The sequence below is a fragment of the Mesoplodon bidens genome, assembly GCF_964165515.1.
Source record: "Mesoplodon bidens genome assembly, chromosome: 11".
NCBI lineage: Eukaryota > Metazoa > Chordata > Mammalia > Artiodactyla > Ziphiidae > Mesoplodon > Mesoplodon bidens.
Window position 1 is genome coordinate 46,778,419 of NC_138167.1, and position 69,204 is coordinate 46,847,622.

The 69,204-nt window shown below is 48.6% G+C and overlaps 4 protein-coding genes across 8 annotated transcripts in view; 1 reads left to right on the top strand and 3 right to left on the bottom strand.

The window, feature by feature from the left end:
• Positions 1-5,054: 5,054 nt before the first annotated feature.
• Positions 5,055-38,215, top strand: RACGAP1 (Rac GTPase activating protein 1). 5 transcript variants are annotated; one of them, XM_081248336.1, is made up of 18 exons: positions 9,241-9,371; positions 9,949-9,977; positions 18,479-18,567; positions 24,181-24,383; positions 25,402-25,538; positions 26,487-26,556; positions 28,229-28,282; positions 28,967-29,047; positions 29,774-29,891; positions 30,365-30,495; positions 31,156-31,320; positions 32,521-32,616; positions 32,704-32,902; positions 34,420-34,525; positions 34,701-34,833; positions 34,948-35,083; positions 36,636-36,744; positions 37,056-38,215. In XM_081248336.1, the coding sequence occupies exons 3-18, from the start codon at positions 18,483-18,485 to the stop codon at positions 37,129-37,131; spliced, it is 1,899 nt and encodes a 632-aa protein (XP_081104462.1). In that variant the 5' UTR covers positions 9,241-9,371; positions 9,949-9,977; positions 18,479-18,482; the 3' UTR covers positions 37,132-38,215. The 5 variants fall into 5 exon arrangements, with proteins under 5 accessions (XP_081104464.1, XP_081104462.1, XP_081104461.1 ...); XM_081248335.1 differs by having other exon boundaries at positions 18,483-18,567; XM_081248338.1 differs by lacking the exons at positions 9,241-9,371; positions 9,949-9,977 and adding an exon at positions 5,055-5,112.
• A 9,092-nt stretch (positions 38,216-47,307) lies between these two features.
• AQP6 (aquaporin 6) lies at positions 47,308-49,900 on the bottom strand (the record flags this gene model as incomplete). Its single annotated transcript, XM_081248806.1, has 4 exons — positions 47,308-47,548; positions 48,215-48,295; positions 48,556-48,714; positions 49,508-49,900. The coding sequence occupies 4 exons, from the start codon at positions 49,898-49,900 to the stop codon at positions 47,336-47,338; spliced, it is 846 nt and encodes a 281-aa protein (XP_081104932.1). The 3' UTR covers positions 47,308-47,335.
• Positions 49,901-56,734: 6,834 nt separating this feature from the next.
• AQP5 (aquaporin 5) lies at positions 56,735-60,481 on the bottom strand. The gene is made up of 4 exons (XM_081250310.1): positions 59,974-60,481; positions 58,690-58,854; positions 58,234-58,317; positions 56,735-57,441 (listed from the first exon to the last, which is right to left on the bottom strand). The coding sequence occupies exons 1-4, from the start codon at positions 60,334-60,336 to the stop codon at positions 57,256-57,258; spliced, it is 798 nt and encodes a 265-aa protein (XP_081106436.1). The 5' UTR covers positions 60,337-60,481; the 3' UTR covers positions 56,735-57,255.
• A 5,829-nt stretch (positions 60,482-66,310) lies between these two features.
• The window catches only part of AQP2 (aquaporin 2), a 6,733-nt gene continuing 3,839 nt past the window's right edge, over positions 66,311-69,204 (bottom strand). The window contains exons 2-4 of the mRNA XM_081248784.1: positions 69,021-69,185; positions 68,550-68,630; positions 66,311-67,920 (exon numbers count right to left, since the gene is read on the bottom strand). Coding sequence (XP_081104910.1) covers positions 67,711-67,920; positions 68,550-68,630; positions 69,021-69,185 — 456 coding nt within the window. The 3' untranslated portion in view covers positions 66,311-67,710. The remainder of the gene's footprint in view (positions 67,921-68,549; positions 68,631-69,020; positions 69,186-69,204) is intronic.

Below are 69,204 nucleotides of genomic sequence, written 5' to 3' on the forward strand. Positions count from 1 at the left end.
GATTTGATATGCCTTATCTCCGGAAGGCTGAAAGAGACTAGAAAATTTGGAGATCTCTGCGGGGGGGCCCATAACTGAGGGTTCCCCTGGGAAAGCAGATGGGAAAGGCTTGGTGGGCAATGAAGAAACAGGGCCTAGAGCCCCAGGGAAACAGACTTCTGCAGAGCAGACAGGCCTGGTGTGTGTGTGTGTGTGTGTGTGTGTGTGTGTGTTGGAGCCAAAATTCTAAGCTTGGGAGATGGTCCTGTTGAGATGGGGCAAGGCAGGGCGTGCCCACCCTCTCCAGAGTGGCCAGTCCACCCTGTCCATCCTGCTGTCCACTCTGCTGCCCAAGAAGCCTCACCAGTGTGAATTCCCGTGCTCCTCTGGCTGCTTCTCCTGCTGGTCTTCCCTGCTTAGATGGGCACTCAAGCTTGGCAACCTCAAAAAGGCATCCTGGGAGGGCCAGAGGTGTGGGAGGGCAGGAGGAGTAGTGTTTGAGAGACACTCAGGCTGGGGGTCAGGGCTGGTGTCCAGAGCCTAGGCAGAGGGGGAAAGGGGGTCAGGCAGGCTGAGTGACTGAGGGAAGGAATCTGGTGCTCAGAGCCCACTGGCGGCCCTGAGAAGGCTAAAATCAAGCCTGAGCTTGTGTGTGTGTGTGTGTGTGTGTGTGTGTGTCTGTCTGTCTGTCTGTCCCAGGGTAGGGTAGAGTTTGTCAAGGTGAGCACCTGTCTGTCTGCGTGCACCTTCAGGTTGATCTGGAAACTTTTCTGGATCCTGACAGTTCATGAGTGTGACAGGGCCTCAGCCTCTGGGGTATATTGTGTGGGAACCTACTTCTCTCTTCATCGTTCTCCGGCCCTTGCCGGAGGGAAATTCCTGGTTGGAGAGCCTGAGCTGGGTCAGAACTCTGCCCAGGGTTCAGCAGGTTTGGGGTGGGGTGGGCGGGAGGGTGACAGCGAAGGAGGGTGCCGGCCTCTCCTGTCCTCCCCTCTGGCTGTGAGCTGCTGCTTCCTATTGCCAGGTGAGGCAGGCCCACATCTCAGCAAAAGTCTTCTCATAATGATTCCTTTGTTAGAATCTCTGCCTGAACTGACCTTCCTGCTCCTCTCTGATTGCCCCCAACGCCACCTTCGGAAAGCATTCCCTGACTCCACAGATCTCCACCTGTTCCCCACACTCCTGAGGTTCGTGCCAAGACCACTCACTCGGGATGGCCATCCGTGCCGCGTTTGGTACCTTTTCTTTCCTCAGTCCCTTCCCTTGCCTGAAGATAGCTGAGGTGAAATGTGAGAATTTTTCTACGTGCCAGGCCAGGAACTGGAGCTCAAGGTCCAACCAGATGGGACTTAGGTGTCTGCACTGTGCTGAGTCGCCTCTGGGTCCCTTTCCTTCCCCAGCTCTGGAGGTACTTCTCCCTTACAGAGCCTTATGTGTAACAGGTCTCAGTTGTGATCTCTAGACCCAAGGCCACACCCTCTCCCAGTTTGGAACCGCCCTCTCACGCGCGGCCCTCAGTTTCCATATAGCACCGGGCTGCAGCGCCCCCTGGTGGCGGAAAGCCCCTTCTCTTTTTGTAGCTTTGTAGCATGGCAGCTCCAAGGGCCTCCAAAGGATTACCCAACTTTTTCATTCCAAAACATTTCCAAGGCCCTGACATGTTAGTAGTTGCATTTTTCTTTCTTTTTTTTTTTTTTTGGCCGTTCCACGCAGCTTGCAAGATCTTAGTTCCCTGACCAGGGATTGAACCCAGGCCCTCGGCAGTGAAAGTGCTGAGTCCTAACCACTGGTCTGATAGGGAATTCCAGTTGTTGTATTTTTGATATCTGTTGATTGAGAAAACACATAATGACTGAGCTCTGGATCTCATCATTAAAGCTCATTTGTATTTTATTCATCCCCCAGCAATCACACAGTTACATGGTCAGTTAATTACACACAGATGGGTTACTCACAGTCTTTATGGAGCAAGGAGCTAAATCTCCTGTGATCACTCCAAGGCCTCTAAATTTGGGAACCATGGATTTAAACCACTCCTCATGTCACAGATGAGAAGACAGGCCTGGAGAGGGGAAGAGATCTGTTTAAATTCACACAGCTCATGAGGGGGTTGCACCAGAATTTGAATTCAGGGTAGATATTTGCCACAGAGACCGCCAGTATCAGTCCTAGAGGGGCCGAAATAGGGAGGAGGTTGCAGGCAGAGGGCTGGGTGGTGGGCGGGAGAGCAGGAGCATCCCCGAGAGGTGCAGAGAGAACTCCGCCCCCACTGCCTTCCGTTCAGCTCTGGTAAGACACACCTAGAGGAGCTGTAAAAGCGGCCCACGGGAAGGAGATGGCAAAGGAACAGAGAGTAAGTGGAGAGGAGCAGCCCGCTCTGCTTCCAGCCCTTCCCCTATTTACCCAAACTGCACAGACTCCAGGCAAGTCATTTAACTTCTCTGAGACTCAGCTTTCTCATCTGTAATATGGGAGGGAACTAGCAGTTGAACATTCCCCTCCCTGTGGGAATAATGCCTTTCTTGCTTCACAGGACTGTTGAGAATCTAATGAAATGTGTGTGAAAATTCTGGATAAATAGCAACAACGGAGGAAGGGAACTTTGCATCCATAATCTCCTTTTTTAATCCTCAAATCAATCCTGTGAAGTAGGTTCTGTTATTCTCATTTAACACGGGAGACAGCAGAAGTTGAGCAGAGAGGGAGAGAGCCCAGATTTGATTCCAGGCCTGACTCCGATCACTGGTTCTTGACTTAACTTTTAGCGTTAAGAGTTAGTAGTAAGTGCTACTTGTTACAATTTACATAAATCTCTGGTCTTTTTTCAGAACCAGCTACTTTCCTCTTCGCAGCCTGTCTCCCTACAGTTCCAGCCACCTTGAACGCAAGTAGCCGAGCGTCCTCTGAGTAAAGTTCAGGCAGGCAGTAACCCTTGCTGGGTCAGGGTTAGCTGAGGTGGACACAATGAGGAGGGGAATACAGGAGTGTCAGCGGGGGGAGAGTGCAGGGGAGCAATACAAGGCTGGTGGAACTCAAACCTGTTTGCACATCAGAATCACTTGGGAAGTTTTTAGAAAATTCCTGAGTCTCACTCTTCATGATTTTAGGCCTTGGATCCATATTTTGGATGCTCATGACCAGCTGGGCATAGGAAAGGGGTGGTGAAGCTACTTTGTTTTCTTGGAGATAGCCATTCAACAGCTATTCTAGAGCAGTGGTTCTCAAAGTGAGGTACCCACATCACTAACAACAGCAGCACCTGGAAATGTGTTAGAAATGCAAATTCTCTGGCCCCACCAAAGACCTAATGACCAGAAACTCTAACAGTGGTGCTCAGCAATCTGTTTTTCTTTTTCTTTTTTTTTTTTTTTTTTTGCGGTACACGGGTCTCTCATTGTTGTGGCCTCTCCCATTGCAGAGCACAGGCTCCGGACGTGCAGGCTCAGCGGCCATGGCTCACGGGCCCAGCCACTCCGCGGCACGAGGGATCTTCCCGGACCGGGGCACGAACTCGTGTCCCCTGCATCGGCAGGCGGACTCTCAACCACTGCGCCACCAGGGAAGCCCAGCAAACTGTTTTAACAAGAACCCTTGAGGGGATTCTGATGTATGCTTGAGAACCACTGGTCTAGAGCAGGGACCTACTGAACATCAGGTATGTTGTTAGAAGTGGGAAGAGGTTAGGGTGGATGAGCTGTGATCTCGACTTTCAAGGAGCCTGGAATCTAGTAGAGATGAGTTCAGGACCTCGATAACTACACCTCCTCCCCCAAGCAAGGCTCTGCTGAGCCTGGGCACCTGGGAGAGGCACAGGTATGTTTCTGAAGGGGACTTGGTTCTACTAGAGTCTGATTTAATTCAACGCTTTATTCATTGTGAGAGGGTGATTCTTAGGCATGGGGCAGGGAAAGCACGGATTCGGGAAGATTTTTTGTTTGTTTCTGTTTTTTCAATGAAAGGGAGGAAAGAATCAGAAGAAAGAGAGGAAAGAAACAGAGAAGACAGGGAGACACAAAGTAATAATAACTAATACTTATGGTGCACTTACTATGTGCCGGGCACTGTGCTAAGAGTTTTGCAAACACTGTCTCATTTAATCCTCCCAACAGCCCTTTAGACTATAATTATCATCCCCATTTAATAGATAGGGAAATGGAGGCACAGATAAGTCAAGTTGCCCATCACACAGTTCATAAGTGACAGAGATAGACCTTGAACCAGGGCCAGTATAACTCCAGAGCCCATGCATTTTACCACTATGCTTTGCTACTTCTCTTAGAGAATAGGAAGAAGTACCCGCCTGCCATTTGCTCAAAAACCTTCAATAGCTCACTAGTGCCTAGAAAATTAATCTTAATTTATTCGTCTTGGTATTCAAGGTCTCTCATACTGTGATTTCAAAATTCCCTCCAGTCTTTACCACCCCCCTTCAAGATCCTTGCACTTCGGCCATGCTGGATTTACTTCTCCATTTTCTTTTTTTATTTTGTTTTAATGAAATTGCTGGGTCTCATGTCAGTTTTTATTTATTTTAAATTTTTATTTATTTATTTTTGGCTGCCTTGGGTCTTCGCTACTGCCCACGGGTCCTCTCCAGCTGCAGCGAGGGGGGCCACTCTTCACTGCCGCCAGCCTCTCTTCTGGAACACGGGCTCCAGGCGCGCGGACTTCGGTAGCTGTGGCATGCAGACTCAGTAGTGTGGCTCACTGGGCTCCAGAGTGCAGGGCCAGTAGTCGTGGCCCACTGGCTTAGTTGCTCCGGGGCACGTGGACCCTCCTGGACCAGGGCTCGAACCTGTGTCCCCTGCATTGGCAGGCGGACTCCCAACCACGGCGCCACCAGGGATGTCCCCTCCATTTTTCTCTTAACCCTTCTGACTACTTCACTTCCCACTCCCTCCCCGTTGGGATCCTATCTATTCCTCAAAGCTCGGTTCAGACGCCTCTTCCTCCCTGATTCCCAGCCAGAAATGGGCTCGCTTTCCCCGAACCCCCAGAACACAGTCCCCACCTCCGCACTCTGCGCCGCTTGTACCCCACCCCACGCCGGTGCTGAACGCACTGCCTGGAATGCGTAAGTGCTCCACACGTCCTGGTGTAACTGACGGAGGGAACAGTAATTCTCGAATGGAGGTAGGGTGTAAGACCTCTAGAGATGGAGAGCAAATGAGAAGGAACTGGGAGATAAAAACCGAGAGGGGGAGAAAGGATGAAGACAAACACTGGGCGACGACTAGACGGCCCGCCGCCACGGGCCGAGTCTCGCCCCGCCCCGCCAGGCCCCCCCACTGCCCAGCGACGGACGGTGCCCGTTCCCCGGTCGCGATTTCTGGGCAGGCGGCCCGCCGGGCGAGAGGTGGGGCGCGGGTGGCGGCGGGGCGGCGCGCTCGGCCGGTCATCCGCGTCCTCGCATTAGCATAAATCCCATTAGCTGCTCCCGCGCGCCGGAGTGGGGTGAGGGTTCTGCCTCGTGCGGCGGCGAGGGCGGGCGCAGCGGTGCTAACGCATCCTCCGACGGCGCGTTCCAGCTGACAGAGGCCCGTTTACAATCGTTATCTCGCTGGCACCTCCGAACCATCCGGTGCGTGGGGCTCTCCCAATGCGAGGGATTAAAAAACCAGCCAACATTTCGCGTCTAATAGGTGGCCGAGCTGGAACCGAATCCATGCTTTCTGGCATCAGTTCTCATGCTTTTTCCGTTACAGGTGCAGCCCCAGGATGCTTCTCTACCCAGGCAACTATAGTTTGGGAAGAAAGAGGTTTAAGACCCCCCCGGCCCCCCCCCACCCTCACCTTTCCTGTGCTTTCTTCTCACCGGGCTGGTGCAGCAGGGAAGGGGGTTGAGTGGAATGGGAGGGGTGTGGTGGTGCTTTGGGTGGAGGGAGGAATTGGGGGGGGTAGTGTCACCAACCCTCATCCATCATTTGGGACAGAATTTGGGTGATGGAGTGGAATGCTTCCACCATCCTATTGAACTCACCTCTGCTCACCCAAAGGACTATTTATTGGAGCTGCAAAAGCAAGAGATATAGCAGTAAATGAGAGGAGTACCATCTCTGTTCTCTGGAAGTTTACAGTCTAGTAGGGAAAATCAGGAATATTTACGGAGCACTTACTCTGTGCCAGGAACTGTGTGAACTTTTTTTTTTAAACCTATTTTTGGCTGCATTTGGGTCTTTGGTGCCGCCCGCCGGCTTTCTCTAGTTGCTGGGAGTGTGGGCTACTCTTCCTTGTGGTGCTTGGGCTTCTCGTTGTGGTCAGGCTTCTCTTGTGGCGGAGCACAGGCTCTAGGCGCAGGGGCTTCAACAGTTGTGGTGCATGGGCTTAGTAGTTGTGGCTCGCGGGCTCTAGAGCGCAGGCTCGTGTGCTCAGTAGTTGTGGTGCACGGGCTTATTTGCTCTGCGGCACGTGGGATCTTCCCGGACCAGGGCTCAAACCCGTGTCCCCTGCATTGGCAGGAGGATTCTTAACCACTGCGCCACCAGGGAAGTCCTGTGTGCCAACTGCTTTACATGGATATCTCACTTATTCCTCTCAACAACTCTATGAAATAGGTATTATTATGATTTACATTTATAGATGAGTGAGCAAAGGCACAGATGACTTCTGAAAGGCTAGACTAGAAGAACCAGGAAGATGAAACAGATGAGCTGACGTGTGACAGGGAGGAAGAGGATGATGGGGAAGCTTGTAGCAAAAGCATGGCTCTAGGTCTCAGAGACCTCCCTGAGCAAGGCAGAAAACATCTCAGCTGCCCAAAAGGCTGAGTAGAATTTAGCCAGGTAAAGAGGCTGTAAGGGTGGGGAAGAACTGCAAACGCCAGAGGGTCAGGAAGTGCAGCTCTAGGGGCAAGCCAGGGCCAGGTTAGGAGAGCCTTAGTAAGGATTTTGGTCTCTATTGAGGAGGAAGTTGAAGTCATTAATGGTTTTAAACAAAAGAGAGGCATGATTAGAATTGTATTTTTAGAAGATCAGGGGACTTCCCTGGTGGCACAGTGGGTAAGACTCCTGGCTCCCCATGCAGGGGGCTCGGGTTCAATCCCTGATCAGGGAACTAGATCCCACATGCATGCCACAACTAAGACCCACGCAACCAAACAAATAAATTAAATAAATATTAAAAAATTAAAGTAAAAAAAAGATCATTCAGGATGTAAAGAATGCAAGTGAGGGGTAAACAGATTCACTGATGGCTTGGACCACTGAATTGGATTAGGGTGGTGAAGGTAGGAAGAAGTAAAGTGGGTACATACAAGAGATACTTAAGAGCTGTGCTAAGTAATTGGATAAGGGGTGAAAGGGAGAGGGAGAAAGCTGAGTCATTTTATACTCCCTTCTCTCCCTCAACCCCTAGATCCAATCATTTAATAAATTCATTTCATTTCATGAATGTCTTTCCCACCCATCCCCTCCTTTCTATCCCCACTGCCACTGGCCTAATTCAGCTCAGGTCCTCTCCCTAACAATGAAGCAAGAGTCTTTCTACCTTCAGATTTTCCCCTCTCCAGACAATCCTCCATGCCATTTGTGGGTACGACCTATGTAAAATGCAAACATAGTCGGAGTCAACCCAGGCCCCATTGTCTTGTCATTTTGTCAATTACAGGATAAAGTCCCATCCTTTCCTAGTCTGGTCATTCTTTGCTAGCTTCTTCCCCTCCTCAGGCCCAAGCTGCACAAGAGGTGTCACACCCACTGAACCCCCAAAGTTACCTGCATGTTAAGGTCAATATTCCTTCACAGCACTAAACCTTCACAAATCCTTTGCTTGTGTATTTATTATATATACAATGTGACTCATTTCTGAGAGGTCACATTGGCAGGAATTGCCTCCCCTTTGTATCAGGTAAATTCCTATTCATACTTCAAGTCCAAGCTCAGATAACAAGTCTCTGTAGGCTTTTCTAACACTCCCGCTCCCCTGATAGGATTAATTGCTTCCTCATCTGTGCTTCTAAAGCACTTTACACATATTCTGTTCTTGTATATGTTTAACTGTATTATAGGTGTAGGAGGCACTCAACTAATCAACTAAATGAGTGCTCCTGACGTTGAAGGGTTGTGGAAAGGATTAAATGGGATAATATATGTACAGTTAATATTTCTTCATCTCTTTCCTAATAATAAGAAAAATCTTTATTACAGTTTACAAAGTGTAAACTTTGATAGTGTTCCACATACTCTCCTGTTTCATCTAGGAATAAGCCTGTGAGATAGAGTTGATACTGTTATTTCTGTTTTATAGTTGGAGGAAGTGAAGTACAGAAGGGTTAAAAAGTGATGATGCAGCTGGTTCAGCAGTGTGCAGAGGCACAAAAGTGCTCCACAGTGTTTGTTTAAATGGAGTCAATTTTCTGGTTATAAAACCTGTGATCTTCCCTTTAAACCATACTGCTTCTTGCATGCATTAGCCAGTATTTTTTTCAAGTTGCAGGTAGCTAATCATTAATAAATTCAATGAGGTAGGGACAACCAACATGGCAGGGGTGGTGGTAAGAGAATAGGAAAAAAATAGTTCAAAATACATTCATGGAGTAAGATAAGCAGAGTTCTGTACTACGTGGTTGTAATGCAAAATCTGTTTCTCACTGTGGATTTGGATTAAAAGAAAGTATGAAAGCCCCGTGTTAGCACAATGCCAAGTTCTAAATGAACGTTTATTAAATGAAATCATGGCGCTTTCATTTAATATTTATTTTTGTTTTCCCGATGTGTAGCTACTGGAAAGTAGATATCATGTCATCTTTATTTTTCCAGTTCCTAGGAGAGTCCTTGTTACAAATTTGGTGCACTTAATAAATGTGTGTCAAATGAAAACCTGGAATGCAGGAATGAATGAAGGCAGTGTACAGCTCAGCATATAGGGTTGTAAATGACTTCTGTTCTATCTCCTTCCGGAATTCTTCCTATTCAATCGGGAGATGAGACACTGTTCAGTTAACAGTTTCCAAAAGTCCTATTTCCGTTTGGAGAAAACAGTAAGGCCAAGAATAATTTGCACTCAAGAAGTATCACTTGCCCGTAGTCAACATGGTATCGTGAATGGCTTCAGGAAAGGGCTCCGGAGGGGGTGGGGGGAAGGGGGAAACAACAACAAAAAACAAAAAACGGTTGACCTTAGTCAAGATGGCTGTTTGGCTTCGCTCTATCAGAACGCGCATGCTCAGCCTTGTCCCCGCCCCCTCCCCGTGGCCCCGACGCGTGCGTCGCAGCGTAGGGGGGAACAGCGCGGGAGGAATAAATTTCTCTGTGATTGGTTGGTTCCGGATTTCAAACACGAGCTGGCCGCGAGGAGCGTCTCTGCCGTTGGGTGAGGCGCGGAGGGAAGTGGAAGGCCGCCCAGGTGGGGCCCGGGGGACCCGGCCAAGTGGGTGCCGGGAGTTGCGAGAAAAGGTGGGTCTGGCGCTGGGTTTGTGGTGGGAGGCAGGCGTCCGCGGTTGTGAGCCGTGGCCCCCTCGCGGGTCGTGGTGGAGGCCGGCACCTACAGCCCCTCCTTTGAAGGCTCTCCATGGGCCGGGGGCGCGGGCAGCCTGAGGGGGTGGTGGCTGGGAAGTGGGTTGCTTCTTTCTTGGCGCCGTGTTTTGTGGAAAGCCGGGGGCGTCTTCTTGAGATGGTGGCTTGAACAGGGCAGGAGGCACCCCAAAGAAGTGGCTCTCACTTAAAGACAGAGTTAGGGAGTGGGTGGGCTAACACCCCCGTTCTCCACAGAGGAACAAGACTTTTTCGAAGGGAAAAGCAAGCCCTGGTGTTTGAGAGGCCGGCGCGGCTCCGAGTGGAGCCCCTCTCCCTAGTGGGCTGTGTGTGTCTAGGTAGGCAATGACATCTTGCCTTTCCCGTCCTAAATCCCAGCCTTAGTAACAACGAGGCCATTTCACATACATCCCTCTTCAGGATTTCATTCCTCGGCAGAGGGTGTGCATAGGAACGTGGGGTGGGTGGGAAGATAAGCTTTTTTTTTTTTTTTTTAAAGAAACGTCATCATACTCTTCAATGTGGAAGGTGAGCTTTTCGAGTTATTGAAAGTGTTTAGAGAAGACGCTTTTCCTATAGCTTAATCATTCAACAGGTACTTATTAAGTGCAAAATGTAAGTACAAGACAATCTTACTTGGCTTAAAAGGAGCTTGCGGTTTATTTGGGTTAATAGAACTTAGAAAGGTAACAGATTGTGTTACCTTTAGTAGGCCTTTACACTGTTGAGAGTACTGTACATTAGTACAGCCCTTTTAGAAAATATTTTGGCACTGTTTATCAAGAGTCATAAGAGGTTTTTACCCCCTGATTTGGTAATCCCAGCCTTGAAAATCCATTTTAAGGCATACGGCCACCTGAAGAAAAACACTGTCCTCGGTGATGTTCAGTTTATTTATTCGGTGAATATTTAGTAATCATTTGCCAAGTGTCAGGCACTGTTCTAGGCACCAGGGGCTCAGCGATGAACAAACAAAAGTCTCTGCCTTCTTGGAACTTAAACTATTGGGGAGACAGACAATAAACAAAATAAGTAAGTTAATATATACGTATGTTAGATGGAGATGAGTGCTTTTGAGCAAAATAAAGCAGAGAAGTGTTGGGGGGAAAGATGCAATTTAAAATAGTGTGGTTAAGAATGAGACAATGACTTTTTAAAAAATTGAAGTGTAGTTGATTTACAATGTTGTATTAGTTTCTGGTGTACAGCAAAGTGATTCCGTTTTTTTAATATATATATATATATATATACATATATAGTTTTTCATACTCTTCTCCATTATAGTTTACTGAATCTAGTTCCCTGTGCTATACAGTAGGACCTTGTTGTTTTATCTGTTTTATATAAAGTAGTTTGATTCTGCTAATCCCAAACTCATAATTTATCCCACCCCCTTTCCCCTTTGGTAACCATAAGTTTGTTTTCTGTGTCTAAGTCTGTTTCTGTTTTGTAAATAAGTTCATTTGTGCCATATTTTAGATTCCACATATAAACGATATCATATGGTATTTGTCTTTTCTCTTTCTGACTTACTTCACTTATTATAATCTCTAGGTCCATCCATGTTGCTGCAGATGGCGTTGTTTCATTCTTTTTTATGGCTGAGTAGTGTTCTATTTGTGTATATATACACCACATCTTCTTTATCCATTCATCTGTCAATGGAAATTTAGGTTGTTTCCATGTCTTGGCTATTGTAAATAGTGCTGCTGTGAACATTGGGTGCATGTATCTTTTCAAATCATAGTTTTCTCCACATATATGCCCAGGAGTGGGATTGCAGGATCATTTGGTAACTCTATGTTTAGTTTTTTAAGGAACCTCCATACTGTTTTCCATAGTGGCTGCACCAATTTACATTCCCACCAACAGTGTAGGAGGGTTCCCTTTTCTCCACAGCCTCTCTAGCATTTATTTGCAGACTTTTTAATGATGGCCATTCTGACTTGTATGAGGTGGTACCTCATTGTAGTTTTTTGTTTGTTTTTGTTTTTGTTTTTGCGGTATGCGGGCCTCTCACTGCTGTGGCCTCTCCCATTGCAGAGCACAGGCTCCGGACACGCAGGCTCCGGACACGCAGGCTCAGCGGCCATGGCTCACGGGCCCAGCCGCTCCGCAGCATGTGGGATCCTCCCGGACCGGGACACAAACCCGTGTCCCCTGCATCAGCAGGCGGACTCTCAACCACTGCGCCACCAGGGAAGCCCCTCATTTTAGTTTTGATTTGCATTTCTCTAATAATTAGCGATGTTGAGCATCTTTCCATGTGCCTATTGGCCATCTGTAAGAGGCAATGACATTTGAATAAAAACCTGAAGGAAGTGAGGGAGTGACCATGTGAGAGGTTCTAAGTAGATGTAACAGAAAAACGAAATTACCTAAATGTCCAAGGAGGAGAACAGTTAAATAAATGTTCATGAACTTTTTGTAACTTAAAGGAAACATGATTAAAAAAAAGTAAAACACAAAATTATGTATAAATCTATGATTGCAATTCGATGAAATATGAGTGCATAATGGGCAAAGATTAGATAGGGAGGCGCATATAGTTGTTTAGGGTGGTGAGGTTTTAGTTTCACCATTAAATAACTTTTTTTTTTTTCTTTTTTAAAAATTTTTGGCCGCACCTTTCAGCATGTGGGGATCATAGTTCCCCTGCCAGGGATCGAACCTCACCCTTTGCAGTAGAAGCCCGGAGTCTTAACCACTGGACCACCAGGGATGTCCTTTTTTTTTTTTTTTTTTTTTTTTGAACATAGAAAATTAACAGTATGAGGCAGTGTTTTATATCTACCAGATGAGTGTTATAGATAATAAAGAGGTTATTTTGGACTAAAATGGTTAGGGAATGCTTTAGTGAGTTGGTACGACTTATACTAGACCCTGAGGAATGGAACAGTTTGGAATGGAAGGAATTCACAGAAGAAAAAATAAGAGGAGAACTTAGCATAACACTGGCAATCATTTTCTGAAAAATAGTAATTCAACTTGTCCCATTCCATTTTTTGTTTTGTTTCGTTTTGTTTTTTGGGCCATGCTGCAGGGGTTTGTGGGATCTTAGTTCCCCCACCAGGGCTCAAACCGGGCCCTTGGCAGTGAAAGTGCAGAGCCCTAACCACTGGACTGCCGGGTAATTCCCTCCCATTCCATACTTTAATCTTCATTCATGTTGGACTGAGGATGTTCTATTTACTCTTTCTGCAATTGACTTGCTCATGAGAACATTCAGTTTCAAGATATTCCTTCTGCCTGCCAGTTGAATGGAGGTTTTGATATGGTGAAGCAGAAGCTGGACATTTGGGAAAAAGAATTATTCCGAAATGCTTTCATTTGAAAGAATCTTGTAGTATTGAGACAGTCTTAGGGAATGTTTTTTCTTGGCAGCAGAAAACAGAGAACCTGTATGGTTGATTTCTTGGGACTCTCCAGATTTAGTAATGTTTGTGAGAATGTTTTTCATTAAAACTCTTCCCTGAAAAACGCACTGCTTTGTGTGACAGTATTTAACACCCTCAATGCATCTAAAACCTGATGTATAGGTCTCTTAATAATGTTGTTTGTAAGGGGAGGAAGAAGAGGCTAGAGACTTTTCGCAGGATACTCTGCAGTAAGATCTGTAATAGTCTGTTATTCTGAAGGATGATCTCTGTTCTCTTGGCTGGGTGATTGAAATTAAATTGGGGACTCAAAGCAATCACATCAAGCTGAGACTCTTTCCTGGTGATGCCAAATTGCTCCCTTAGGGATACTCACAGATTGGGAATCTGTAACACAGTGACTTCTCCACCTCTGGGGCTTCTCATCAATAACAGCTGAGATTCTCTAGCACCTTTTTGTTTAAAGCACTCAACAATCTGATTTCCTTGCTACACACAAGGATCATTTCAGCTTTCCCGAAAGGCAGCCGCCTCTGTGGTGAAAAAGTGACATCTGTTTTACAGCTGCAAAGCAATGTACTGCAGTATGACTTTGTTTTTGTTTCCTTTCACATTAGTGTATCTCCTAGCTATGAGCTAAATAATAAAGGGGGGGAAATACAGAAGTATTCATGAGGGTAAAAATGTGACCCAGCAGGAAAATTAAGGCCATTCTCAATTGACATTGAATAGGATGAGTAAATTTTAGCTTTTCAAGCTACAATTTGGCTGAGATATCAGAGTTAGTACTGATACAGAAAGATATTTTTGGCATCTATAAATAATTCCTGAGAGTCACTTCTGTAGCACGTTAATAAAAATACATGGTCCCTTAGCATATAAAGAGAAGAGGATTATATTTTCTAGTGCTGTTTTTGGATTGCCCAAAGTAAATCTATGTTAGAGGAAAAATTAACTCTTTTCAGATGCTATGAGCCTCATGTAGAAGAGCTTGTTTAAGAGCCTAGACCAGGTCAAGTTTTGCTATCTCCTCCTTTCTTTTTGATCTGGGTTCCAGCTATGATTTGGTAATCACTGTTCTAGGATGTAAATAACAACAATCAGACCAAAACAAAAGCAAAAAATTTATACCCACTATAATACCCTATATTCTTTAAAAAAAAAATAATTAATTAATTAATTAATTAATTTTGGCTGTGTTGGGTCTTCGTTGCAGCGCAGGGGCTTTCTCTAGTTGTGGTGAGTGGGGGCTACTCTTCGTTGTGGTGCTCAGGCTTCTCATTGCGGTGGCTTCTCTTGTTGCGGAGCATGGGCTCTAGGCGCACGGGCTTCAGTAGTTGTGGCTTGCGGGTTATAGAGCGCAAGCTTCAGTAGTTGTGACACACGGGCTTAGTTGCTCCGCAGCATGTGGGATCTTCCTGGACCAGGGCTCGAACCCGTGTCCCCTGCATTGGCAGGTGAATTCTTAACTACTGCGCCACCAGGGAAGTCCAATACCCTATATTCTTATAATGAGGTTCAATTTATACGGTATAAAACTTTTACCTACATTAATTTGTAATATTCTGTGAGGTAAATAGGACAAGTATTATCGTTCCCATTTATAGATGTTTATCAGAATTTAAGTGACTTATGCAAGGTTATACAACGGGTAAATAGAACTAAATTTTTTTTTTTTTTTGCGGTACGTGGGCCTCTCACTGTTGTGGCCTCTCCCATTGCGGAGCACAGGCTCCGGACATGCAGGCTCAGCGGCCATGGCTCACGGGCCCAGCCGCTCCGCGGCATGTGGGATCTTCCTCGACCGGGGCACAAACCCGTGTGCCCTGTATCGGCAGGCGGACTCTCAACCACTGCGCCACCAGGGAAGCCCAAGAACTAAAATTTTATCCTAGGGCTTCTGCCCCCTCACCTTTCTTTTAACTGTTCTGTTTTCATCTATATTAAACATTGGTGTTCAGGTACAATGGAAATTCTTTTGACAGTAGAATCATGGCGGGGGAGGGCGTGTGTGTGTCTCTGTGTGTGTGTGTCTCTGTGTGTGTGTGTTCGTTCATGTGTTTGTTCTCTGACTTCGATTTATCAACTGTTTTTTAAAAATACTGTGTCTTTGTGCAGTACAGCGGTGCCAAATGTAAGGTTTCTCCTCTCAAATCTACAGTTGAGCTGGGTTATAGGATAGAAACATGGTAAAGTTAAATTAGAGTATGAGGTGTCTGAGTGCCAATTGAGCAAAGTAGTTGGGGAAAGACTGGGGGCAGGGAGGCCAGTTGAAGTGAGTGTTAATGACCTGCAAGTGATGACAGGCTGGGTATAACACACATGAGAGAAGAATCCACAGAGTTTGGTGATTATACTTGTAGGAAAGGGAGTAACTTAAGGTGACTCTGAGGTTTGGAACTGAGTGACTGGGAGAATGATAAAAATAAGAAAATCAAAGTTGGGTGTCGGTAGGAGAGGGAGTACGGTAGGTCATTGGGTAAAGTAGTTGATGATGTGTGGGGGAAGGATAGAATGATGTCTCAAAATCAAGCTCAACATCCAGGGCATCCGAAACAAATTGAGAGTTACAAGATTGACTTAGGAGAGAGCTGAGGGCTGGAGAGAGAAGTGGATGAGTTGTCTGTAGAGATGTAATGACTAAAGTGAGGTAGTTTGATATGTTTAGTCAAACAGCTATCTCCTAGGTAGTAGGAGATAGGAGAACAATGATAGGAGAACAATGTAGATCGAGGTAGTTCTATGAGATAATAGTTACTATGGTGAGATGTCCACAGGTAGGTACTCTGTGTCTATAGTCTTTTCAGGAATCAGGTTGTGTTTTCAAGAAAGTACCTTCCCACAGCACTCACTCTAGGGAGTGGTATGCACAAAGAAAATAGGAAAGAAGAATAGAGGAACTTGAGAAAATGAGGAGTTTCTCTTAAAGGAGACAAGGAATCAGGTTGTTATATTGTCATTTAAGACATAAAAACCCTCTGAATTGTGTGTGTGTGTGTGTGTGTGTGTTTAAGGGTAGTGCCATTTATTTATATATATATTGGCTGTGTTGGGTCTCTGTTGCTGCGCTCAGGCCTTCCAGCTGCCGCGAGCGGGGGCCACTTCTGCTGTGGTGCGCAGGCTTCTCATTGCGGTGGCTTCTCCTGTTGCAGAGCACGAGCTCCAGGCGCATGCGGGCCTCAGCAGCTGTGGCTTGTGGGCTCCAGAGTGCAGGCTCAGCAGTCGTGGTGCACAGGCTTAGCTGCTCTGCGGCACATGGGATCTTCCTGGACCAGGGTTCGAACCCGTGTCCCCTGCATTGGCAGGCGGGTTCTCAACCACTGCGCCATCAGGGAAGTCCCTTCTTTCTTTTTTTTTTAAATAACCAGTTTTCAGTACCCTAGTTGCTCTGTCACATTTTCCTTTTCTGCATTCCTAGACAGATAGAAGTTTCCCTATGTACTGAGCTCACTGTCTTATAGTCTCAGAATATACAGATGAGTGCAGAGATGATAGAAACCAGTAATACCCCATATTAAAACTGATCACTGGGGGGACTTGCCTGGTGGCTCAGTGGTTAAGAATCTGCCTGCCACTGCAGGGGGCATGGGTTTGAGCCCTGGTCCGGGAAGATCCCACGTGCCACAGAGCAACTAAGCCCGTGCGCCACAACTTCTGAGCCTGCACTCTAGAGCCTGAGAGCCACAACTACTGAGCCCATGCGCCACAACTGCTGAAGCCCACGTGCCTAGAGCCCGTGCTCCACAACAAGAGAAGCCACCACAATAAGAAGCCTGCGCACCACATGAAGAGTAGCCCCCACTGACCACAACTAAAGAAAGCCCACGCACAGCAACAAAGACCCAACACAGCCAAAGAAATAAAAATTAAAAAATTGATCACTGGGAATTCCCTGGTGGTCCAGTGGTTAGGACACCGCGCTTCCACTGCAGGGGGCTCGGGTTCAATCCCTGGTTGGGGAACTAAGATGCTGCATGCTGTGAGGTGCAGCCCCCAAAAAATATGCTGGATGCAATAAATGTTTAAAAAAAAACAAAAACAAAACTGATCACTGTCTTTCATTTTTATTGGGAGCCAAAGGAAATCATCATTTGAATAGGCTACTGAATGCCCTGCCCCTGTTTTCTGTCCTGTAGCACTTAGAAGTATTTGCCTTTTTTGTCATATTGTTAAAACCCATGGGCATCTCCATGACTTCCACATCTCTTCCTACCAGTTTTAATGCTATTCTTTTACTTTTGTTCTTAGTTTAGAGGAAGAGCTTTGTAATAAATTTGTTGGTCTGGTTGCTTAGCAGCTTGCCGTGATTATGTAGCTTGGAACAGATACATTGCCATTTGAAAATCTTGGTTTCCAGCCCTAATTCATGTATATATTGCATCCAAGCTTGGAATTGAAAGCTTTTTTGCTATTAGAGCAACCATCATACAAGTACAAATGAATAAATCTGTAGCATTTAATAGAAAATATCTTTATGTTTATATATTCCTTTTTCCTTTGTGTTTTTTCTGCCCTTTCTTGCCCTCATAGCTTATGGTACAATCTTACAAACATTGTAAAATCACTAAACCTTCGTAAAAGAGTTCTTAAAATTTTATTTAGATGCATGAAAAAAGGGCCTGGACTAGAACGTTGAAGGGGTGATTAGGAGAAACATAAGAAGAATCCTTTAATGGTGTTTCTGAGGACATTAAATTTTCAAATGAAATTTGATTTTTTAATTTCATTTCCTTGATAATTTTCATAAAGTCCCGCTGATTTCTTTCTTTCTTGAAGATCTTAGTTCCTCAAAGTGTTCCCAGTTAAAGTCTATTTGGAATAGAACTGCCTGTAAGGACACCATTTTTAATGTAATATCAGCAAGTCTTTGCGGGGGGAAATATGAAGACTGAAATTCACTATTACAGAACACAGTAGCAAATGATTTTTCCTTTGCCCTTCTAACTGTGAAGGTGGTGTATTGTCTCCTTGATGCCAGAATATGGTACAACATAATCCTTTGCCTATACTTAGTATAAATTTATTAGACATAGTCCCTGCACGCAGTCCAGCAGAGAGCCCTGCATTACAGAAATAATTCTTGAGCTGCTGAGCTGGCAATTTCCCCACTTAATCACTTGTGTGACGTCATCTGTGCTGTTGGTAGGAAATGTGCTGACCATGTCCTGCGTTTTATAAAAGACAGTTGCAACAGGGGTACTAGCTAAAGATTAAATTAAAAATAAACCTTTTAAGTTACATTGAAGGTCTCCAAAGTGCAGCGGGATTAAAGTGGCAAAAATGTTATATTGATAGGCTTGACTAAGTAGTTGGTCACCTAGTCATCAACTGACATACTTGTCCCTAATTGCTTCTCAGCTCCAGAGTGATTGCAGAGTGGAGGAAAAGAAGTAGGCAGGAAGGGGTGTTATATTCAGGGGACTGAAATGCGTTTGTAATTTTCAAATGAGTCTTAGAGTCTTAAACATTCCAACTTTGTTTTTATAATAAGGACTACAAAAAAACATCACTTGTTAGCTCGAGATTCTCATAGTGGTAGCTACACATGGAAGAGTCCAGATGTTAGTCACTGATCACTGTACTGGATTGCTCCTGAATCTTTTGTCTGGGGGAGATGGCAGGACCCCTAATGTATATTTGATTTCTTGGCAGAAAGATGGAGACTATGATGCTGAATATGCGGAATCTGTTTGAGCAGCTTGTACGCCGGATGGAGATTCTCAGTGAAGGAAATGAAGTCCGTAAGTCATTCTGAGCTGGCCTGTGTGAAGAGAAAAAACAGATTTCAGATTTGGGTTTTCTGCAAAGCCAAAGTGTATTCCAGTCCTAAAATTGCTTTTCATTTGAGTTATCTAAAAAGAAAATGATGGTCATTTATCTATGGTCAAAGCTTAATGGACACTCATTCTAAATGGTCACTTATTTTCCTGTAGTTGTTTTTAAATGGGTTTTACCCGGACTTTTTTCATTATCAAGGTTCTCTTTTCACTAAATAGTTGGCATTAGTCGTCAGTTTCATTTTCTTATCATGAACTGGGCAAAATCTACTGAATTTCTAAGGATGTTGCCTTTTTTCTTTAGAGTAGTAGTTGTCTACATTTTTTATCCTGGGTTTTCCCTGTGTTCTATAAAACATTTTCAATTGAAGAGGAGAAAAATGACAGTTTCTTTTTGAAGGAGGGACAGTTCATCTGCTTTCACCTACCTATTTGATGCTTTGTAATAAAGGGTTGAGGTTGGGTGGAGAGCTGGGAAGAAAAAGGAAGTGGTGACACAGTAGTCTTCTGGGAAGTAGATTAGTGAGAAAGAAAGGTGGGGCTGATAGCACTGACCTAAGTGATGTAAGGGAATTTTTCTTTACCGGCTTTTCTTTGTGTTACCATGCTCTCCTATTTCAGGTTTCTATTTCAGGTTTTCATGTATACCTAATTTAGCGGGTGTTGCTGTTAAGTCAGTCTCATTGGTACAAAAGTAATGCAAGAACTGTGTCTTAAACTTAAAAACAAAGAAAAAAACAATCTCCATAGTACTTAGTATGGTGTCTTGCTTGTGCCACTCAATATTTTCTTTAATTTGATTCATGTTTTTGATAGCTCTCATCTACTTACAGGCCTTTCAAAACAATATTCTATTTTCTCTCTCTAATAGCTGTTGCATGACCCTATCATCTGGTACCAACTCAGTAACCATGATGGCATACTAATTAGGCTTCTCTTTGAGGTCACATCATCTCAGAAGATGGATTGCTTTGGAGTCTAGTGGGGAGGAGTATTGAATAAGAGATCTTAAAATTCAGGTTCACTCAGCAAATAATGGCTTTATGGAAAAAAGTAGGGTTTGAGTTGAGCCTTAGATTAGGTATAGGGTAGGATCCCAACAGACAGACATGAAAGAGGGCATTTAGGGTCAGGGGAGCCACCTGAGTGGAGACAAGAGGGTGTGGAGTGTGAGGGGAATAAGAGTAAAGGGAAGTGGTTTAATCAGAACCGTGCTTTTAGAAGGTTACCCTGGCAGAGGTGGAGGCTGCATCAGAAGTGGAGGCTGGGAGGTTGATTAGGACATGGTTGCCATAGCTCAGGAAAGAGGCAATGGGGAGCCCCAACTGGAGTGGTGATTGTGAAGGTGCAAATAAGGAGAAATGGGTGGAAGAGATTGTGATTAAGATCTCTAGGAGGAGGCAGCTGATAGTATTTGGGGGCAGAGGGAGGAACCTGAGGTTTGGAGTCTCAGTAACTAGTGCTGTCTTTTAACTGTTATTTCTGTGTCTGTTTCTCCAACTGTAAAAAAGGAATTTTGCCATGAGAATTTCAAGATAAATGAGCTACTAGCTGTGAAAATACCTTTTGAGATAATTATGCCCCCCCAAAATACAAGATATTTATTTTTACAGGAACCTTTATTTTATAAGCAAATTTCTATCTTCCCTTGATTTCTGTTATAAAATAGAGGTACGTTGGTTTTTTTTTTTTTTAATTTATTTTTGGCTGCGTTGGGTCTTCGTTGCTGTGCGCGGCCTTTCTCTAGTTGTGGTGAGCAGGGGCTACTCTTTGTTGCAGTGTGCGGGCTTCTCATTGCGGTGGCTTCTCTTTGTTGTGGAGCACGGGTTCTAGGCATACGGGCTCAGTAGTTGGGGCTCGCGGGCTCTAGAGCGCAGGCTCAGTAGTTGTGGAGCATGGGCTTCGTTGCTCCGCGGCACGTGGGAACTTCCCGGACCAGGGCTTGAACCTGTGTCCCCTGCATTGGCAGGCAGATTCTTAACCACTGTGCCACCAGGGAAGCCCAGAGGTACATTTTCTTCCCTCTCCAAATCCCTAACTTGGAATGTTGGCTTTTTTTTTTTTGGCTTTGCCAGGTCTTAGTTGCAGCATTCTAATTCCCTGACCAGGGATTGAACCTGGGCCCTCTGCATTGGGATTGTGGAGTCTTAACCACTGGACCACCAGGGAAGTCCCGAAATGTTGGATTTTGAGGAACTAAAGTGGCTTAGTGTTTTCTAGACTCTAGAATCTCCTTTTCTGCAACCATCCCAGTCTGTCCTCTTCTTAGATCCTAGGAATTCCTCCCATCCCTACGTGTCCCCTGACTCCTTACTCTTGCTTTTCATCATAACTTCATTCCTCTTTCTCCTTTTTGTATAGTTATAGTTTTTTTTTAAAGCTAAGTCCAAGGTTACCTAAAGATCAGAGTGAAAGTTAATATTCAAATAAAATGACTTTAATAGCCTAGATATTTTATCTTTGTTTTCCCCAGTCTACATGATTTTTGTCTTCTATTTTTATCATGGGACGCCTGAACTTTTTTGACGTTGGTGTGTAAATTAGGAATAAATATAACTTAATATTTATCAGGTGCCTATTGTGTGCCAACACCATACTAGGTTGGTGCTATGCTATATGCAGTAGGTGATACTAAAGTGTATGTGACATGGTGCCTGTCTTCAAGAAAATTAAGGTATGTAAGTTTCAGAGACAGGATTCTGTCTCATGAAACAGAAGATAATGCAAGTATAAAAATATATGCTTTGGGGAAGTATAGAAAAATGGAGCAAATAAATTAGGAAAGGATTCACACAGCAGTTGGGACTAGAAAAATGGATACATAAAGAAGAGCGGGGAATTCCCTGGCGGTCCAGTGGTTAAGACTCAGTGCTTTCACTGCTGTGGTTCCGGGTTCAACCCCTGGTCAGGGGACTAAGATCCCATAAGCTGCGTTGCACAGCCAAAAAAAAAAGAAGAAGAAGAGTAGGTAGGGCATTCCATTTGGAGAGCATAGCTTGATCCTAAGTGAGAAGACAGAAATGAACACAGGTCTTTCCTGGGGCAGGGACAAATTGGTTTAGCTAGAAAGAGGTATTGAGTAGTGATGGGAAGTTTGATCAGACTGGTGAGGTGGGCCTGGATGCCTGGAGTTTAAATTTGATCTGAACAACAATTTTGTTCAGTCATTCATTGAACATTTAAGTGCCTACTATGTGCTGGGCAGAGTGTAAGGCCCTGGGGATAAAAAAGCAGAAGAGACACAGGGTCCTTGCCCTTAAGAAGCTTAGAAGGTAGTGAGAAAGACAAGAGCCTATACAAAGGCCCTAGCAGGAGTGAGCTGAAAAAAACAGGATTTCTGGAGCTGCTTTAATCTCTCTGCTGAACTATGAACCAAGTCCTGATTTTTTTTTTAATGGATCTAAGATTATTCTTAATTTGTTTTAAGGAAATTTCCCTTCTCCTTTTCCTTTTTGATAGATGCATTTTGTAATTTAATATACACATAACTTTTTTAAAGAGACAATTTGAATTTAGTAAACCTTTTGAATGTATACTTCATGACAGGGCCTAGTACCAAAGTGAATTGTGATTCACACACCGACCCAAAAAATGCCATTTGTGTTTATTGATCTCCAACATCAAAGTTTTTCCTGGTATGTGGTCCAAAGTGTCTTTTTGACCCACGCTAGCACAATTAGTTCATAACAGAATTGTACATAAAAGTAATATCTTAGTCGTGTATGCAAATGCTCTGGTTTGGGTCTAACCACCTAAACTAGTAATTGAACCATTTGTACTATTAAACTAGGAACTCCTTCCTTGAAATGAACTGATAGTTTATTTGGTTTCAGTTCTGTTATCCAATTCAGTTAGACCTGTAACGTATGCCAATTAACGACGAATGGGAATTAAAACCCCAATTTAATAAGACCTTTCAAGGAGTATCCTAAGGAACAAGCAAGCCAGCAAAATCAGGTCAAATGAAAATCTTTTCATTCTCAAAAGTGTTTTTTAATTCAGTAAATATTTGAGTGTGTAGGCAACACTATATTTAGAAACATTTAATTGACCACAGTGTGGAGCTAGAAAGTTTTTAGACTGTAGTTGAAAAGTGTGTTTCCTGTTCTTTATTCTTTAAAATGGAAGTATCACATACATCAAAAAGTACACAAATAATAAGTGCATTGCTTGGTGAATCGCGAGAGTAAACATGGCTAAGAACCAGCTCTTGCTTTTAATTTTTTCTTATGAATCTGTAATTTTGAAATAGTTAAATTTGCAAAAGGATATGTTGTTTGTTTTCTTCTTGTTTAAGTTAAGGAGAAAAAACCCCTTAGTAATGTGTTCCAAACTGTTAACTAAACCAGTATATCATTTAAAACTGTTTGAATTTTGTAATAATATATTTTATTTTTTGAGATCCTTGATATTTGTATTGTCTAAGGTAACTAGGTCATAATATCCTGTTTTGCTAAAATCGATTGTTTACTAAAAACCTGTTTCCCTATGTGTCAGACTTGGTTTCTCTAGATCGAATTGTTATCCTAATTTGTAAGTTTGAAATTTAGTCAAATTATTAAAATTGCTTTAAAAAAGCACTATATTATTTCTATGCTCTCAGGTTAAATTCAAATGGGAAAAGTACCCTTACTACCTGAGAATCTGCTAGCTTTGTGTGCATTTGGCCTAGTTTCAGCCGTAAACTGGGTTAGTTTAACCTGCAGCAGATGTACACCTTGGAAAGTTCCTCCATGATGCTGGTGGAGTGAAGCTTAGAGGTAGATTGAGGTTAACTAGAATAGTAAGGCATTATAGAATAGTCTTTGCCAGTAGCAGGTGATAAGAACGGATGCCCCCAGGGTTATCATGCTTTGAGGTGCTGCCTTAGAAGGGATACTTTCTTTGCAGACATTTGAAAGGAGTCCATGTTCCTCTATCAGTGACTCATCCAAAGCTAGTATGATCTTCTCTTCCTCTGTCTTTCCAACTGGAATGTTTACATACCCTTCAGGGCTGTGTTAAACAGCAAAAGCAAATTGGCTCTTCACTTTCAAATCAGTATTTGTATAATTATATAGCTGAATGCAATTGTAGGCCTAGACATCTGTAATATTAATCTATATCTACTGGAGCATATTACAGCAGTTACATTTGAATTTGCTGTTTAACGCCTCTCTGGCGCAGCAATACGTGACTCTAAAGGAGGCTGTTTTTGTTTTATAGCTGTAACTGTCCTGGTGGGTGACAGCTGCCCCAAAGGTATCCCCTTTGATTGCCTTCTGTTCAGGAGCTTTCACTGTTAGTGTTACATCTGGAGCCAGGTGACTAATGACTTACTTATTCCATAGCAGATGCCGCTGGCTAAGCCAAAAGTAACTGGCCTATTGAAATAGGAATTGCTCCCCACAAAGCTCTCATCCAGAGTGATGAACATATATCCAGGATCCGCTCCTGGTTATTTTCAGATGGATTTGCCCATAGTTCATCTGGTCCCTTAATTATGCATTTGGAGTAAAACTAACCAGAGGACTCATTTATTAGAGCATTTATACTCTGTTTGGTGCTTGAATTATTAAAGTTTCCCCCTTTTCTTAGAATTTATCCAGTTGGCAAAGGACTTTGAAGAATTCCGTAAAAAGTGGCAGAGAACAGATCACGAGCTGGGCAAATACAAGGATCTTTTGATGAAAGTAGAGACTGAGCGTAGTGCTCTGGATGTTAAGCTGAAGCATGCACGCAATCAGGTGGATGTAGAGATCAAACGGAGACAACGAGCTGAGGCTGACTGTGAAAAGCTGGTGTGTATTGTTTTTATGCTAGAACTGTGACAGTGGGGACGGGGGAAGATCAACGGATAATGTTTCCACTTGCCCAGGTATACCCAGTTTCTTCTGCTATATTAAAGAACTAAAAGCAGTTTGTCTATGATTGGAGCTGAAATTGCAGCCAAGGAATCCTATTCTTCATAGGCTGAAATTTAAATTTAAAAATTTTTTTCTCCTTTAGACTTGAAACTTTTACTTAATAGACAGATTTCAAATGAGAATTTAAAGAATTAAAATTAGGGGGAAAGGCAGAGAAATCCTAGCATATTTGATCTCATTGTTGATTATAAGTGCTACCTAGAACATCCTCATATAAGATATCAATAGCTAGTACTTTGTCATTGATATAGGCAGGACAACTCTTAAGTCTTTCCTTCATCACTGCTCTTAATTTAGGGTAAAGGGATAGATGTAGTCAACCATTGTGAACACTAGAACATAGAGCACTGTCATTCTGACGTACCAGTGTGGGTCATGGTACAAAGGCAAGCCTTTGCTAGGAGGGACTAATTCATCTTCGTGCAGTGTTAGATGCCTCAGTAAGCTCAAATTGTCTGGTTCCAGTGCATCACAGCTTTATATCCATTTTAATGCATTTTGCTCCACCATTTAGAAAGGTGGGTGGCTGCTTTGAGCTGTAGAAGAAGCCAATAATTGTCCTAATTAGATGACACTGAAGTGTTTTTGCTATGTGAAATCTATTTTGGGACTCTCATTTTGCAGTACTGTCTTCTCTTGGATTAGCGGTTTGATCCAAAAGTCCTGTAGCAGAAACCCCACTCTTCTAGATGGAGTTCATTTTACCAGTCAGAAATCGGAGACACAACCTGGGCTTGATGTGAATTAATATGCTATTGGTGTAGCAGCCTTCTTGAAGGCTCATTTGCATAATGCTGTATTTTAATGTCTTCTGGTCTGCCTGTCCCATAAATTTGAGGTGAAGCGTTCTCCCCTGGTTAGTTAGGCTGTTTTACTCTGCTTTGGTCTGTAGGAAAGACAGATTCAGCTGATTCGAGAGATGCTCATGTGTGACACATCTGGCAGCATTCAACTAAGCGAGGAGCAAAGATCAGCTCTGGCTTTTCTCAACAGAGGCCAACCATCCAGCGGCAATGCTGGGAACAAAAGGTGGGGGAACTGCATCTGTTGTTATCTGACCATAAGCAGCACAGCTGTCATAAGTTCTTGTTATCTAAACTCTTAGATATACTGCTTCTGGAATGTGTGCTGAATAAAGCAGAAGAAGACTTTGGAGGAAGGGTGTGTGGGAAATAAAGGCACAGAGGCCTCCCCCTTTGTTTTATTTGTTTATTTTTCCTTAGGATGTTTCATCATGGGTAAAATTTGATGTTGATTTGCACATCGATAACTAATCTTGCACATTGCTAAGAAACCTAAAGGTGGAAGTGGCAGTTCAGCAATACTTCCAGTGTTTACTCTCTAGAGAGCTCTCGTAGCTCTTCTGGTTTAGAAGGGCCTTCTGTGAGCCAAGACCAGACAATAATTTTGGTTCCACTGCATCGCTATTTAGAATAGTCTCGACCAGGCTTTCAATTTAACACCCACAATACAATACGTAGGGAAAGGTCAGCACTCTTTTAGAGCTATTTATTTTGTTGCCTGGTTGTTTTATGGGGAATCTTTATAACTAAGAAGATGTACAGGCTTAATTTCTTAAAAAGCTAATGCTGGGTAATACTCTCTCTTGTAGAAAGCAACCACAATTGGGATCAAATTAAACTTCACTCTTCTGCCTTGTGAATTTTTAGTAGCCTGTAGTACAGACTCAGCAGGGAATAGCACCCAGACCCCTGAATGTAACTTTCAACTTCTGTTATAAGGCCTTAGCTGAAATAGCAACTGTGCTGCATGTGTGCTCCTGCACACATGCACATAGTCCCCCATGAAAACCATAAAAAGCAACCCACCACAGCTAGGGTTTGAGCTTGTAGTTATCTCCACAGGGAAGATGCTACTGTGAAATTGCTGAAGTTACCTGACAAGTGTGACTTGTTCTGGTGTTGGTGGATTTTACTTTCCAGTCTTGTTTCTAACACTACTGTTTCACTCATTTAGACTGTCAACCATTGATGAATCTGGTTCCATTTTATCGGATATCAGCTTTGACAAGACTGATGAATCGCTGGTAATGAACACTTGATTTCTGAGAGTTATCTATTTTTCTTAACCCTGCTCCCTCAGGAATCTCTCTCCTGTCCTCTCTTCTAAAATTCCCTTATTACTATTTTATTAGTTGATATGTTATAGATACTGACTAACATGTAAAAATATAAATATAAGCTGTAAGGGACTAGCTTATATATTTAATTTTTGGAAGTGAGAATGTAGAATTTAGGATTTGGCATGAGGTTAAATTTATTAAACGGATCTGTAAGCTGCCTATATTAATTGATTACTACATCTTGACTTATTAAAACCCCAGCTAGCAAAAAATAATAATAATAATTAGCAAGACTCTATCCAGCCAGGGTTTATTTGCTGCTCTTGGGGAGAATAGACTTGTGCCTTATTTCTAAATTAAACTGGTTCCTGAGGAAAACTTAGACATACTTCACAATTAGAAGGAAACCAGTGCCCTGAAACTTCAGCCAGAAGACTGATGAAAGTTTCCAGGCACTAGATAATGCTTTGATGAACAGTGGTTCACCTGTCTAAGCTCTTTGTTGCCCTGCTTTTGTGGGGCAGAACACTTCTTGTAACTTACGGTGGTGTTTCTCCATAAAAGGTCATCTCCTGATATTTCAATCTTTGATGTTCCAGAGACTTGTAGTTTATTGGTTTATGTATCTCTCCTATTTTACTGGCTGAAAGCTAGCAAGCAAAACAATAAATCAGGAGGTTATTAGTAGTTGGTTTTCTGATGATAGCAAAATAAATGACAACTACTTGTTACATAGGCAGGGTTTTATGTCCAAATTGTCAGAGTTTGACTAGGGAAATAATTGCCGTTTTGTAGGTATTAGTATTAGGTATCACCTTTTTGAAATAAGGAATGACATAGTCTGGGATATGTAATAAAACTAGAATATACTACTAGCTGATTTTAGAGCTAGACCTATGATGTGATATCTGTTGTAACTGAAGCTGAATCAAACAACCAGTAGCTAAATTACTTGACCATAAATTGGAGAGGTTAAATTTATCTAGCTAAGCTATATACGACTGTTTTTGGATTTTGTGTTTTCAGGGATTATCAGGATCAGGAGGTCCTAAGTAGCTACTAAAAATGAATGCAAATGGTTAAAATGAGTGAAGTGAAACTAGACCACAATGAAAGACAAATAATTCTTCAGTGTCCACATGAATGTCTTTTTTAGGGCCCAAGGAGGAGGGATGATTGAGAGATGTAAAACCTAAACTAGAACTTTTAAAGTGGCTACATTGTACAGAACATCTGATTAGATGATAGCAATCCATTAAGAGTAAGGCTCACATCTAACGCCAGCAGTATAGTGCCCAACATTCTGTAAGTTCTAAAACTAATTACAAAAATAATCAGAAATAAAGGACCGGGCACTGAAGATAATCACGACAGAAGTTGATTCTTTAACCTTTTCTTGCCCCTGTGGTATTGATTCCTGATTCTATTATAATAGCTTCGATTTTGGAAAGAAAGCATGTTAACTTACTACAGCTCTATAGCTATAACATTTGAGACCCTCCCTTTCTGTCTCCCCAAATTGTGAGTTAGGTACTCTGACTCAAGAGGCCTTTAAGATTCTCTGTAAATTTATTTGTACAGGGTTTAGGGGAGGGCTAACCAAAGAAAGAAATTAATACAGTGTAATTGTCAACAGGATTGGGATTCTTCTTTGGTAAAGACTTTTAAACTGAAGAAGAGAGAAAAGAGGGTATGTATGGTTTTGTTTAGTTTTGGGGGGTTTTTGTGTTTGTTTGTTTGTTTTTACAAAGTAACAATAAAAGAGTTTTCTCCAGAAATGTTGCCATTGTACTGCATTCCTGACATGTTGCTCTAGCTGTTGTTAAACACAGATTACAAGAGAATCCATGTTGCGGGGGCAGTAATTGACGTTCCTTGATGTCCTAACTCAGGACAGGATCCCATCCTGTTTCCCTCTCTGCTCTCAGTTCATTCATGGAGAGTAAAAGGATATATTTAAGTTTGTTTGAGTTGTCATGAATTTTTATGCAGGACTTTTGTGCTCTAATATAAGCTTCAGATGAAATGTGTGTATAATGGGATATACAGAGATCTATCTTTGTGCTTGTTTAGGGTCCTTAATATGTTTCTAAAGACTTCATGTCCTTAGATAGGATTACACTCCACTTTTTCAGGTGCTGTCATCTAAATTTCTCCAAAGCTTGCTTGTTTCTTCTAGGGCACTGGGGGCATTTTTGTGTTGGTACAACTTAAGCTTCATGTGGAAATAGGCAGTGAGAGAGTGCACATTGTTATTTCCTGCAGTCCTAGTACCTAGGACTTGCATCCAAGTTATCTAATGGAATAATTTAATCTTTTGTGCTTCAGATCTTCTATTTGGCACTAAAGTTCTTGGTTTTTGCCCCATCTCTAGCGCTCTAGTAGCCGACAGTACATTGATGGTCCCCCCGGACCTGTAAAGAAAACTCGTTCCATTGGCTCCACAGCAGACCAGGTAAGAATAGCCGGGCCAGGGCCTCCCTGGTGGCACAGTGGTTAAGAACCCTGGGACACGGGTTCGAACCCTCGTCTGGGAAGATCCCACATGCCGCAGAGCAGCTAAGCTCGTGTGCCACAACTACTGAGCCTATGCTCTAGAGCCCGCGAGCCACAACTGCTGAGCTCGAGTGCCACAACTAGTGAGGCTCGCGCGCCTAGAGCCCGTGCTTCGCAACAAGAGAAGCTACCACAATGAGAAGCCCACGCACCGCAACGAAGAGTAGCCCCCGTTCTCCGCAACTAGAGAAAGCTTGTGCACGGCAATGAAGACCCAGTGCAGCATAAATAAATAAATACATAAAAGAATAGTCAGGCCAAGAGAATTGTGGTCTTGAACACATCAAAGTTTAGCGGCCCCAAGCATTAAAAATCCCAAGTCAACATTGCAGTGTTATTTTGAGAGAGATGTTCAGTGAACATTTTTCTGTGTAATAGGATCCTTATCATCCATATGAATAGAGTAGCAAACAACTGTCAGCTTTATGTGGGGTTCTTAGTTGCTTGTATGTATGTTCCTGTGACCTGTATTTCTATTTGAAAGTATGAGATTTCAACTTTAAGAGTGTTTGGGGCTGGGGGCTTAAGTCCTGACCGAGACTCAGGAATTTTTTAACTATTCCAAAACACCTATAGTAGAGGGGAAATTAGATTTATCCTTCCCTCATTAAAACCTTTGTTTCAGGGAAATGAATCCATAGTTGCAAAAACTACAGTGACTGTTCCCAATGATGGCGGGCCCATTGAAGCTGTGTCCACTATTGAGACTGTGCCATGTTGGACCAGGAGCCGAAGGAAAACAGGTCTGCTGGGTTTGTGGCTGAATTGCCTGTGTAAAACAACTGGTAAAATCTGGGGAGAATTGGTTTCTTAGAACCCTCATGAGGCAGGGGTTGGATGTTTTGGGTAGTTGCTTACTGAGGGCCAGAGCACTGTTTGTGTCATGCCCTGCCTTTGGCTTGCTAGCCTGGCCTATACCACTATATAACTTGTTTCTCTGGAAACAGTTTTTTGCATAGCCATTGTATTCACTTCTGATAATTGTTACAGATTACTGGTTATCTACCAGTTATATTAAAATTGGGGTTAAAATCCAGAAGGGGGAATTCCCTGGTGGTCCAGTGGTTAAGACTCTGCGCTTTCTGCTGAGGGCCCGGGTTCAATCCCTGGTCGGGGAACTGAGACGCCACAAGCCATGCAGTGCAACAAAAAGAAAAAAAAATTCAGAAGGAACAAAATACCTAAGGCACAAAGCTTAGAGTTGCCTGCTTTCTAGGTACTTTACAGCCTTGGAACAGTGACTCCACCTTGAGCAGCAGGCAGCCGGAGCCAAAAACCGACACAGACGGCTCCAACACTCCACAGAGCAATGGAGGGATGCGCCTGCATGACTTTGTCTCTAAGACGGTAAATCTGGGATTGCTGCTGCTCTTGGGCACATCTACTTTTTTAATTGTGGGAGTAATATTTACTAGCAACAAATTTAAATACTTTAGTGTTGTAAAGTTAAATGTCGAATTTCCTTCCTCCTCCTAATGCCACTTTCCAGGGTTACAGAGGGTGTGTATCTTTCCGTTCTGTGAGTAATATTAAATTAAAAGAAAGCAACTTTTCAGAAGCAGTTGTTTGTGCTTTTTAGTGATGTGTATTTACATTTCATGCTTGAACATGGCACGTTTTAACTGTGTCCCAATTGATTTACTCATAAAAACCCAAGCAAACTGACTGAGGCTCAGAGGAATTAACTGACTTGCTTGAGCCACAGGATAGTAAGTAACAAAGTTAACATGGGGGTTTTCTGACTCCTTGCCAACAAATTCTTTCCACTACTGTACAGTGATCCCTTGCAGCTGGATGCCCTTATGCAAGTTACTTAGCCTCCTTTTGCTTCTGTTTCCTTATCTTAAAAAAAAACAAAACCTATTCTATAGGATTATTGTGAGAATTACACAAGTAAATATGTGTAAAGGGATGAGGAAGTTGTTTGGCACATGCTAAGTGCTTAATAAACATCGGTTGATATGATGATAATTTTCTAATTCATACCACTTCCTGTTTCATCCTCAGGTTATTAAACCCGAATCTTGTGTACCATGTGGAAAGCGAATAAAATTTGGCAAGCTGTCTCTAAAGTGTCGAGACTGTCGTGTGGTTTCTCATCCAGAATGTCGGGACCGCTGTCCCCTTCCCTGCATTCCTACCCTGATAGGGACACCTGTCAAGATCGGAGAAGTATGTATGACCTGTGGGAGCCATCATTGTGTTATGGCTTCTTTAGCTTTTAAAAGCTTAGGGTCATTTTTTTCAAAAATTAATGATGCCACATATATTTTTTCCCACAAATAATGAATAGAAATTGTAAAATGTTAACCTGCAGCAGAATCCTGTTTGGGTGTCTGTTTAGTAAACTTTCTAAACCAAATTCCTCTTCCTTTTCCCTCCCTCCCTTCCCCTTTCTCTCTCCCTCCCTTTCCTTGTTTTCATCCTTTTTTCCTTCTCCCTTCCCTCCCCCCCTTCCTTTCCTCCCCCTTCTCCTTCCCCTCCCCATCCCATCTAATTTTGTAAAATTTCAAACATATACAAAAGTAGAGAGATTAGTATAACTAACCCTAGCTCCTATCACTCAACTTCCACGATCACTGATTCGTGTCCAGTCTTGATTTATTAATACCCCCATCTCCTCCTCCTCACCCTGTTCAGTGAACTATTCTGAAGCAAATCCCAGCCATCATGTAATTTCATCTTTGAATATTCTTTCTCTTACGTTAGAGATATTCCATACTATGCTCTTAAGATTAATTATTTCTAAAGTTTGATTCATTAAGAAATTATTGTTATAAGCAACATTAGCAAGAATCAAAACAAAATGACTATGCTGCTACCCAGCCTCCAGCAAATCAAAGGTTACTTTTCTTTAATCTTAAGCATTCTTATCCACGCATGTAATTTTTTTACAAATTTTCTGTAGTCTAATATAGAACCATGGAGTTCTCTCCTACAGATAGGTCTGTGTCATGATCAACTGTGAGTTAGTTGTGTTAAATAATTTTTCTTACTAAGAATAATTACAGTATAGAAAAGGTTTTCTTTTTTAGAGTAATACATTAGTTTATATTATACTCCATACCTGTGATCTCATTATTGCTTTCTTTTTGATGCCCTTGACTATAAGAGGAGCAGGGGCAGAGTTGTAGCTAGTGGTCTTTTATTACTTGTTCTTGCAAGAGTGTGGTATATGTGACCATAAATCAGTCCTGGTGTGGAGGTAGGAAAATAATTGAGCCTTTGTTTTAATACATGCTTTGGGAAGAGGAATTTAAAAGTAAACATGATGTCCCAGCCTGAATATTAGTCTGGGGATGGCTCTTTCCACTGGTCTTCATCTGCTGGTCTAAGTAGTGTAAATACTAATTTTAAACTCGCCTTTTTCAGGGAATGCTGGCAGATTATGTGTCCCAGACTTCTCCAATGATCCCTTCAATTGTTGTCCACTGTGTAAGTGAGATTGAGCAGAGAGGGCTGACCGAGGTAAGAGTCCACCCTTGGAGAGGGTGAATTTGTTACTTGTGTCAGTAATTAAGAGGTTTTTAACTGAAAGTGTCGTCTTGATAATAGACAGGCCTGTATCGGATCTCAGGCTGTGACCGGACAGTAAAAGAGCTGAAAGAGAAATTCCTCAGAGTGAAAACTGTACCCCTCCTCAGCAAAGTGGATGACATCCATGCTATCTGTAGCCTCCTGAAAGACTTCCTTCGAAACCTCAAAGAACCCCTTCTGACCTTTCGGCTAAACAAGACCTTTATGGAAGCAGCAGGTAAGGGCAGATCTTAATACTTAAATGCGGGACTTCCCTGGTAGTCCAGTGGTTAAGGTTCCACACTCCCAATGAAGGGGGCCTGGGTTCGATCCCTGGTCAAGGAGCTAGATCCCACATGCTGCAACTAAAAGATTCCACGTGCCGCAACAAAGATCCCGCACCCAGCAGCTGCAGCTAAGACCTGGTGCAGCCAAATAAATTTAAAAAACAAAAAAAAAACCCTTAAATGTGAGTCCCACGGGGGCAGGAATTTTTGACTTTTCTGTTTCCTGTTTTCTGTTTTATCCCCTGCCTGGTACAGTGCCTGAAACATAGCAGTTGCTCAAATACTTTGATGGGTGAATAACTATATCCATGTTCCCTATGCCTATCCTCTTCCTGTCTAAACTGTATAGGGTCCTCACAGGTTTTTTTTGTTGTTGCTTTGTGTTGTTTTTTTGGGTCAAGTTTTAGGTTGTCCTTTTGAACTTGGAGCCATCTTTGATTTTTTTACCTCATGCCCAGTATCTAATCCATTGGCAAATCATGTCAACAAAGGCCCTGTAAATATATCTTAAATTTAAAATGTGTCACTCCTATTATTATCTTGATCTCTCTTACCCTGGAGTGATGTAAGAACCTACAGGTTTTCCTGTTTCTACTCTTGCCCTCTACAGTATAATCTTCACACAGAAGCTAGAGTGGTCCTTTTAAAATTTAAGTTAGGTAATGTCCCTTCTGTCCTCAGTATTCTCCAAAGTCTTCTCAAAAGTCTCAGAATAAAATCCACAGTCCATAACAGGCCCCAAAGACCCCACATGATTTGGGTCCTGGCAACATGATTTCTTTCAACACCCTTCCCCTCCTTTCTTCCTTTCTAGTTACAATGGAATTCTTGCAGTTCTTAGAACATAACCAAGCTTACTCCCATCGAGGCCATCATGTTTGTTGTCTCAGCCTGGAGTGATTTGCTCCTTTATTTCCTTTTAGGTTTCTTTTTGGATAGCTTGTCCTCAGAAACACCTTTCCTGACCACCTTGTCAGAAAGAACAGTTACCATTACTTTCTAGTTTCTTGCCTACCTTACTGTTTATTATATGTATCACTATCTGATAGGTATTTGCTTTTTGACTGACTCCTCCGGTAGCATGAGGCAAGGTCCTTTGTTTAGTTCTGCTTGATCCTGAGCACTTAGAACAGTGCCTGGCACATAGTAGGCTCTTAACATGTTTTGTGAACGAATACCTTCTTAATAATTGTAGTCACTACACTTATATGTCTGCATTCCTGGAAACATGAGTTTCCAGCTGCTTTCCCTAACTGCAAGAGCTGGTTTTTTAAGAGTTCTGATTTCTAATATTGAGCTGTTGGCCAGTATCCTGCTTGTTAATGAAACTAGAGTCTGGTGCAGTCATGAACCTAATCAGAAGTTTCAGAAGCTTACTGTATAGATGAGACTTTGTGATCGATAACTTGGAAGCCCGCTGTCAAAGGAAAGAAGTCTAGGCCTCTTGGTACTTTCTTTTCGTTTATAGAAATCACAGATGAGGACAACAGCATAGCTGCCATGTACCAGGCTGTTGGTGAACTGCCCCAGGCCAACAGAGACACATTAGCTTTCCTCATGATTCACTTGCAGAGGTGAGTAGAGCAGACAGTTGTCTCTGGGAGTCAGGGAGTTTTGCCAAGGGGAAGAGAATGGGGTTGGGTGTTAGGGAGGGAATGTGAGGGGTGAATTGTTTTCCTATAGATGTTCTATTTTGGTCTGCTTTTAAGCAGAGGGACAAGTCTTCTAATTTAATGCTCTTTTACTTAGAGTGGCTCAGAGCCCAAGCACTAAAATGGATGTTGCCAATCTGGCTAAAGTCTTTGGCCCTACAATAGTTGCCCATGCTGTGCCCAATCCAGATCCAGTGATAATGTTACAGGACATCAAGCGTCAACCCAAGGTAAGCAAGCATGTATGTCTATATACATCAACTTGTGTAACATAACAGGAGAGAATGGTGAGAGGTAAAAGCCCTGAGCATTGGAAGTTTGCTAACATATTTGGTGGCATTTAGGTGGTAGAGCGCCTGCTTTCACTACCCCTGGAATACTGGAGTCAGTTCATGATGGTGGAACAAGAGAACATTGACCCCATGCATGTCATCGAAAACTCAAATGCCTTTTCAACACCACAGACCCCAGATGTTAAAGGTAAGGCAAGGCCTAAGGTGTGCTTTTTAAAGGGCCTGACTCCCTCTCTGGTTTTTGGTCGGGTGCCCTCTCCTTGCCTTTGCTAGAGCTGTTTGAAATGTATATTCTTCAATAAAATTAAAATAATTTTGAGAATTCTAACATTAAAGAAAAATTTGTACAGTTCCATCCTAATTTTTTTTCACTTTTCCATATTCTCCTCCTTTCTTTACCCATATGGATATTTTTTAAAAATATAGATAGAATAATTTAGATATAATTATTTCTTATTTTACTTAGCATTTTGTGAGAACTTTCTCTGTTACTATATGATCTTATTTATCATTTTTATGGTTGTAAACTAGAATTTGCTTAAATATTCTATTAGGTATTGATGTTGTCTTTCAGCCTTTCATAATTACATATAGTGATGCCATCAACATTATATGTATATACCTTTTTTTTCCTAATGATAAATTCCCAGGAGTGGGAATTACTGAATTAAAGGTTTTAAACATTTTTGTTTCTTGGTATGTTTTACCAACTTGATTTCTTTCTTTCTTTTTTTAAGTATAGATTTTTAAATTTTATTTATTTATTTACTTACTTACTTATTTATTTAACTTATGACTGCATTGGGTCTTCATTGCTGCGCACGGGCTTTCTTTAGTTGTGGCAAGTGTGGGCTACTCTTCGTTGCGGTGCATGGGCTTCTCATTGCAATGGGTTTTCTTGTTGGGGAGCATGGGCTCTAGGCGCATGGGCTTCAGTAGTTGTGGTGCACAGGCTTCAGTAGTTGTGGCTCGCTTAGTTGCTCCGCGGTATGTGGGATCTTCCTGGACCAGGGCTTGAACCCGTGTCCCCTGCATTGGCAGGCGGATTCTTAACCACCGTGCCACCAGGGAAGCCCCAACTTGACTTTTTAAAGGCTTTTGCCAGTTTGTACTGCCACCAAAAATATATGACGCTGGTTTCATTCCAACTTCACTGGCTTTGGAGACCTATTCTTTCATCATTTCAAGTTCCTTTTTTTTTTTTTTTTTTTTTTTTTTTTTTTTGCGGTACGCAGGCCTCTCACTGTTGTGGCCTCTCCCGTTGCGGAGCACAGGCTCCGGACGCGCAGGCTCAGCGGCCATGGCTCACGGGCCCAGCCGCTCCACGGCACGTGGGATCTTCCTGGACCGGGGCACAAACCCGTGTCCCCTGCATCGGCAGGCGGACTCTCAACCACCGCGCCACCAGGGAAGCCCCGCAAGTTCCTTTTTAAGGGAGCATATTGTTTTTTCTAGTATAGGAAAAAAATCAAATAGATGTTAGATTTGTGAAGTTTGGAGTTTGAGAATGGCTTAACTCAGAAAATGAATGTCAACTACTCATTGAGCAGTTGCCTGCGTAGTTCAAAAAATATACTGGTGTGTTATAAAATGATGACAAAAATGACCTCTGGGACTTTGCTAGGTCTCTAACCTTAGCTCTTAAGTGTTTCACAGGATATTCAGCTTAATACTGGCTGCCTGCAAGAGTGCTTTCTTTTTTCCCTTCCTTTAAAAATATGTCTTACCTTTGATTGAAGTGAGTTTACTGGGGCCTGTGACCACTCCTGAGCATCAGCTCCTCAAGACTCCTTCATCCAGCTCCCTGTCACAGAGAGTCCGCTCCACCCTCACCAAGAACACTCCCAGGTATGCAAAATTGGTGTGCTCAGGAAATAAAAAAATGACCGCTTCCTTAGACTTCTTTCCCATCATGCTGAAGCTTACTGAAAGAAAAATTGAATTAGATCTTAGCTAGCAGCTCGACTTTAAAAGCCCCTTTTTAAAAAGGGTCTGAAGGTCTTTACTGTTTCCTCTCTCTCATCTCAGGTGACAAAGAATAGCTTACAGAGTAGTTGTTGAGGGTTTCCTACTTTAATTGATTATGTCAAGTAATGTTATAGTTGCTTATTTATCATTTTTTATAGAATACTTTTCCAGTTCATTCTCTTTTTCTTTAGATTTGGGAGCAAAAGCAAGTCTGCCACCAACCTAGGACGACAAGGCAACTTTTTTGCTTCTCCAATGCTCAAGTGAAGTCACATCTCCTGTTACTTGCCAGCGTTTACTGACTGCAAGGAAGGGCGCACCTGTACTCTCTGCTTTGCAGCCTCCTGTACTCATTACTACTTTTAGCATTCTCCAGGCTTTTAATCAAGTTTAATTGTGCATGGGGGTTTTATGAAAACTATATATATCTTCTTCTCCTTCTCCTTCTCCTCAAGTAATGTAATATCAACACCTTGTGCTGTCATTGGGAGCTTTTAGATGGGAGATGTTTACAGAGGTAGAAGTGGGGTATGAAATTCGTTGTGATTCTTTTAGGGGGTGGGGGTATGTCCCTTTGGCTTAAAGCCAAATTCTCTCATGTAATGACCTTTCTCTGGTATAATTTCCATGAGACAGTGGTAGAAGCCCTACCTCTTTGGTAAGATTGACTTGTCTCAGGGTGGGGAGTGGGAGGGCAGGGTAAAGAAAGGTTTTGACAGAAGATTTAGAATGGCTCCTTCGAGAACTTGGAAATTCCCCTTCCCCCATTATGAACTGAGCTATAACATGGAGCCTTCATAGAAATGGGGTACGGTGAGGACTGAACTAATAATGAGAGTGTGCTTAGCTTTAATTTGGATTGATAAGGTTTAATAGTGTTAAGTGGCACAACCTTGTAAAAGTGATACTACAATTTATATTTATTTCTAATGGGCCTCTGGCTGGACTTTGGGTTTGGTTGGGGTCAAAGCCAGTTTGTTCTTAAGATGAATTCATTCTGATGCTTGACACCCCCCACCCCCTTGTCCATTTAGAAGCCTGTCTTCTAAAAGTCAGTGTACCATCTGTTTGGCCCTCAACTAACAATTAAGAGTAGGCTATAAGGGAGGATTGTCAGTATTTTGAGTGGCAAGAAAAGCCACAGTCATTTTGTCTTTGCACTTTGGATACTGAAATCTTCCTGTGTAACATAGCTACATCTAGATAAATATGAGCTTTTTCTTCTATTAAAATTATTTCCAATGTCTATCAAAATGCTTTCTTTTATAGAATGTTTCTGACCTATAGTGGCCTGTAAAACATGTATTTGGAATAATATTTGGAAAAAAGTAAATAGTTTTTTCAAAATGAATGTGAGGTTGGTTTTCTTGCCCTGGAAGGTAACCTTAAATTCCTTTTTTTTAGGAAATATTTTTCCTCAAAGTGTCATGAGTCTATCATTCATTTCTCCCCTCCCCCATCACCACCTTCTCCCAACTTCACCACCACCAGGAGTTTGTTTCTTTGTTTCAGTCTCTTTCATTGTCCAAATTGAAGTCCTAGATTTTTCCTGACTCTTACCCTCTTGTTTGAAGAAACGACTTTAAACAAAAAACAAACTTTTTAAACAAGCCTTTAGGGACCAGAATGGTGCAGAAAAACAACAACAACAGCAACAACCCAAACGATTCTGTCTGGCTCACTGCCTGGAACATCCCTCACTGCTGGAAGTGACTCTGGAGTGAGCTGGGATGATTAACTGAGGGCACCTGCACTTGGAACTCTGAAGCTGGTGAACAGAATGTATCTGAGATTGAACGTAAACAGTGGCAGGCTTAATAGAGGGGAGAGGAGGCAACCTACTGGCTTTTTTCCCAGGAGGTGGCAGCTCTCGCAGCAGGGCCCATCTGCCTCAGCAAATTGACAGAAGATGGGTCCCGTCTCCCCTTACCCCCTTTTACACACACACACAGGCCTGTTAACATTTTGGTTTTTTTTTTTAAGTTTGTCCTAGGTGCCATCTCCTTTCTATGTCTCTGCAAGCCTAGTGTTGGCCTGGCTCCATATTTGCTGTTCTGTGATATCTCCCCAAGGTGCATTTTAAGTCACTAATGTAGAGGAAGTAAATGGATTGTATAATGTGAGTGAAGGCAAGATGACGCTATGCAGGAACTGATGGCCCATTAACGAAAAAGGAAATGGTCCTGTGTGTCAAGTGTTGGCAGCCAGTTGCTCAGTTTTTGGGCTAGGCCAAGAGACCTTAGCCGTGAAAATAATTCTGATATTGGCAGAGGGAAATCTGTACCAACCTTCAACTTCTTTAACAGTACTTCATGTGGAACAGCTTGAATTTCGAGGGCTTTCTTAATTAAATTGTGCTCCCTTGATGTGAGATCTATGGAAGGGGCTTTGGAGTGGGTGTCACCCCACCTCCTGCTCCTAACCGTGTCTGATGCTGCCTGTTACTCTATCTTTAATGCAGTTCAGCTTTATTACCCCACTTGCTAATAGCTGGAATATTCACATCTTTAAATCCATTCACCTCCATCAATCTATGTAAGTCTCCTAAGTTTGATGCTTATTTAACTGGGCAAGCATTACATGGTTTGATTTAGCAGCAACAATTTGTGTTTATTATTGGTATTTAACGATTTTTTTCTTAAGAAGGTAAATTCTTTGCTTGCAGAAATAGAGGGCAAGAAGGCATCGTGCATTTCCATCAGAGGACTATAAGGATGCTCAGTTGATTTACCGTGGGGAAAAAAGTCATTTTTGGCTGTGAACTGACGCTGTGGCATTGAAAAGGGGTCTTGAGTTCCTAAATTCATGCTTAACTTATCAGGCAGCACGAAGTGACAAGGAGTGCTGCGTGAGTGCAGTGAGCAGAGATCCCAGGCTTGCTGTTTTTGTTTTATAGGGCTTCTCTGCCCACCTCACGCTTCAGGTAGGTAGACAGACGTACACACATGCATATACATATAGTATATGGTTTCCTATTGGAAAGCATTTGGGAGACCAACTGCTGTGCCTGGACTACTGACCAGTTTGCTTAATCATGCATCACCTTTTCTTAGATTCTCAGCAGGAGCGGGGAAGGGAGCTGCTGTGGCGTCCAGATCTGAGAAGCAAGGGTGGCAGGCACAGAGTTCAGTGTTCAAGTTGGCACAGCTCACACAGTAGGTTCTCGATCAATGTGCTTTGATGGTAATCTCAGTTGTGACTCAGGCTTCAGCCACTGGTGCGAAAAGCTTTTAAGCGTGCAGAGTCAGGGCATGTTAGTCATCATGCTTTTAGTATAAACGGGCTTTGGAGAGTGGCCACTTAACCTAAGAATTTAGTAATTTAAAAAAATCTGCTCCCTGTAGCTGGTATATTTTGTAAATAAGTGAAGGTCCCAGGCCAAGAGGTCCTTAACTCGTGTAACGTATTAGACTCTCGTTTTCAGAGTCTGTATTTGTTGATGGTTTCTGTTCACGAAGTCAGGCTGAAGACAGCTTGACGTCACCAAGAATAACCTTGCAGTGTGTGGGAGCCTTGTCCTCTGCAGTCGTGTGGGATGGGAAAGGAGGCCACTTTTCAGGGACACAGAGTTGGAAGCAAGAATTTTTTCCTCTTGTATACCTTCTCCCTCTGTAACTTGCCAGAGGCTCCATTTAGTTGCACTGTTTTTATACAGCATTACTCTCGCATCTCACATGGCTGGACACCATCTGTGTCTAAGGCTTAGACACCTGTCAGTGGACATTTAGACTTCTCATAAAGCACTTGCCAGTTAATAATATCTTCTCTGGTCATCAGTGAAGATGGAATTAAGGACTGATTCCCCACAAAGCCTCTAGAAAATATAATATGGCGATTTACAGTATACTGGTTGCTGCCATTTATCATCTTATGTGACCTTGGCACACCCGTGTGTGGTGGGCGGGATAGGTGATATGATCCCAATTGATGAAAAATTCAGAGAGGTCATTTGGCTCAAATTCTCATAAACTATAGTTTAGTTGGGATTAGAACCTGGAGATTAAGCTCCTGCTCTGGAGGTCAGCTGTGGTGCTTGCTACTTCAGACTTCCTCGGCTTCGTGGGGCCTGTTAATACATTATTAGGTGTGTAAATAATTCCACGCAGGGCTGTATGTGGATGTGCCTATGTGCTCTCAACAGATGACCCAGAAAGAGCAGGAAGGCCCAGGCTGCTGGGAAAAGCATTGGGATAGGAGAATGTCTTAACGTTGGCTTGTTGTCTGGTAGGATGGAGGACCTGGGCTCCGTGGTCCGGGGCTGAGCTCTGTGTGGAAGGTGGAGGATGAGCTGGTGGAGGAGGAGCTTAAGGTTGCTCCTGGTGGGAGTCTGTTTTCAGACCACCCGTGAGCATTTTGTGTGCTCCGAAGCTTCGAGCCAAGAACAGGCAAATCTCTGAGCGAAAGCCATCAGCCTGCTTTTAGAGACGTGTCAGCGGATTAGCTTATTGGCTTTCCCCCTGAGTGGCATTAGCTCTCACCCCGTCTCATGTTCACCATCTGGCTTTGAGTAAGAAGTCTTCAAGTGATCTCTCTTCAGCAGCCCGCTCTGTGCCAGGGCTTTCTGAGGGCTGTTCAGCTTTCTCCCTCTTCAACCCCAGGGCCCAGTGCTCTCTGAGAAGAGGAAGCCCATCTGTTGTGTATACACACCTGGGATCCAAACAATACTTGAGACCTCAGAGAAAAAAATCAGTTCAAAGGAGAATGAGTGTGTGGTTAGTGGCCTAAAGTCTTGTCAGAACGGACAAGTGGATCTGTCCTTAGGTGAGTTTTAAAAATGGAGTCGTTCTTGCTACAGAGAAAACTCTTTCTGCCTGTGAGATGATACCGTTGGTCCAGATTTTAGTAGAGTGAACACTACAAAGGGGCTGGGATTTTTCCTCCTTATTGGAAAGCAAAGCCTGTGGGTGGAGGTGCTTAACTGAGCCACCTCCCCTCCTCCCAGGGAGCTGGCTGCTCTCTCCTCCTAGGTTAATATCCATCGACTGGGGCTAAATGCCTGATGCTTCTGGACAGAGTCCAGCCCCTCACAGAGCAGCCGCACTGTGGAGACAGAGCTGCTGGCATTAAAGGGCTAAGCCCTTTCCAGCTGCTTTGCTTTAATGGGAACTGCCTGCAGTCAGCAGCTTAACTGTCTTAGCCCGATTAGGAGGAAATAACTAATCTCGGCATCGTCTCAGGGCACTGGCCTGGAGGCTCAGGGGAAGGTACCCCGGTAGGGTGGGAAGTGGTTGGATAAATGGTGTTGGAGTGCTAGGCGATGATATAAAAGATGGCAGTCCCGGCTTTGGCAGGGTTTGTGCTTTGTTTTGCCTCTGTGAGAAAAGTGGGGTTCTCTTCAGTAGACTCCCTGGCGCTGAAGGAGAGGAGATGGCCGCTTGAGGGGCAGCCTGGGTATTCAAAAGCTGGAATAGTAATGGATGCGCAGAGGAGTTGAGAGCATACAAGGGCAGTGGTGTCCATCCCCTTTAAAGGAAGAAGACGAGAACCTCCAATGTGGTCCCCCCTTGGGCCTTCCATTCCCAAATCTGACTTAAAGAGCCAAGATTTGAAGGAGGAATGATCATTTCCTTGATTGTAAAATGCACTTAAAAATACAATTTAATATCTGAGTATTGAGATGACTTATAATCAGTGGCATATAATGCAGTGCTTTTCTTTCTTAGTGGCTTGTACAATAGCGGTGCATCTTATTATCAACATTGTTTGGGTTGGAAATGTTAGCTGTTCTTGGGAGATAGGCTGTTGGCTAGACCAGATGTGGAGGTGAGGGAAGCTGCTACTTAGCTGTGATCAGAGAACGATTAAAATGGGGAGTTTACCCAGGTCTGAGGGAAGCTACAGTGTAGGAAAAGCAAGGCTCAACCCCAGGGCGCTTGGCATGAAGAAGCAGAGGAGTAATCTGTGGGAAAGGATCAAAGTCTGTCCCAGTCGTGACCCCCAGAGCCCTCACGTGCGACCCCTGAATTGAGGAAGTGGCAAAAGAAGCTATTATGAATCAGTGAGGCTATGACCAAAATAAGAGCACCTTCTGGTGGAGTTCTGAAATCACAGTATAGTACTGAAACATTCAGGGTTCTTTAACACAGAGGTGTTAGATAATCTGTGCAAACCTTTGGCTCACCAAATCCAGAACACCAGAGGTCTCTCCTCACTAGAAACTGGAAGGCCATGGTAGGGCACCAACAAAAAAGGGGACAGATGGCCAAGTTAAGGAACCTGTTGCCTGGAGATGAGATTAAAAATACAATTTTGCTTAAGAAAGTCTTCCTGCTTGGGTAGAGAGAGGTGTTCAAATAACTACGAAGTGATGTGTTCAGTGCCAGGACGGAGGTGGGTGCTGTGGGAACTCAGAGGAGGGAAGAGCTGGAGGCTTCAGAGAGCCTCAGAGGTGATGACATGAAAGTGGGGTCTCAGCATGAACCGGGCAGCTCGAGAGGCCCGGAAACATAATCGGGGCTGGGGAAGCACCTCTAGGCTGGTGCTCCATAACCGGACACTGTCCTAGACTGCTGTCCTGGTCTCTCCTCTGACCCGGGGCTGGGCCCTGGCCTGGCTGGGCCTTGTTCCATCTGCCCACGGGGGTGCAGGGGGAGTTATTGGTCCCTGCCTCTGTCTCTGGCCTCCTCCACCCCCAGCTCTGAGAAAAACTGCCCCTTTATCTGACTTAGAGCTCTGAAAAATTTTCATCCTCCCCTTTTCTGCCCATTAACTGCAGCCTATTAATTAGAGTCTTTGGGCTCCCCACTTTCATAACCCCCCTTCACTTACTGTGCCTCCCCTCTGCAGCTTTTACTAAATATGTGACTGCTCCTCAGTGTAGCTGCTCCCCCCTGAGAAGTGATTACGTGTCTGTGCAGACCCCCTGCCCCAGCTGCCCAAGTGGTGGTGACCCCTTGGCCGGATGCTTCATCTTGATTAGCCCTGACTTCTCCCCTCCTTCCGTCCCTCCTTCTCTCTCTCTCCTTTACTCAAGCTAAGCCTAGGGTATGGGGAGGAAGTGATCCCTTCTTTAGTAACAGCCTGGCCGTGTTAAAAACTGCAGGAGAAACAGCTGAGCTCATTGGCAGAGGGCATGGCAATCTACCATGATGATGGTGAAAACCACCACTGATCGAGAGCTGTGTGTCAGGCGCAGTGCTGAACACACGCGCCCCATGAGGTTCTTCCAGACGCTTATGAACAGACCCTGTTTTCCAGATGAGGAAAGTGAGGCTCAGGATCCTGAAGTGACTTGCTTAAGTTCATGCAGCTGTAAGTGCCTGAGCCTGTATGTAAACTCTTTCTACCCTCTCAACCCCTATTCTATCTTTACGTGGTCTTTTTTTAAAAAAAAAACCTTGGTGCACAGAATTCCTTCAGGTCCAAGTGATTTTCTCTGGAAAGTGAAAGTCTCCGGATCGTCGTCGTGCTCCTCTTCTCAGTCCGTGGAGCCCGAATGTGTCCCGGAGCCTGGCCCCTCCGTGGAGCCGCCCCCACTGTGCAGCGTGGTCCCAGATTAGACCTGTCCTCTTTACACCCGGAGGAGGCAGTGGCGGGGGGGGTAGGGGGGGAGCGGAGAGGGGCTTCCTGCCAGCCAATGGGGATGCGACAGCCATGGCTCTGTGCTCCCATCATCTGCTCCTGCTAAGACAATCATCAACATAAAAGGCTAATTGTATTAATCACCAAGGCGCCCGCCCTGGGACCCCCTCCCTTTCGGGAGAATTATGAATTGCAATTGCAGATGGCTCCGCTGATTGAAGGCAGTGCTCAGCGGGGAGAAGGGCCAGATCAGATTACACACCATTAATTAAAAACTTCCCCTGACAAAAGGGAGGAAGGGAGCGCACACCAAGGGTCTGCCTGGTTGGGTCTCTGCCCTCCCCAGGCTCCCGCCCCCCATCCAGGCTCAGGGGTTGTGCCTGTGAAGCGAAGCCCCTGGCTGGCACTGCTGAGATTGGCCCCCCACTCCCGAAGGCCAACCCTTCCCACATCCAAGCAGATGGCCGGCTGTCCTATTAAAAGGCTCCAGAGAAGGAGAAGCTAACCTTTGGTTACTCATTCCTGTGTCTAACTTTGGATACTCTTCAGATTCTAACCTAATTCCTCACCTCTCATGAAGCTTGTCTCCTCTTGCTCTAGTCTGTTATGACAGGAAACAGCTTTAAAGAACTATTTGTGAAAATCGCCCCCAGCTTTCTCTTCAGGCAATCACCCTTACCCTCTTGTCCCGGAAGTCCCTGGGACAGAGGTTGCCCAGTCTCCTCTGGTGTAGGGGCGGGGGCTCAAGTGTGGCTGTGCACCCTCTTCCCAGCTCCCCTGACCTGCGAGCATAGGCTTCTCAGCTTCTGTCATCTTGGCTCATTTAGAGCTGTGACTCCTGAGTTCTCTTGATCAACTACCACCTCCCCTCCCCAGCCGCCCAGCCTCATTCGTTCATTCATTCATTCATCAAACTTACTGAGCACCCACTGCCTGCTTGGCTCTAGGGATGTGGAGATGATTTGTCTAGGAGCTTAAGAGCCTACTGCGGGAGCTCCACCCCCCTGCCCCCTTCAACCTCCTAGTTCCTGCTTCCTTCCTTCCTCTGGCTGCAGTTTGTCTAAGCCCCCCTGGAGCTCTATTCTGGAAAATTCTAAGCTGGGAGCTGGGGAGACCTTGGGGGGCTGTGGTACCGAGCTGGGTGACCTTTAGCAAGTCAATCACACACACACACACACACACACACACACACACGCGCGTGCGCACGTGCGCCAGCTGTCCCTGCTCATAAAAGGGCACGGGAAGCCCTGGGCTCTGAGAGATCATGAAGATGGATGAGTGGGGCCCAGCTTGGAGAGATGTGAGTAGTACTCTGCACCGACGGTATTACAGAACACGGCTGCTGTGGCCACGAGCATTTAGGACTCAGCCACTGCACTATCACAGGCTGGGCCCTGTCCTTGGGAGACTTTGGCAGCCCCTCCCCTATCTCCAGCCCCTTGGGAGACATTGTGGAAAAGGACCTGTCTTTTTTGTGCCTTTCGCTGCTCTATCGCAGGGTACCATAGTGACGGGCACGATAGAGATGAGAAGAACTGACTTATTGGCTTGCCTCTTCATTCCAGGGTCCCTCCCCAGCCTGACTCCTGTTCCCCCAGTCACCCCCCACACACACTCACAGAGCTCCCAGGTCAGTAGGCCCAGGAGAGAAGAAGGCAGAGCCCTTGGTAAGTAAAGCAGATGAAGAGAAAAGCCTGCTCTCTTTTCCTTCCCTCTCAGTCATCTCCCTCTCCCTTCTTGCTTCCTTCCTCCCATTACCAACAGCAATTGTATTCAAGCCCAATAATTACAGTAACAGCAAAAATAATCATCATTTATTGGGTTTGTTTTTCTAGCATTTTAACCTCCAAAAGCGTTTTCCAACCTCTTGTTTTTTTTAACATCAATCTCTGGGGGAGATTTTACAGCTGAGGAAGCTGAGATCCAGACAGGACCCCAAATCACAGGCAGAGTAGATTTACCGCAGCTTGTAAATATTAACAAACAAGGTGAGACTCAGATAATACTTCAGAGGCACTGAATTGCAACTCTTGGTTTCCTGGGTCATTCCTGAGTTCCTACCATCCTTGGGGCGTATTCAACAGCTTTTTAGGGATCCTGGCAGAGCTGAGAATGAGGCTGGAGATGGCTTCTTCAGGCCCAGGTCAGGGACCGAGTGCTGGGATAGGACATTTCCCCTCTCAGCATTACTCTTGTGAATGGGGCTGTGGAGTGGAAGGCAGGAGAGCACCTGGGGAGAAAGGCCTGTCCGGCCTGAACCTCCCTTGCCTATATCATGCCCCTCTGCTGGCCGGAGAAAAGGTTCCTCTCTGTGTCAGCTCTTCCCAAGGGAGAGGCTCTCTGCTGAGCATTTGGAGGAGAAAGGAATGAAGATCTATTGGGAGGGCAATCTCTGGCCTCAGGAAGCCCCCCGTCTGAGGGGGGAGCCACAGCCCCCATCCTCATCCAAGAGCAGAGACATCCCTCTGAGGAGTGCAGAGGCTGTCCTAGGGCCTGATTCTTTTGGGAAGTCTGGCCCCTCCTCCCCAAGGGTGGGGTGAGAAGTTGGGATTCCCAGAGGTCCCCATAGCCCTCAGTCTCTAAGCAGAGTGTCTGTCTGGGCTCAAATTCCCTTTTCTCCAAGACATGGGGACCTGGAAGCCCAGGACCCCCACTGGGGTCCAGACAGATGAGAGACGGGGAGAGCAATCCTGAGTTCCCCCTGCCTCGCTCTGCTCTGTCCCGTTAGAAGAGAGGTAGGAGGAGGAAACTGAGCAGATTTGCTTCCCAGATTCCATCTAGAAATGTAATGCCAGGGATCCCCCGCCCACCCTGTTAGGACAAGAGGCCAAGCCTCCCTACCCCACCTCGCAAGCCCCCCGCCCCCCAGGAAAGCCTGAAGTCTGGTTACACAAAGCATGCTGCCCGCTTTCAGGGCTCTTTTCAGAAGGTTGAGGGCAGGGCCCAGGTTCTACGCCACCTGACACACATTCTCCATTTCAGTGTCCTCTGAACTGGACTGGGATTCTTTCTTCTGGGGCTCCACCCCTTCTACCTCCTCCACCGCTGCAGTGCCTGTGAGGATGGCAAGTCGCTGGGCCAGGGTCTTGGTGTCAGGGAACAGGATAAAGTTGTAGATCAGCGAAGCCAGGACAGCCCCCGTCAGAGGTCCCACCCAGAAGATCTGAGGAGGCAGAAGTGGGTACCCTGCTCGTGAGCCGTCAGGACCATAGGGTGGTTTTGGGACCCCACCTGCTTCCCAGTGTTGACTTGGTCTCCCAGGAACCCTGGAGCCATCCATGAGGTGGCAAATTTGAGAAGCACAAGTCCTGACCTCCCACTCTGAGTCCCCACAGGTGAAGGGACCTTGCCTCCTACGGGGCTGGGCCAGGCTCCCCGGCACCCCTGCCTCTCTCTTCTCGCCTTCCCCATTCCAGCCCAGAACCCTGGCTAGTGCTGTTCCTGTCCCTGCTGGTGTGTGTGAGTGTGTGTGTGTGTGTGTGTGTGTGTGTCTATTTCTGTTTGTCTTTTTCTTTATCCAAGTTTGGAAATTGGTCCAGCTGGAAGAAGTGAATAAGGAAACAGCCAGGACTTGAGGCCTGGGCCAAGGCTGAAGCTCCTGCCCTGGCTCATTTCTTGCCAGTCCACTGGGTACCTCGGACTTTTTGAAGCTGGAAAGAAAGGATACTGGCCCCGGTCTTCTGAGCTTCGGGAAACCTCCATTGGGGGTCAAGATAGTCTGTGGCAGGGGGACTTGTCTCCCCAAGTGTCTGTGGTCCTCCTGCTGGTGAAAGTCCCTATTGCCACTGGAGCCCTCTCCCTTCCCCTGGCTGCCAGCAGAGGGTCTCACCCAGTGGACTGCGAACTTCCCGACGATGACAGCAGAACCAAAGGAGCGGGCTGGGTTCATGGAGCAGCCGGTGAAGTAGATCTGGGGAGTGAGTGCAGGTCAGGGCGTGAGGAGGCTGAAGGCAGGCCTGGGAGGGGACAGTGCCCTCCACCATGGCTCAGAGTCCCAGCCCCAGACTTGGCCTCTGCAGCACCCTATCCGGGGCCTGGAGTGCGGGGCACAGCCTTGGCCCCAAGACACGAGGGCTCAGGGAAGGACACTTCCTCGCCTTCAGGGCCCCTGCAGCCTCCCCAGGGAGGGACCAGTGGGTACATGGGCCCAGTGTCCCCTTTGCCCCTTACCCCAAAGAGGTGGCCCACTGCCACAGAGGCTCCAATCGTGGCAGCTGGGGAGCCGGTAGTCTGTCTGCTGTCGGTGGAAGCAAAAACGCAGAGCACAAGCTGCAGGGTCAGGACTAGCTCCACTGCCACCGCCTGGCCCGTGGAGACGCTGCTCCGGACCTGTGCAAGGGGGTTACACTAGAGCCAGCGGGCTCTGCCTGGGGTTGGTGACCCCTTGGGCCTCATTTCCTCACTGTAAGGGGTGAGAGGCCTCGCCACCGCCAGTCCCAGGACTTAAGGAGCTAATGGGCTGAGGAGAGCTGTGTGGTGGGGTTCAGGTGAGCCCCAGACACTTGCTCACTGCAGAAGCGAGTGGCGCCCCTCCCACTACACGGCTTGGTTGGGGCCAGTGGTTCAGGGGGAGGTGGGGGCTCAGGACTGGTGGGAGCAGGAAGGCTGGGGAAGCTAAGATGCACGATGCACGTCTGCAAGCTGCCTGGGAGGGGCTGTGGGTAGGAGTGGAAGGTCGGGACTCAGGGAAGTAAGTGGAACACAGATGTTTAGAGGAATCTGGGGGAGTGAGACAGGCCTCGGGGTGCCGGGGAGGGAGGGACACGGGACAACAGAGGAGTGGGGGACGTGGGGTGGGCCTGGGGAGGTGAAGTGCGTGCAGGGTCCCCTGCTGCTACCCACAGCTCCACCTCTCCCCACCTACCCCCACCCTTAAATGCCTGGTCCTTTTCCGACTCCTGTCCCTTAGCGTGGCTTCTTCCTGCTCCCCCTGTGCCTTGCACCACAATCCCATTCCTGCTCTCCCTGCGCTAAGGCCACAGTCATTCCCCTGGGTCCCAGGTCCCAGCCCAGAGCAGGTGTGGAGCACATGCTCTGTTACCTCCCTGTCCCCTCTCCTCCAGCCTGGCCCTCCCCCCTTTCCACCTGTATGGACCTGCCCCCTCCCCCTCCCTGCACCTACCACGTTGACCCCAAAGGTCTCTCGGATGTCCCCGGGCGTGACCCCGTAAAGCAGAGCGGCCCCCGCTGTGGCCCCTGCCAGCTGGGCAGCCACGTAGGCCACAGCACGGGGCAGGGAGATTTGGGAGCCCACGAGGAAGGCCAGCGTCACAGCAGGGTTGACGTGGGCCCCACTAGCCTTCCAGGTGATCTGCACGATCACAGCCGTGGCCAGGTTGAAGGTGATGGCAATCTGCAGCATAGAGGGAAGCGCCAAGGGCCATCTCAGAGCCGAGCCCACGCCAAAGAACACGTACAGCCCCGTGGCCAGGAACTCGGCAAACAGAGCCTTGCTGATGGTCGTCCAGAGCCGGCACACCAGCATCTTGGCCAAGCTGCGCCTGCCTGACTCCATTGCATCCGGGTCCTGGTGCCTTTGCTCCTGGGGCCTCTGTTTCTCTTCCCTCTGATCTCCTCTGCCTCCTCTGGTCTCCTGTCTCCGGGCTGCTCCGGCCCCAGCCTGCAGCTCTTCCACAGTGCTGCTGCCCTGAGGACTGTGTGGTCAGACTGGCCGGGGGCGGGCTGACAGGGTTATGTGCGTCTGGGTGGGTGGGAGTAGGGGTGGCATGACGGGTGGCTCTCACATGCCCGCTCCACCCGAAGCTCACCTGACGGCTGGAGGAGGGGGGCCCTCCCCGGGCACTGAGCTGGAACCTCCCAGGAGTTTTCCAAGCTGGACAGGCCTAACTCTGCTGCGGGCAGACGCCCAGCCTTGGGGGCCGCAGGTGCCAGAGTAGCGCGGGCCATGGGATTCCAGGGCGCTCCCACCCCTGGTGTCAGCTTAGACGGAGCAAGATCACTCAGATCCCCAGGTCCAAGGCCTGCTTCAGAGGGCCCTGTGCACTCTCCACAGCACCTGTTCTCCTGGCCCCCTTTGCCTGCAGGCTCGGCCTCCAAGTGGGCTCATGCTATTCTGAGCCCCATAAACCCAGACTGAATGAAGCTCTGTCCTCCATTCCCACCTAGAACCCCACTCACTGAAAGCTGATGTGAACGGAGTCAGCTTTACTGAGGACGTGGGCCTGTGTGGGTGCAGGGGGGCAGATGGAGGGGGTGTTTATTCCACAGCTGATCAGTGACACCGTGGCAATGGGCACCTCTGCTGCCCGCCAGCCAGGAGTTTCCGCTGGCCCTTCACCCACTTCTGCCTCTTTCTGCCTCCCCTCCCCCAACTCAGCCCTTCCCCTTACTTCTCTGCTCTCCTCCTTCTCAGGGGCCAAAACAATCCCTCTCATGCCACACAGCGTAGCTTACCATTTTGGTGGCTATGCTGGCCCTAAGGTTACCCATGCCCTAGGCTCTGCCCTTTAACCCCCAGCAATATACCAAGGTATTTTCTCAAATAAAACTGTTCCTTCCCTAAGAAGAACCTGCCAAGCTGTTAAAATAGTACACTCTTGGGCTTCCCTGGTGGCGCAGTGGTTGAGAGTCCGCCTGCCGAGGCAGGGGACGCGGGTTCATGCCCTGGTCCGGGAAGATCCCACATGCGGTGGAGCGGCTGGGCCCGTGAGCCATGGCCGCTGAGCCTGCGTGTCCGGAGCCTGTGCTCCGCAACGAGAGAAGCCACAGCAGTGAGAGGCCCGCGTACCGCAAAAAAAAAAAAAATAGTACACTCTTCACCTGTTCACCACATCTGGGTGCTCTGACCTCACCCCCCGCCATATCCCCCTGCCCAGTGGTTGTCCCCTGGTGTCCTCAGGCTCCCCAAATGCCACCTGTCTCACAACGAGATCCTCACCTCTCCCTGTTACCCCAAAAGCACTCCTCCCGTTGTCCCCAGCTCAGTTGGTGGCCCCTGGGAGGCATCCTTGACCTCACCTTCTCGCCCCCATCCAGCAAAGGCAGCAAGTCCTACTGATACTGAATCCTAAATATTTCTTGACCGTGCCCTCTTCTTGCCAGCCCTGCTGCCCTGCAGCCTTTAACCATTCTCTCTGTCTCCTCCCTTGCTCCACTCCAATCAACTACCGACACTGCAGCCTGAGTGATCTCTCGAAAATGCAAATCGGGTCCTGCTGCTCCCTGCTAAAATCACCTTAAAGCCTCCTGTCCCCTCTGTGAGCTCCGTGCCTGGCCTACAAGGTCCTCTGGGATCCTGCGCCTCCCGCCTCACCTCTCCCCACTTTTTGCCTTGTCCTTTACCCTCTGGCCTCACCAAATGGCCAATGGTTCTAGAACACTCCATGCTGCTCTCCCCTTGGGGGATGCTCTCTCCTCTCCCTGGAAAGCCCATCCCACGTCCTTTGCTTGGGTGAGTCCTTTTCCTAAGGCTCAGCTTTGATGTCACCTCCCCCTTTCCTGGGTGAGGGGGCAGGAACCAAGTTTTGTTCACCCCTGCATGTAACGTCTTGCACAGGGATTTGCTCACTGCTGCAGTAAGGTCCTCAATAAATATTTGTTGAATGAATGAATGAGTGAATAAAAGCTTCTTGGCCTCCTGGAGGCAGGTGACTTTCATGTCTGCTTCATTTCAGCTGGCTCTCCTTATAGCTTTATACCTGTCCTCACCTGGGACTGGGTCTTCTGAAATCTTCAAGTGAAACATCCCACCTCTGACCACAGGCTCTGTCCATCCACCCTCCCCCATTTCAGTCCCTGTCACATTCCTCCCCCAATGTCTCCCCCAGCCCCTTTCTGTTCATCCAGCCATCCTGGCTTGACTCTACCTTCTCCAGCCACATCCCCTGGCATCTCACCTCAGTGCCCTCTGACCCAGCTCCCTGTTCTCTGCACCCCGCCCCCCACAACCGTGTCCCTCCATCCTCACTCTTCTCCACACCCCTCTGCCCCCATCTGCCCTGCTGAGCGCTGCTGGAGAAACTCGCCCAGCCGTGCAGACCGCCGCCATGACAAGTCCATGGTCTCTGGCCTCAGTAGGGGTCACAGCTCTGCTCAGCAATCCTTACACCACACCGTCGCCAGGCGGCTCTCTCCCCATTCTTCTAAGCCCTACTTCAAACCTTCCATACTCTCTTCAAGTACCCTACCTTGCTCTGGCTTTCCTCCAGCAGATCTACTTGCCTCCTGTCCTACCTAGAAAGTGAAACCAGCTGGCAAGACTTCTTCCCATGCCTCCACCCCACCCTCCCCCCAGCCGCAAACTCACCTGCTGCTGCCCCATGCCCTCATCAGCTTCCCTTTGGCCTTGAAGAAGAGGCAGCCCTCCTCCTGTGTCTGCGTCAGGGGGCCCCTCCTTGTGTTCTTGGCGGCCCTCTCTTGGCCATTCCCAGCCTCATCTACGATTTTCACTTCTCCCTCTCCTGGCTGCTTCTTTATAATGTGCCTGGGTAATCACGGAGTAGTGGAGAGACCATGGGTTTGGAATGCCTTTCCCCTTTGTTTCTCTTTCAAGACTTTGCTCAAGTTCAATTCCTCTATGAAGCCTGCCCTAATTTTCGCCTCCAGGAGAGTCAGGGCAAGCTTTGTAGAGAAGCTGGGCTTGGGCAAAGCCAGTGGCTACTTCTAGCTTTGACTTCCTTGTGCCTCCACTGTTCCAGTGCAGACTCCCAGGCTTGCCTGGCATGAAGGAGTCTTTCAAGAAATGCTCAAGATTGAAGGCATGTAGTGTGAGTGACATTCCTCTCTGGCCCTGGGGTTGGGGGGTGAGGGTGGGGGGAATTCCCTGGTTGTCCCAGGGAATCTCACGGGCATCTATCTCCTTCCCTCCCCTCAGACAGGGTCATACAGGGCCTGGGGACAGACACCTGCCAGTCCCTACATCTCACCTAGCCTCAGTTTCTGCACCTGTACACAGGCACCAAACAGCAGTAATGCCTGTCTGTTGAGAACCTTTGATAAGACAAGAAAGTGAAAGCATTTGAACACTGCCACATATTCTGTACCCCTGACCAGTGCTTAACTCCTGTGACCTCAGCTTTCCCACTTTTAAAGTGGAGATGTTGGGAATTCCACGGTGGTCCAGTGGTTAGGATTCTGAGCTTTCACTGTCAGGAGCCCAGGTTCGATCCCTGGTTGGGGAACTAAGATCCCGCAAGCCACGTGGTATGGCCAAAAAAAAAAAAAAAAAGTGGAGATGATAATTCCCCCCTCCCTAGGAGAGTGTCCCCCAGTCAGAAAATGTTGGTTATTAGGACTGTCACCTCCCTTCCCACTCTAGCGAGACAGCTGTGAGGGCCGTGCTGGGGTGGGAAGGGTCCAGGACAAGCAGCACCTGAGGCTCCTGCTCTGGGACCTGGAGATTGAGAACCTTAAATGTAGTGGCAGCCCTGGTCTCTAGCTGGCCTAGAGCTGAACCTCCTGGGGCCCTGCCTGGCCTGGAACAAGGTCCTTCACCCCCTGAGGACAGGTGGACATTGGCCAGGACTTGCTCCAGCTCCAGCCAGCATGTCCCTGGACCCAGCCAGTCCTGGACCCTAGTAGCATGCTTTTGAGGTCACTCTTGCTCCAAGAGCTTTTGTCAAGCCCCACACCTGGCTGCCTAGAGCTGCCTGTCAGGTGGCTGTGTGCTCTTAACCTCTCAGAGGCCTGTCTCTGGGCTCCCCAGACTAGCGGGGTGGGCGTCTCTGTGGGGAGATGTGTATGCAGTGTGTGCGTGGGCACGAGGGGCAATGTGAGCTCTGATTGAGGTTCTCTCTCAGGGCTTGGAGAGGATGGGGGAGCAAGAAAGAGGGGAAGGAGGAGGGAACTGGAAGAGATGAGAAGGGACAATAAAAACATGACAGAAAGGGAAAGATTCAAGGTAGTTTCCCTTGTATCCCCTCACCCATCCCCACAAAATGGTGGAAAGAGGAAGCTGAGGCTCAGAGCGGGGCTGACAGAGCCGACCCTCCCGGCAACCCCTCCTCCTGTCCATCCATCTAGACAGCCAACCCTCTGTCTGTTCTCTGCATGACCCCTAGTCCTCCTCCATCTTTCCATCATGTCACCATGTCCACCTTCCTACCTGGTAAAACTGGCAGCCCCTGGGCAGAGGAGGAGGGGAAGGGGAGGAAGCCTCCTACAGGAGAATCAAAGCTCTTTTGGGTTCTGTCTTCAGGTGGAGCAGAGGGTCAGAGGGATGACTGAGCATGTGTGTGCTTGGATATGACACACACGTATACCTCGCTGAGAACACGTGGAGCCAGGCAGCTGGGTCTGGTCCCGAGCGGCCCTGTGACAGGGAATGCGGGACGGGCGATGTGGCTCTGCACACACGCGGAGTGAGCGGTCTATGCCGAAAGACGGAGCCCGCTGGGTACAACCGAAGATCCTTGTGGAGCGGCGCTAGCGTGTGCGGGCTCGTGCGTGCGCAGGTCTTTGTGAGCCCCGGACTCGAGCCGCGCGGGGAGGATCCGACACCAGGGAGCGCAGCGCCCTCTGCTGGCCAAACTGCCCGGCCCGCGGCACCTAGTCAGCCCCATGCCCTAGGTGGACCCTCGCCCTCGGACTGGCCAGTACCTCCCTCGGACTGGGTGCCCCGCCCATCCCTGAGGGCCTGTCCCTCATAGGCCCACCGTTCACCCCGTCATGCTCCCCGTGGCGCCCGTCGGAGAAAGGAACCAAGTTGCTGGGCTGGATGGAGAGGCCTGCCTCCCAGTCACGGCTGTGCCTCACTTGAGTCTGGTATGGAAGTCTTGCGAGGAGGTCTGATATTCTCGTCCACAACCGCCGGAGGAGGAAGCTGAGGCTCAGACTGGGGTTGAGAGCCGACCCTCCCAGCAACCGCTCCTCCTGCCCACCCATCTAGACAGCCAACCCTCTGTCTATCCTTGGCCTTGACCCCTAGTCCTCCTCCATCTCTCCATCCTGTTACCTTGTCCACTCTCCTACCAGATGAAACTGGCAGCCCCTGCGCGGGCGGAGGAATCCCCTCTCTTCTGTACCCACTCCCAGACAGTGGGGTGGGGGTGGGGGCCGGGGATAGCTGCTTCCTGGTGGCCTAGGGGACCCAGGCCTGAAAGACTCCCCAGGGCCCCCTCTCCTCCACGCCGCATCTGGCCCAGACCCGGGACTTGGGGAAGAGGAAGCGCGGTAGCGGAGGATTCGGTGGACGAGGTCCCCCCCTGCTGGTCGGAGCTGGCACTCGCGCCGGTCTCTTGGGTAGGGGCAGGGGTGGAGGCAGCGGGTGGGGGACTGCTCCTTTACCGGGGCTTCACACACACTGCCATTTGGTGTTAACTGCAAGCCGCCAGGCAGGCAGGGCAGGGTGCCGGCTGCCGCTACCATTTACATATACGAGACTCAAGTTTGGAGGAGGGCTGGGGAGTCTGCCCCTCCTCACCCCCAGCCCCTGGGACTGACCCTGGCCAGCCACTGTCTATAGCTTCTCCCATCGCTGCTCAGTCCATCTCCTGGCCCTGCTGGGCCCTCCTCTTCTGAGGCAAAACTGAAAACCACGGGGGAGAGGTTCCCACACCAGAGAGAAGCGCGAGCTCAGGTTTAAACACTCTCGGGAGAGCAGAGGCCCAGAACTGCGGTGTGGCTGGGGTCCCAGCTGTGGACGTGCTGGGTTTTCTTCACACTAGCAAATCGAGCCCTCGATCTGAGGTGCCTGTCCCTGTTTGCACAAGTGTTTCCCTTTTATCCATTGTTTCATTTTATCCTCATAACAATCCATGAAATGGGTACAAGTATCCCCATTTTACAGATGAGGTAATTAAAACTCAGAGAGCTTGTGTTATCCAAAGTTGCACAACCAGGTTTGAACTCAAAGCCAGAGTAACTCTGATGAGGAGTTGTGTCCTGAGCTGTTGTGTGCCCCTTTCGCCACAGAGAGCAGCCCAGTCCCAGGAATCTCACTCCCTCCCTTCATCTGACCCCACAACGACCCTGTGAGGAAAGCATTTTTTATCCTCACTTTATAGCTTAAGAGATGGGAGGCTTAGTGAGATTAAGGGGGTTTCCTAAGGAGTGTCAGTGGCAAGGGGACAAGAGCAGGTAATGGCAGAGCTACAGGCCCAGAGGGGAAGACAGTGGGAACCATGGCTGGTAGAGGCTGGGCTCGGTGAGGACCCCTCCTTCTCTGCTCCCACTGCCCCCCCCTGACCTCTAGCTCTGTTGCTACATTTGGTCTCTTTCTCTCTCTCCTCCCAACCCCATCTCTGACTCTCTAAGCCTCCCCTGGCCTCAGCTTCCCTGTCTTTCCACAGAGGATTGTGGAGACGGTGGAAGAGGGTGTGGGATGATGAGGAGGAGAGGTGATGAGCCAGAGTATCCTGAGGTGAGGCTTCTGGAGAGAGACGAGGCCGAACATGAATGTCAGTGGTTTATTGGGAAGCCTCCGCCCCTAACACCAGCAGCCCTACCCCATGCATCCTTGAGCAGAAATAAATAAGGTGGCATGTAATGAACCAGTCTGCCTCCCTCCTCAAGAGCTCTGGGGAGGGTCAGCCTCTGCTGTCCCGGGGGCTGGGATCCCCCTGGCTCTTGAGGAGGGGCTGGGGAGAGGGAGGGGACACAGACTGCCAGCCACCCTTTCCTGGCGTGGCCTGGGGCAGCCTGCAAGCCTAGCACTGTGTTCACGATCCCTGAGGTCTGACCTCGCTGCAGCAGTCTGCCCTGTGCCAGAGAGACCCCTTCCCCACCAGACCCCAGCCCCTGGCCCCCACCCCAAGAGTCCCACCCTGTGTTCCTGCTCCAACTCTAACTGTTCAGCCTGGGGAGTCAGCACCTCCTCCCCAGCTGCGGGGGAAGGAAGCTTTGCCGTCACGTATTTCTCTTCTTTCCCCCTGCGGTTCAGGGGCTGAGAGGCTGGGCGCTGCGTGATGCTGGTCACTGGGCAGTCAGCTCCATGGTCTTCCTCCGCTCCTCTCGCTGCTCCTCTCCGTCCTCCTCGGGCTCAGACGCGCCCTTGATGATGGCCACACGCTCACTCAGGCTCAGGGAGTTGGGGGAGAACAGGTAAAAGTAGAGGACAGCAGCCAAGGCAGCCCCCACGATGGGCCCCACCCAGAACACCTGGTGGAGACAGAGCAGTGTCCGTGGGCTGAGCCCCAGGCCTCCGAGACCAAGACCTCCCCCTCCAGAGGACAGACCCATGGGCCTCTCAGAGGAGACAGCCAGAGAGACGTCCAGACCTCCCGAAGGAAAGACTTCTCCCCACTTCAGGGGCAGATATACTGACACCCCACTCCCCAATGACAGCGACATGGACCACAGACACCCAGATCCTCAGAGGAGACAGGCATCTCCAGAGGGACAGGGCCCCGCCAACCCCACCCTAAAGAGAGACAAATGAACCTTCAGAGGGAACAGACATGGAGATCCTCGGAGAGATGAACAGAACGCCTCTCCCTTCCACACAGGGAGACAGACAGACTCTGGAGAGCTCTCAAAGGAGATGACAGACAGATTGTCCAGAGGGACAGACCCACAGGAAGGAAGGCTCTCCCCATTCCCCCAACAGGGACAGATAAATAAAACATCAAAGAGGACAGACACACGGACCCCCTGCCCCCCACCACCCAGAAAGATGGAAGCAAAATCCTCAGAGAGCAACACTGGAGTACAGATCCTTTTCCCTTCCCTAGAGGGACAGACACACATAGACAGTCCCTCCCCTCAAACCAGGGTCCCCTGCCTAAAAAATCTACCCCCACCCCTGTCCTCGTTCTGGCTGCATCTCCTTCTCTCTCCAGCCACCCCCAAGCTCTAGGCCCCCATCATCCGGAAAGTCCTGTTAGCCGTCACCTGCTAAGGCCGGGTTTCTAGGCCCTCATTGCCAGGGAGCCAGGGGAGGCCCAGACTCACCCAGTGCGAGGGGCTGAACTGCTTCATGATCACTGCGGGGCCGAGAGAGCGGGCCGGGTTCATGGAGCAGCCGGTGAAGTAGATCTGGACAGAGGGAGGGAGGTGGTGAGGAGGGCAGCGTGCTTGTCTACTCCCACCCGACCCGGAGTCTCCCCGGGTCCCCCAGCAGTGCAGGGGCTCAGCCAGGTCTCCAACTGTCTCCCAGTTCCTAGGCTGGTGACCTCTCCCTCCACAGGTTCCTACGGACCCCTCCTCTCCTCTCTGTCCTGCGCTTGGGCTTGGCTTCCTGCCCCCATCCCAGCTCCCACTCACTTCCATCTTTCCTCAGACTAGAGAAGGTTTGAGGGGATCAAGTCTGGGCCCGAGCAGAGCAGCTCCACTCCAGGCCTTAACTGCCAGGCTCATCGGTCCAGAAGGTACTCCCCATTATTTGCCCCAAGGGGCAGCACTGCTCACCCCCACCAGGTGGCCCAGTGTGACGGACAAGCCAATAGACAGGGCTGGGGAGCCCACAGGGCTGGTGCGGCGGGAGTCGGTGGAGGAGAAGATACAGAGCGCCAGCTGGAAGGTCAGAATCATTTCCACCACAACGGCCTGGCCCGGAGTTGTGTTGTTGTTGAGCTGCAAGGGAAGGGTGTGTTAGACCCTGCCTTCTTCTGGCTCTATGGCCAGGGACTTGGGGGGATGGGCTTTTGGTCTCCAGGGACATCTAGAGCCTGAGCACCTGGAAGCCAAGCCCTGTCACATCAGGGAGGTCATCTGCTGAAGACACGACATACTTCGCAGTGAGCACAAAGCTTGGAGCGCAAAGCTGTGGCTAAAGGGCAAGTGTGAGGGGAGCTCTTCCTGGATACGGGCCTGTCACTCGTTCTGCCCAGTCCCCAATCCCCACAAGCTGGCATTTACCCTCCCTCCTATGGGCAGCTGCCCAGTTTGCTTACAGCACCCCCCCAAGCCAGCCTCCGGCCTGTGCCTGACCCGCTGCCAGTTCCAACCTCAAACCCGTCTCTCTGGTGGGGCTGACTCACCACTTGACAATGGCCGAGAAAATCCTCCTCTGTGTTTGATTAATGAACCCAGTTTGCATGGGGCATGGGGGCTGAATCTGGGGCTGCGTGAGGGGGAGGCAGCAGGGGGCCAGGAGCAGGAACCAATACTCATCAGGGACTGTACGCGCTGGCACCGCATCAGGGAGTTCACAAGCACGGTTTCTAAACGTAAGTCCCCGACTCCTGCTGTTATGGAGGAGTCCCACGTAATCGTCCCTGCTATTGTGGCCATTCCCACGTAGTGTGAGTGAGAAAAACGAGACTGGGAGAGGCCAGGGTCACCGAAGACAGTATCACAACCCACCTCTCTCTGATGGTTCCATGAGACCACTCCGCTGAGGAGCACCCAGGAGCAATGAGGCGCCCAAGAGGACAGAAGAGCTCAGAGGTAAGACAGGAGAAGAGAGCGAAGTTTGGGGTAAGAAAAGAGGGGCAGTAGGCAGGCACCAGGAGAGAGGCCAGGATGGGGCAGCAAGAGGGGGTCAGGCAGAGGAGGTGAATATGAACCACAGCAGTGGGCTGAGGGGCACACACGGAGATTCATCTTCCCGGCCTTAGGAGGCTGTGACCTTCCTGGCAGAGGTGTGCACTGGACCACTCTGTGGCACCCATTCTGGAGATGGGGTTTGGGGGCCAGGTCCAGAGCCCACCACAGGGTCCCTGCCCCACAACCAGCCCCGTGGGCACTCACCGCGTTGACGGCCAGATTGCCTCGGGCATCACGCGGTGCCACCCCATAGAGGATGCCAGCCCCGGCAATGGCGCCCACCAGCTGCGCCACCATGTAGAAGGCTGCCCGGAGCAGGGAGATCTGGTTGCCCAGTAGGAGGGCCAGCGTGATGGCGGGGTTCATGTGGCCACCGCTCACGGGCCCCAGGGCCTGGGCCATGGTGCCTATGGCCAGGCCGAAGGCCATCGAGATCTGCAGGATGGTAGGCAGCGCGGACGGCCACTTGAGGGCCGAGCCGAGGCCGAAGAAGACGAGGATGAGGGTGGCCAGGAACTCTGCGAACACTGCCTTGAGGAAGGCCGCGGAGCACACCTCCTTCTTCATGGTCTCCAGGCAGCAGCCCCCGCAGGGGTCGCACGTCGGGGCGGCGGCGCAGCGGGCCGGGGGTACTGGCTCCCGGGCGCCGAGCGCTCTCAGGCGCCCGCGGCGTGGCTCGTCTCCTGGCGCGGGCCCTGCGGGGCGCGCTATATACAAGGCCGGCGCCCCGCGGCGGGGCGGGCGGGCGCGCGGGCGGGGGCAGTGGGCGGCTCCCGCACCCGGCGGCCAGCACTGCGCGCTGGGAGGGAACTTCAAGGCCGCCGCGGTCTCGCCGCTGACCCCGGCCCCGCGCTCCCCTCCCCCGCGCCCGGGCAGCAGCCCGCCCGCTCGGGCCACGTGACCCGGCTGGCGGTGTAGACCCGTCGGGCTGCCTGGGACCCGCGCATGGTGCGCTTCGGGCGGCTCCCGCGCTCTACTCCGCGCTGCCTGTCCCGGGCCTCCCGGGAGACTTTGTCGGGTCCGGGCTCTCCCGTCCTACCGACCTCCGGCCGTCTGTCTCCGCTGGACCTTTATCTCCGGCCATGGTCTTCCCCTTTTCTTCTCTTCGGGCGCTGGGTCCATCCAGCTCCTCCTTTTCCTCCTGCGACCTGGGCATCCTGACGCGGCTTCGCGCCCGGCAAGGTTGGAAAGATGGGCTTCCCTGAGGACAGCGCCGCCGCCATCCAGCTCCCTACCGGCCGGTGGCAGGGGCGGGCGGCGGGCAGGGCCGTGCGGGGCGGTCCGGCCATCATGGGCCTCTCCCCCACTCGGCCCGGCAGGCCTCCAGGGTTGGAGAGGCGGCGTTTTGAGATAAGTGGGCACCGTGCCAGCCTGCGCCGGACTCAGCCATCCTATCTACTCTCTCTATTTCACCTTTCCTCATCTCTTTTACTCTCTATGACTTTGTCTCTACATCCTTTTCCATGTCTGTGTCTCTTACATGTGGTCTTTTTTAGTTCCCTCAAAGTCAAGTCCTCCTACCCCTGGGCTCGGTGACACTTCCTTCCAGTCCCATTCCTCGCCGCCCCCCCACTCTTGCCCCTTCCCTCTGAGCTCCCAGCTGCTTTCCACCCACCCCTCCCACCCTTCCTTCTTCCTACCCACAGGTTAGGCATGTGGGGAATGAGGCTGGAGGGCCCTTCGAGGGCTTGGAAGAGGGGCAAGGACGCACGCCAGGATTCCAGGAGTGGAGATGCACTAAAGACCCCACCACCACTACCATGACATGTCGTTAGGAAGCACTCAGCACAGTGCTTGGCACAGAGTAAGGCTCAGTAAAGTTTCCTCAAGTTGTGACTGTGATGTTAAAACCCCCCGAGGGCTCTGTGTGGAGCAAAGTGAGAGAGTGCAGCAGAGGGAGAGGACAGGTGCTCCTCTGTCAGGGGGCTGAAGGGAGGGGCGTGGAGGGAAGCCAAGGACCTGGAGGAGCGGGATGTGGGCTCTGTGGCAGCTAAGATGCCAAAGAAAACAGGGAAGGAAGAAACCTCGCTATTGTTCCTGCTCTGCCCCGGTTTCCTGCTGGAGCAGCTCCTCCCCCAGGTCTCTCCTCTTAAGGCAGGAGGCCCATCTGTCCCTTCTGCCATGGGTCCTGGGGCCCTGCCCCTGGCAGAGCATGGCAGCTGTATTCAGGATCTTCATCTGGGCTTAGGGCTCCGGGCTCTGCGGGCCTTGTTCAGACTGGTACAGACTGGAACAATGACCCTCATGACCCCAGAGGCCTTTGGGGACTAAGCCTTTTCACTGCTGAACTTGCCTCCAGTCTGCCCCCTTCCACCTTCTTTTTCATCCTCTCTCTTCAGGCACTGTTGTGAATCCACACGTGGAGTGGGAAGGACTCGGCAGTGTCACCAGGGGAAGGAAGCTCCTACTTGAGGATGTGAGACCAATCCTTTACAGCTAACAAATGGCTTTGGCCTCCACTGTGTGATTAAATTCCGAGCTACCTGTGAGGAAGATCAGACTGAGAGGTTCTGCCTTGCCCAGGGTCACACATGACCTGAGATGGGACCCACGGCGTCGTCAGAAGTGGCCTGGTGTGGCTGAAGAAGGAGACCCTATCTGTCCAGATTGCTCAAATGGGGGCAGCTGGCTACATCTCCTAGGCCTGTGCTAAAGGCTCTTCCGCCTCTCTCTAACCATCAGGGTCACTCTGTCCCCAGGTTGTCACAAGAGCGCCTATATGCTGCAATTATCTTTGCCCTGAGCCCTTGGACCCTTCCCTGCCACAGACCCAGAGTATTGCTTCCCTGGGACCACTCTGGGCTGGGAGATGGATCTTCCCATGTGTGGCACAGAAAGTTAGAATCTCTCGGGGGGAACCCCTTCTTCCTCTCCTGATATTGGGCCCCCTTGGTTCTTTGGGAGCAGTTTCTGGCTGAGGGTAGAAATGGTAGGGTAATTGGCAGCGGGTGATGCTGCCAGGACTCCACATATCCCCAGGTTTGGGGAACGGCCATTCATTCATTCCACAGAGACTTATTGAGCACTTACTATGTACCAGGCACTGTTCTAGGCACTGGGGATATAGCCATGAGCCAGCAGACAATGTCTCTGTGTTGTGGAGCTAATATTCTAGTGAAAGGAGACAGACAATAAACAATGGACATATTGAAATTATATAGTACAATAGAGTGTGGTTAAGTGCTATGGAAAAATAGAATATGGGAAACTGGTTCTTTGCATTTTAAATGGTTGTCATGTGGGTCTTACTGAGAAGGTGACATCTGAGCAAAGACTTGAAGAGTGAAGCCGAATCTGGCCTCTGTACCCCAACGTCAAATTAAATCTCAGAGACAGAGTTTTGGGTGAAGTAGAAAAGAATAGCTCTATTGTTTTGCCAGGTAAAGGGGGACACAGTAGGCTAATGCCCTCAAAACTGTATGTTCCACCCTGGGGGGGCCTGTGTGAGAAGTCTTATAGTCCAGGGGCAGGGTTGCTGATAAGGATCAGGGTGCATGCAGGGACCGCATTCCTTCAATCCAGAGATCATCTGGTGTCAGGTTATGATGGGCGAACTGTGACCTTCTCTGGAATGAAGAGTGCTTCATCATATCTTCCATTTGGTGAGGGTTTTAGTTCTTCAGAAGAGCTCAAAGATAACATTATATATATATCCCTTGAGGGGGAACCAGGACCATGCCCCCAAAGCTGTACTACTGTTTCTTGACTGCTCCTTCCTTGTCTCCATATCCCCTCCCTTCCCTGATTAGCAACTGTTTGAACCTGCCCTTTGGAACTCAGAGACGGGGACACAGAAAGGCTTTTGTGCCCAGGAGCCCCACAGGGTCCTGCTTGGTTTCAAGAGGAGAGGGAAAGAACCGTGCACGTATCTGGGGAAGAACCTTCCAGGCAGAGGGAGCAGCCTGTGTTGCTGAAGCAGGAGAAAGGGAGGGCAGAGAGTGGTAGCAGTGGGCAGACCTTGTGTGTCACCTGAAGGACCGCAGGCTTCACTCAAAAGAGTGAGGGAGTCATTGCGCGGGGACTAGCATGGGCTGACAGTTTTAACACAACGCCTCTGTTGCTGTGTAGAGAAGAGATGGGAGGGGCAGGAATGGAAGCGGGGACGCAGTGGCCTGGCCCTGAGTGTGGGTGCTGAAGGTGAGAGCGATGGGATCTGGATCCCTTGGAGGTAGAACTGACAGGGTTCCCTGGTGGAGTCAGGGACGGGTGTGAGAAGGAGTCAAAGATGACTCAAGCCTTTTGGCCTGAGCAGTTGGAAAGATGGAGTTGCCCTCAGTTGGGATGGGGAGGACTGTGGCAGAAGCAGGTTTGGGGAGACGAGCAGAAGGCCAGTTTTGGACATGCTGAGTGTTAGGCATTGTCCTAGACCCTAGGGTCCCTGCCCTGACTTCCCAACATGGTGCTACAGCCAGCACGAGGGCACCAAAAGGGGCTGTCCTACACTGTCTCTGGAGGACACACAGCTGGCCCATGTCCTGGTGGCCTCCCTGTGGTGCCACCTGGGTGACAGAGCCCAGCATGCCCATTTTGGCCAGGCTGACAGTGGGAATTGGCCACCAGAGTTCTCCTAGCTGAGCTTATTCAGCACTGAAATCCCCTCTGCACCATCCCTAGCAGCAGCTCTGGGAAGCTCATGACATGCCACAGACCCCAGGCTGTCTGCTGGCACCTTGGACTGCACGGACCGTTTCTAAGTTGTGAAAGAAACAGCATTTATTGACAAATGAGCATTTATTGAGTGTTTACTGTGTGCGGAGGGAAGATAGAGAGGAGGGTGCCATCCAAGAACCGGAAGGAGCCCTGCCCCCAACGGGCTCACAGTCTAGCTGGGAGGCACTGCCTAGATACAGAATCACAGCTTAAAAGATACAAAATAATATGGAAGCAACATGTGCAGGTGCAAAGTCATCTGGCACAAAGTGGGAGCGTGGAGGTGGAGGCAGCTGGGACCCAGTGGTCAGCCACTCCTGCCCCCAGCTCAGAATCTTCTCAGTCTCCAGCTTGGGGACCTGAAGGTCTGTTCATCTGCCTCCATGCTTCCCTGCCTCTGTCTGGTTTGGCGTGTGTTTGACATGCACCCTCCTCCAGACTGGGTGCTCTTCAAGGGCAGAAACCAGCTCGTGTCTTTGTCATTTTCTCCCTCCCTGGCCACGGCCCTCCCCAAGGCCCCATGTCTACCACAAGGCAGCAGGCTGGGCTGGACAGGCTGGGTTGTGTGCGCTGGTTTCTGCCAGGGGCTCCCAGGAGGGGCCTAGGATTGGCCTCAGCACAGGCCTCGTCTCGTCTGACTTCTGAGTGGAAACATCATGAGATTTTGCATAAGAAGTCCTGAGTTCAAGTCTTAGCTCTATATACAGCTGTGTAACTTTAGACCAGTCTTTTAGCCTCAGCCTAAAATGGGAAGGACAGTATTTGCTTGCCCTATCTCAAGGGGTTGGGAGATAATTACAGGAGATGATAAGGGAGTGCTTTGGAAAAGGTAAAACCCAGCATGACTTCTGGCTGCTGTCCTTCCCTAACCTGCCTGAAGTTTTAGGAGGATTAGATGAGCTAACGCAGGTAAAGCACCCAGCACAGAAATTGGGACAAGAGATGCTTAATAGGTGTCAGTTCCCCTCCACTCCCATCACTTGAATCCTGCTTTGACCTCTGACCTCAGTGACCCCAAACTGGGCAATTGGGGCTGGAAGTGGTGGGGATCTCACATTTACTTTGGGGGGGAGATGCAATCTTGGAAGAAGAACAGACTAGAGAGAAATTCTTGGCAACTTCTAGAGGGATCTGTTGGGTAGAGGTGAGGTGAGGATGAAATACCTGAGACACATCCAGGCTTGGCTCACAGCTCAGTGCCTTGCTGCCCTTGAACTTCCAGAGCAAGGACACTCAGCTGCCAGGAGTACAGCCCCAGAAGTCACTTTGGTCTCTGACTCAACCCCTCCCCCGGTAGTGAGTCTAAGCGACTGTCATCAGCTGTCGGGGATTGGGAGAATCATCTCCATAGCACCTATGACCTCCTAACCCGAAGGGAGGTTTGGTCAAGGAAGACAGACAAGAGCATAGAGGAGGTCGTGGGCATAATTACAGAGATGTGTTCCTCATACACAGTCAGTCTCTGAAGGGAGTGGAGGGCCCAAAGGGGCTGGAAACTGGTGCACAGTGGCGCTTGGTGCAGTGTGGGACAGACACAGATAAAAGCCTTGAAAGCATGGAAGCAACAGAGCATGGAGAAGGGGGCTCAAGGTGTGATTCTTAGGTTAGCTGTGCAGCAGGCTGGAGAGGTAGGGTAGAATGGATGGTCTGGGTGGTGGGGAGAAGGGAGGGGAGAACAGCCAGTGTGTGCTCAGGGTTGGGAGAGGTTAAGGGGCTGGACCAGATGGGGCCAGCCCCAAACCCATCTCCTGCCCACACCTTGGGGCCCCAAGGCTCTCCTTTGCTTTGACCACCAACTAAAGGAGATAAAGGAGGCCAAAGGTCAGGCCCCTTCTGCATTCTCCCCCCAGGAATCAGAACTAATGAAATGATCCGAATAATGCATGATAATGGTATGAGGAATACAGTTCACACAGCACTTTACGTGCATCATCTCAATCCTAGTTAATCTCATTTGAGAACCATTGCATTGGCCTGGAAATTTAGAAGCCCAGCTCTAGACATAGTCCTGCCTCTGCCTGGACAAGTCATCTCCCTTCTTTGGTCCTGAGAGCATTAGGGTGCTCTCTGCACAGTCATGTCCTGTTGTGGGAGCCAGAAGGGAGGGAGCACCAGGGCTGGGGGGGTGGAAGGGAGAGAGAGGAAGAAGAGCGCTGCCTGGGGAGGGTGGCTGGCGGTGAGATGGGTGATGGAGGCGTGTTGCCTGGTGCCTGTGGTTGCGTGCCTGAGTGCCTTGCCCAGCCAGCCATAGGTGTGTGCTGGGCGAGAGGACTCACTTGTGAAACTGAGTGTCTCCTTTCAAGAAGTGTCTAGTTGCAAATCTCCCCCTCTCCCAAGACAAAGGCCAGGGGCCTACAAAGGCCTTTTGTTTTCTCTGCCACAGTGGGAGGCTAATCTCTGAGTCTGGAGCCCCCCCTGGAGATGAGGTCGCACGCATGTACACTTGTGCGGCAGGCACACACACACATGCCTGCTTCCTCCCTGGGCGAGGTCCCCTCTTAGGGCAGGAAGGAGGTCCTTGGCCACTCCCCCTCCCACCCACCCCCACCACGGCCGGAGGCCACTTCGGGAGCTGTTCTCTGGTTGATACCTCACTACGTCTAGCAAAGGGTCCTGGCAAGTCTTAGGACCCAGTGCTGCTGCTTGGGGAAATTTTCCAGAAGGGGCAGGGGAGGGGTTGGATATCAGTGCCTCCCTTCAGCTCTCTCAAATGGCCTCCATACCCTCCTCTTCCCTTCTCCTGGGAAGCACACTTAGAGCTCCTGGGGATGCATGGCCGGAAGGACTCATCCACTGCAGAGGAAGTGGATTTATTGCAGGTGGGGGAGGGAGGGGTCAAGAGGGGAGTAAGAGGTGGCCAGCCATTGCACACTTGCATCACCACAGGCACACCTGCTTACACTCAGGAGCATGCACACCCCTGCACCTGGGGACAGAGAGGCACTGGGGGATGAACGCGCAAAACCCGATGCCCGGTTCCCAGACCCCGTCCCCCGCAGGCCACCCAGTACACCGCGCAGGCTCTCCAGAGCCTTCCTCTGCCCTTCCCCCCCAGCTCGGTGCCCAAGTCCCAGCTCCCTGCAAGGCGCCACGGGGTCGACTACTCGGCTACTCGCTGCCCCGCAGCCTCAAGGCAAGGGATCTGCCACGCTCACCGCTGTCCCCGCCCTGGCCTCGGCACGTCCTGGAAGCAACTACTCTGCACCGGGGGCCGGCTTCGCACCTGGGAAGAGGGGCTCCGGCGGGGGTGGCGGGCGCTCCCCCGAGCTCCCCCGAGCCCGGCCCGGGCGCTCAGGCCTTGCTGCCCCGAGGCAGGCTCTGCGGCGAGTGCAGCTCCACCGACTGCCTCCGCCGCACCTCGCGTTCCTCCCAGTCGGTGTCGGGCTCCAGCCCCTTCAGCACGGCCAGGCGCTCCGACAGGCTCTTGGCGGGCGGGAACAGGATGTAGTTGTAGAGGAGGGAGGCCAGGATGGCGCCGACCAGGGGTCCGACCCAGAAGACCTGGGGGCAAGCGAGAGGGCGCCTCGCGGGAGTGCTCCTCTCCCCCCTTCCCTTTGAAAGGGGGCCTCACGCGGTGAATGTAGTCAAATGCGTGTCCGCGTAGTTATCAGTGACTAGTGAGCAACTGGGAAGACTTGTTAATTTGGGCTAATGGTGCGAATTGGAGCCGACTGCCCCGGGTGAACTTGGACAAGTTACTTACCCTCTCTGCCTGTTTCCTCACTATAATAAGACGTAATTTCTGGAGTTCTTGTGAAAAACTAAATGAGTCAATATTTGCAAAGCACTTAGAAGAAGTCCTGGCACATACTAAGTACTAGGTAAGTGCTAAATAATAGAAATGTATTATGTAGGATAAATATTACCATTTATCGAGTTCTAAGGCACTGCGTCATCTGTTTTACACCAGTTACCTCGCTTAATCTTTACAAAAAGCCAAAGCAACAACTGCTCTTATCCTCATTTACAGATGCGGAAACAGAGTCTTTGGCGTCAGACCTGAATGGTGGACCCAAGACTCCACGGGGCCCCAAGAGGAGGACTGTGGAGGGTTTGCTGATCCCACCCCAAGCTCTTCCAGCCAGATGGGTTTCTGGGGGAGGGGAAGGCAGGGAGGTTTCAGCCATTACCCAGTGATTGTCAAACTTGCCGGTGACCACAGCTGGAGCCAAAGAGCGGGCAGGATTCATGGAGCAGCGAGTGTAATGGATCTGCAATGGGAGGCAGGGGTCAGGGAGGGGAGGGAGGGGAGGAAGGGGCGGGGGGGAGTCTCTGTGCCTCTCTCCAGTGCTTGACCTAAGCCTAAAGGGAATCCATGCGATGGACAATGGAGTTCATGTTATATTTACAGGGTTCGCTATTCATTTGAAGCTGGAGTGATATCTGTCCCTTTGTGGTATATGGGAGTCAAACCCTCTGGGGTGTGTCCATGTGTCTTTCCCTCTTGGGAGTTCTGTGTATCTGTCCCTCTCGGGTCTTTGTGGCTCTCACTTTGGGGCGTTCTGTGTATCCGTCTCTAGAGTGTCTGTGTGTCTCTTTCCTTGCGGTAGGTCTGTGTGTCTCTCCCTCCAGGGAGACTGGAACCAGTGGCCATGACCTACCCCGAGGAGGTGGCCCAGGACCACAGAGAAACCAATGGAGAGGGCGGGGGTACCCAGGTTGTCTCCACGGCGCTCATCCGTGGAGGCGAAGATGCACAGCACCAGCTGCAAGGTCAGGAAAAGCTCCACAGTAACGGCCTGGCCAGCTGTCGAGTTGTTGCTGAGCTGGGGACAGAGAGGGGGT

Bases quoted from the DNA above. Each gene is read 5' to 3' on its own strand.
- AQP5 (XM_081250310.1), bottom strand. From the start codon at position 60,336: ATGAAGAAGGAGGTGTGCTCCGCGGCCTTCCTCAAGGCAGTGTTCGCA. The intron at 58,318-58,689 runs GTGAGCAGTGCT...CCCTCTGTCCAG, and splicing joins CACTGGGCCACCTGGTGGGG to ATCTACTTCACCGGCTGCTC. The intron at 57,442-58,233 runs GTGAGTCTGGGC...TGTCTCCACCAG, and splicing joins AGTTCAGCCCCTCGCACTGG to GTGTTCTGGGTGGGGCCCAT.
- RACGAP1 (XM_081248335.1), top strand. The intron at 31,321-32,520 runs GTATGTATGACC...CGCCTTTTTCAG, and splicing joins CACCTGTCAAGATCGGAGAA to GGAATGCTGGCAGATTATGT. The intron at 34,834-34,947 runs GTAAGCAAGCAT...GGTGGCATTTAG, and splicing joins ACATCAAGCGTCAACCCAAG to GTGGTAGAGCGCCTGCTTTC.